General features: G+C 48.6%; 1 protein-coding gene and 1 pseudogene across 1 annotated transcript; one reads left to right on the top strand and one right to left on the bottom strand.

Moving 5' to 3' along the window:
- Nucleotides 1–50,240: 50,240 nt before the first annotated feature.
- LOC125945824 (uncharacterized) lies at nucleotides 50,241–59,442 on the bottom strand. The gene is made up of 4 exons (XM_049668126.1): nucleotides 59,419–59,442; nucleotides 55,413–55,643; nucleotides 53,192–53,520; nucleotides 50,241–50,379 (listed from the first exon to the last, which is right to left on the bottom strand). Exons 1-4 carry the CDS (start codon nucleotides 59,440–59,442, stop codon nucleotides 50,241–50,243), a joined length of 723 nt encoding a protein of 240 aa, XP_049524083.1.
- A 61-nt stretch (nucleotides 59,443–59,503) lies between these two features.
- LOC119454606 (uncharacterized) lies at nucleotides 59,504–62,382 on the top strand (annotated as a pseudogene).
- Nucleotides 62,383–72,089: the final 9,707 nt, after the last annotated feature.

Here is a 72,089-nt window from a genome sequence, read left to right as displayed (position 1 = left end):
GTACGTACTTCTTCAACGAACGCAACAGATCTGCCCATATCTCTGCTCTGCGTGTATGTGAGAAATGCCGTTCCTTTAACTGTTTCATTATGATCGTTATGATAATGCACCGGATAACTGAACGCAGCCGTTGAGTTATATATATATATATATATATATATATATATATATATATATATAAGATGGCTTTTGCCTGCTATGAATATTATTGCTGCGAATGAGAGTTTTATTTCCAGTATTCACTAATAAGTGTGTTTGTTACTGCAAACACGTGCGCTATTCCGGTCGGGAGTTCTTACTTTTTCAATTATTGCATTTAGAATATTTGTTATTTTTCCCTTACACATATATATTGTAAATATATATGTCTATGTGCCCTTTGATTTAATTACCTAGAAATGCGTAGGTCATTCTTCGCGCCACGCAGTTAATAAACCTGGTTTATTTCACTCTAATCTTGTTTTCTTCGATCATTGTCCCTGATCAATATCCACCAATAAGAAGCGTGCGTAAAATGACACGATATCAATAATAAAATTTTCTTACGTAGCTTTCATGGTGCGGAGATGCCATTTACTTTTAGAAGACAGTGGTAAAAACAGCAGTTGACCTGGCTAAAACTACATTTGGCACTGGCCGTCAAGAGTCATGGGCGCACCGAAGCAACTAAACCATTAAAAAATGTACTGCACAGAGGTTCTGCGAGAAAAACTGGGCGTCCGCCAGCGTCCGCGTAGCGAACGCGCGCTCGCTAGCAGATGACGCGCTTGACAACGAAAGCAAAATTGAAGACGTCGCTTTGTATAATCTATGCCTCAAATATATATGTTTGGCAAAATGGTGTAAACATAAATTTGCAGTTGAAATAAAGCGCTATTTTAAGAGCGTACTATGCGCAATCGGCCTCGGCGCCCGCAGCGAAAGTACGTTGAATATGCCGTGGAGCTCGTCTCCGCCCCAATCCAATTCGCTCGCAGCGCCCTCGCACTATTTTTCCACACGCGGCGCCTCAGCGGCAGAGCGCCGTTCGGCCCACTCGACCATTGTCTAGTACACTCTACTTCTGCTGCCTCTTTCCTCCAACGCGTCTCCGAAACATTAAATTACGCTACCTCGGCTCACCCCGCCTTTGGACCCATCGGAGATTAGGGCGAGCGTGGCGCAATACCGGTTCAGAGCAACGGCAAGAGCGGACGCGTGCTAAACCAACACCTCCCTTGGCCCGGCATTCGCGCGTGTTATCACGTTTACTCTTATATATATATATATATATATATATATATATATATATATATATATATATATATATATTGCGCACCCAGCAAGCCACTATCCATCTCGGCTTACCCTCGAACACTTGCTCTCACGCGCGCAGTCAATGGCGCGGGATAGCATCTTTTCTCACTTGGACTTCATACGTAAGTTCACGGCAACGCCAACAGATAAGTTTCACCGGTTGTGTCCATATAATCGCTACCACAATAAACGTAAAAATGTTATGAAAAACCCACCTCGTTGGTTCTTCACGCCATGAGCCAACGGTGAACGACCTTCCTAGAAGATATGTGGATAAATCTCCGCCAAATGTTTACGCGCGCAGCTGGTGACAGCGGCACAGAAACGCAACAACTTGTGCCGGAAATGCCGTTCTGGTAACTTCATGGGCACTAGATTATGCTATAACACGGACGTCTTTATAGTTCTACCTTACATCAGTGCAAATTGCACTTGATAGAGATCGAGTGCAGCTGCTACGTTATAGTTAAGCAAACTAATTGCAAATACGCCGCGTCTTTATCACACTTCGAGCACGCTCCGAAGCCCTTTAATAGATATTTCAAACGTAATCAGACTCGGAGTAGCGAATTTTGCTTCTGTAAAGTGAACATAGCGGGCGTGGTAGTGGGTATCTCAAGACGCATGATTAGATTCATGGCTGTTTCATTCGTGAACATTCGAGTACGTGAAGCAAAATTATCAGTAAGCAAAACATTTTTTTTTTCAGCGCGAGGGAAGAAAACCGGAACTAGTTTATGATTTGTGTGGCCCCAAAGTGATCCAACGCCGAAGCCATCAAAAGCACGGCGCCATCTTGTAGTTGTGTTGCAACCAACGCCTCCTATAAAGATATATATAGGAGGCGTTGGTATATATAGGAGGCGTTGGTTGCAACATGCATGCGCGAGCTCGCTGTCGTTGTTGAATGGCCCTGAAAGTGCTGCGTTAGGGGCGAGTGCAACCGAACATTACGGCAAGTTACGATGGGAACTTCTTTCCGTGCTACGTGATTGCGACAAGAACGGCCAGCAGTAGCGTGTCGCCGATTTCGTCTCTGCCGACATCGAACAAGTACAGCTCGCCGGACCGGGCAAGCACCTGAAGTGTTGCGGTCAGCACTGCGTCGTCTTTCATTGTGATGTGAGAGATCATAACGCACAGAGACTGCCGGATGCATACGAAAGCCTACCAGCAGGGAGTGACTGTGCCATTTTTCTCTTAACGTCTCAGGTGAGTGGATCAGCTTTTGTTCGAGTTTTCAAACGGCGCGTACTCGGCCCTTCCGGTTTGGCTACATTTTGCGCGACGTTTCTCTTGGCACGACATTTCTCTCGGCAGTTATAGAAGTTTCCTAGGAATGCGCGCGGAGACTATTATTAATCGGTTTTCTATTTTATGTTTCGTGTTTTATGGAAAAAATGGTTCTTTCATTTGTATTTTTATGTGAGTATATTGATATTTGTATATTTGGCAAGCAGAAATGAGTTCATTGCAAAGTTGTACGTCCCAGTGAGCTGCATATGAACCCAAGCAAGTTAATCCTGTCTTGGCTATTGTACGTATAACAATTTTAAGTACATACGGCTGTAGTTGGCTTAATCGCTGTATGATATTTTGTTGTAAAAGTAGAATTCTGTGTACTATTTTACTGCTGCCATGCAGAAATACTTTTTTTCTTGTACCAAGGAACTAATAAAACAGTGTTGAATGAAATATAATGAGGTGTGGTGTATTCTAGTAATTTAATTTTTAAAAATTTCGTCTGTCATGTATCAGAGATTAGTTTACCTTGCAGAAACAACGTTGTGTTATCTCCTACGCTACTGCTGTTGTTCTGGATATTTTTGTAACTTTGAAATGTATTTCATTTTAGGTATTGAAGAAGCGGCAGCAGCCACAGGAAGTAGCCATCTTATCCAGCATGTTATGGGTGAGAAATCATAGCAGGCACTTTGGCATACCTCCTTAGCAGAATGATGCGATTTTTTGTAATTTTTTGTCCTCGTTCCTGCCTTATTCATTTTAGTATTGTGCAAATGGTAATACGTTAACATAGAGACAGAGTAATCACTCAAGGGCGAGACATGGCTGGAGGAGACAAGACACATAAGCCTCTTTTGTCTGTGTATCAATGTTGCGCAGTTACTCTGTCCTCATCTACCAACAAGCCAACATTTCTCGTCAGGTACGATTACTAATTCTCTGTTATTACAATTTCATCAATGCAACAATGAAAGGACATATGTACACCCGTGAGCAAAAGTATACGGACCAGGGGTTTCGCGATAAAGCAGATTTTTTCCTCTGCCTATGAACGCAACTTGAAATTGAGGACTGCAGTCCAAACTTGGCATTGCGAACTTCTTGGTGTACTCGTCTATTCCAGTTTATACTTCTGAATTACGAAGGAATTCATTTTTTTCGCCGACCCTGTGGTCCGTATACTTTTGCTCACGTGTGTACACACACAGGAACACAGGGACTTCAAATGTTAAGAGTCATAGAGCAAAGAGCATTGCTGGAGCCAATGTCTCGACAAGGAGAAGAAGACAAGTCCTCTTGTCAGCGCGTTAGCTCCAGCGACATTCCTTGTTCTACCACAATTTACCGTTAAAAGGAACCATTATTGCTCGTGCTGAAGTATTATGCATTATGTAATTAAAATTAGCAGGGTGAAATCTCAAGAATGTGAAAGTTTTTCTGTATTCTAATGCTAGAGCCAAGACAGGCAGAGAAACAAAAATAAGATTTAGAGAAGCACTTTGTTAGCACTACCCAGTTGGCCAGCTTCATTCGCAGCTTGCACTTTATTGCATTAGTGACCATAGAAATTAGTTAATTAAATTAGCTTGATTTACTTATGTCAAGAGATCCTGAACATGGATTAAGGCAGGTTAAAAAATATACAATGATATTTTAAGATAGCAGGCTTGCAGTTGGCTAGGACATCACTTGATGGCATGAGCTCAGGTTCCGTTTGCACACTCTTTTTCGTCTTTGCTGGCATTTTCATAAACATCACTTCTGCTTCGTTATTGTTGGGGTTCTAGTGTTGTAGGAGCTAACTGTTTACATTTATTTGTATTGTTATCCACGTTACAAGGACAACTGCTGCATTTTTGTAAATTACGACATGGTAGGACTTGGAACATTTGTGCAAATTTGTTGCAGGTAGAACTTGGCGGCTCCTGCTCCTGCCTTCCGCCACCACCCTGTCCCGACTACGTCCACTAGAGAGTTGGTAACCTTAGTGATGATGCCAAGCAGACCGAAGGCAGATGGCAAGATGTAGGTAAATACATGCAATCCAGCAGTGTCTTCTTGACTGAAGCTGCCTGTAGCCACTCAGCAATGAATTAACCTGGAAGTAGTTCCACTATTCCATGTCCCTCTATTGGTGCAGCAATGCTCAAGTCCACGCAATTTGTTTTAGCCACCAAAAGGCTATGTGGATTAGAAGAACCACGATGCACATTTTGATAATAGTGGAAACCATTTATACAATTTTTTTCTTGCTTAGCACTAATAAAGCTTTACCAATTTGAAAGCAATACAGTGTGCTCTCAGAAGTGATATTCGGCATATTTTTACTAGGACCGCCTCATTGTTAAACCTGCGCATAAACATACGCCAAAACTGAGTTTTCTGTGAGTTCGTCCTCATCTTTGTGCGCTTCTGCATGAGATATATATATTTTTGAAACCATTTTGTGTACACAGTACATGTCGTGAGCACTTGGATCACGTTATTTTACAGCTTTTGCTAGAAGCCATTTCTCTGAAAATAAAAATAGGTCATTTTGCCCAATTTTAATGACCCCTAATAAACTGATGATCAAGGAGAACAATTTTAGATGTAAGGCCTCTTCATTCTCCAGAGAAAAATTTGTTCTGCTCTCACAATGAAGAAACCGGCATCTTGGCTATGCCTTTCGGTGCCTTAGAACAAAATTCACATAGAACTTACACCAGTAAAAAAATGTTTCACCTAGAAATATTTCACAAAATGATAATTTGTCTGATATTGAAGCGCCTCCAATTTTCCAAAACGAAATCCGAAATGGTCGAGGGCCAGGTTGGGACAGTTGGCATGCAATAGCCTTCTTACAAAATGGGGCATACAGAGGGCCAAGTAACGTACACTTGACATTATGTTAAGGTGAAATTATTGATTCACACAAGACAAAATGACAAACATTCCATCCTATAAGTAGTTCCTTGCATTTATTTATACTTTTTGCACATTTATTTACCTTCATTCAGGTGATCTGTGTCTGTTTCCATTATTTGCTATGTGTAGATGGTAAGATTCAGATTTGTCCTATGGTGAAGAATATTTTGGTGTTTATAGATGTGGGCTTCTGTTTTTCAGGTTGCTGCGAAATTTTACCCGAGCTGGGCCACACACTTGAGCCAGGCCTCTTGGAAAGGACGCATAACCAGACTCCACGCGTCGATGTCAGAGGATGCCAGGGATCAAGGCAACCTGTTGTGCCCCAGTATTCAACGTTTGGTGACTCTTCTATATGTGTTTCACCTATTTCGCAGCTGTACCTCGGCTGCCATCTATCCAAACAGCATCGCCAGCTGTGTCCACTTGTCGAACTATGGGCAAAGATTGGCATGGAGACGGAGTGTTCCCTGGGCTGGTTGTTCTGTTTGCTCTTTAGGATTCTTAGCAAATACTCTTGTTAAAAGTTCCGTGTTTTTAGTACCAACTTTTTAATATTTCCTTTCTCTTGGAATTCTTAACATCATCTCCTGCTATTATATCTGTATGTATGCCCAGTTTCTCGTAGTACTTTTGTTCTTGTGTATATAATTGATAGGTTCTTAACTCTTGTAATGGGTAAGGCTAAAATCCTGACTTACATCATGTTTTGTTCATTTATTAATCTGCAGCGCTGTAAAACGTTCAAGAATTTTAACTCAACTAGTGCTCCATAGCAGGATAAATTCAAGAGCAAAATTGAGCACCTATTTCAAGCACCCGTTATTTAAAAAAATAAGAACGTAGGAGCGTGAAAAAAAAACAGTATTATAGTAAGAAAACCCGGCTGCCCATCATAAGTGTGTTAATAATGTGACTTCCTTTCAGTGCAATGATACCAGTGGCACTGGTGGACAACGTTTGAGACATGAAACCCATGATACTCTTGGCATTTGTCAGCGTGGCAAATAGGCTTGCCACACTTACGAATGCCAACGGTACTGTAGGTTTCATGCACACATTGGTTGTGTTACACCTTATGAGAATTGCGTGTCTCGAACATGAAGGTTTACAGCAGTGCTTTGGATGACCACTATATTTCCTAATTGTCAGTATTTATGAATCCGAGAGTAATGGTACAGATCATGTAAAAATTATTTTACAGGCTATATGCCTATAGATACACGCTTCTGATGACACAGCACCGACATGTGGTGGCGGGATGTAGGTCTTTATTTCAGATTTAAATATTGCCTTCCAGGCCTGGGTTAGTCTACTACATTGAAAGCCCATGCACTAGAGAGAAGTGAATTAAACAAAGAATGATAAACATCAAAATATCTTGTTCGTGGCACTAATTTGCGAATCAGCAAGGTTCTTTCTGAATTCATTTCCACATTTGTTATATATTTTATGACTGGTTTCAATAATGTGAGAACAAATATTTGTTTATTGTCAACACTGTTGATGTCGCCCCTTTGCACACCATTCCTTTACAGGCAAAAAATTCAAAGTAATAATAGGGTGTTTAAGGTTTTGCGCACTCAGTGTTAAGGGACGCAAATGGTGGCATACAACAGAATGCACGAAAGAACAAAAAAATGCAAGTAGGACATGGGGCTTTGTAGGCAGATGCTTTGGTGTGCTATTTCTAAAACTCCCTGCGCTCTGCCTGAATGCATTGTCTAACGCTTTTGTAGAATACATTGGCAGCCACTTATTCAGGCGAAATGCTTCTCGAAACAACTTTTTTTAATTATTTCAGTGAGAGATTTGAAAAATCCTGCTGCATATAGATTTATATGCAGATTTTAAATATGTCAGTGGTTTTTGTGTAGCTGCTATATTTTATTAGTTATGTCATACACAGTGGCAAAGTATCTGCGGCCACTTTAATGTATATAACAGTTTCACAAGAATGATCGTGCTGTATCTTATTCAGCTCATAGACCGCAAAGTGCCGATATCTACCCAAACAGCTCGTAAAATTACCGAAACTATGAAAAAATAGGACACTTTAAATATTTTGAAAGATATTGCGATTTCAAGTAGATATTAGCATTCTACATACCTTGAAGAGTATGTATGCCAAATTTCGTTAGTATCGGACAATTGTAAGTGCACAAAGTTATTTGCATGGGATTGTGAAAAATTATTAAACTGTACTGAGCTTTACTTGCATAGTCCCACTAAGTTTACATGTTTCGATAGATATCGGCACTTTGTCATCTACAAAGAGCTAAGTTAGCACAATTCTTTTTGTGAAAATTTAATACAGAAGAAAGTGCCCGCAAAGATAACTATACATTGTGCCATCGTTTAAGACATAACTGAAGAAATGTAGCAGCTAAACAAAAACAACATATACGAAATGAGCTTGAAGAACTCTCTAATTGGCTTAATTTTCAAACCTCTAGCACAAAAAATAAAAGAAAAACATTTTGAGTAGCAATCCCCTTGAACACAAGATTTAATAAACAAAACGTGTCCCTTGCTATAGTCACATAACATAGTGACACAACTTCTATGTAATCACAAGAACTTTATACGAGCGACATGCAAATGAGTGACACCTAATGTAACTTGATGCATTTACTGAGAGTAAATTACAGCCGTTACCTAATCTGCTCTTAGGATGACTTGTCATGAGTAAAAGAAGCCTTCCTCATGTCTCTACTTTCTGTATGTGTCTTTTAGCTTTTTCTGTATGTGTATTTTACAGCTGCATGTATGCAGCTGAGTTCAGTTTAGTTACCACCTGGTCTGCTTCCTTCCTTGTCCTCATGATTCATGCGCTATCTTTGTCATGCAAAATACAGCTACCTGTGCTACATATTTCGCCAGCATGATTGATTTATGGCAAGTCTTGTATTGGTGCTTATTGCAATCAGTGAAATTGTTGGTGTCTTAAAAAACTTAGTCCTGAAAAACCATGTTTAGGTCAACTTCAATAAAATGTTTAGCTGAAATATTGCTGTATTTTTTTGTAATATTGTCAGTTTTCTAGTTTGTATGCACTGTTGCAGTTTGTATGAAAGAATAAAATTGATGCAGAACTTTTTAATATGGTGTTTTTCAGATCAATTTTCAACTCAAGCTAAGAAACATGCATGAGTCGTGTGGGAAAAGCGCCAACAAGAGTACCATAAGGTAAGACAGCTGTTTTTACTGTTAAATTGGATTATCGATTGCCAACCAGTTGCTCTCTTGAATTTTGTACTGCATAGATTATGTAATCTAAGTTGGAATATTGTTTTTATTGCACTTCATTATCTGGTTCCCCTTTTTGCACCAGTGTAGCCCTTTGTTATATTTTATGTGTACATTATTTGCATAGGAGGTTACATCCTAAGTTCTAAATAAAAATATGACTGAGTGAACAGTGAAAAAGGTTTACCTTAAGAACCCTTTGACATTATAAAATGACGACTTCTCTTGAGGTGAATTGAACATTTGCATGAGTGACATACTATTTTATGGTGTCATTATGGTTCAGAGTGACATTGCAGTGTCGTTCACATACAGCTGCAAGGTGCATATTGGGTGTTTCTTTAAAACTGTTTGCTTGGTTGGCCATTGATTCCAGTTTAATAGTAAAGAGAACTGTCTGGTGTTCATGTTGATTCTCTGCTGACTGATACATTTGACACTTCCAGAAGGCGGGAACAAATCCCGGCCGCGGTGGCCGCATTTCGATGGAAGCAAAATGCAAAAACGCCCGTGTGCTTGCGTCGTATTGCACGTTAAAGAACCCCAGGTGCTCAAAATTAATCCGCAGCCCTCCACTACGGCGTGCCTCATAATCAGAACTGGTTTTGGCACATAAAACACCAGAAACAAGACACTTCCAGAAGACAATAACAAAATGATGGAATAATCACTTTTTGTTGCTAACCTGCCTTGTGCTTAGCTATGGATTCATTATTATTCTATGTTGTCGTTTCACGATAGTCACTTTGCACTGTCGGCAAAAGTTTTTGACTCATTTTGAAAAGCGGCTCGACGCTGCCAGCAGAGAGTCCAATGACTTACACGGATTAGTTAGTTTACTCTATTTTCCTGCACCACGCACTAGGGGTATCGCGACACATACTAATGTTGTCATCAGACTCGTCAAGAATAGTTACCTGACTCCTTCAACAGTGGTCATGTGACCCTTTATTTTGAGTCGTCTGACTCACCTAGAATAGTTAACAGACTCCCTCAGTAGTAGTCGTGTCACCCTTTAGCTTGAGTCTGATTCGCCTAGAATAGTTAACAGACTCCCTCAGCAGTAGTCATGTGACCCTCTATCTTGAGTCGTCTGGCTCATCTACAAGAGTTAACAGACTCCCTCAGCAGTAGTCTTGCAACCCTCTTGAGAGGGTCCAGTAGACCACTAGAAAAGAGTGTGCAAGACTACTGCATGAGGAGTTAAGTAACCACCTTGTATACATCACAGATAGTCTTGGGACTCTCTGGCGAAAAGGAGTTCGGGTGTCTCCCCCAAAGTGTGTCATATATGTGACGAGTCCAGACTCTTCGAAAAGAGTAAGGGATACTCTTTTTTTTCTTAGTGTGTACAAAGTAAAGGCTTCTTTGTTCCGTGGTCTGTTAAGTGCATCATATGTAACAAATCTGAAACTATCGAGCACATCTTCCTGGATTACCATGACTCCATTTTCTTGTGGGACGTTCTCAAACAAACTCTAAAAAAAGGACTGCCGATAAGCCCTTTCGGTATTCGTTTCTTGCCATGTGCAGACGCAGAAGGAGTGCCGGCGGACATGATAATGCTTTTCTGTATGAACACTGTATGGAAAACGCGCATGGATGTCAGGAATGCGCGCGTAGATGCAAGGTCGACAAGGCAACATCTAATTGAAAGTCTCACGTACACGAGGGATGCCCTAAAGCACATGATTGAACCACCAGAGTGGGTTCAGGAGCTTGACGTTTTGGTGTCTGTGGTGGCCTCTTTGAAGGCCTTTCAAATTAGTACAGTCTAGCCAAATTATGCAATAATATTGTGTAGTGCCAAGTGACCTGCTCTGTATTTGTACGTGTGTACGTATTGTTGGCGAAGAAGGTAATAAAGAAAAAAAGCTGTATAGCCTAGTGGTTATGAGTCATGGTGCTCGCCTTGGGACCGTAGGTGCGCGGTTTCGAATCGCGCCTCGGCAAGAAAGTTTATTTTTTTATTTCTTTCTTTATTGTTGATAACGATATTTTCTTGATACGAACCACAAATTACAGCTGGCTTACTACGCTGTTAAAACGATCAGAGAGAATACCCATATGATCATATTTATGCATTCCATAGGGATACATAGGGCTCTATAGAAAATGCATAGGGATGCCTATAGTAGGGATGGGCCAACTTGAACTTTGGGAGTGGGTTATCTTAATTTGAAGGTGGGTCCATTGAAATTTGCGGGTGGGTCAACTAAAATTTCGGGGTGGCCTCCTGAAATTTCGGGGTGGCCCAAACTGAAATTTGCGGGTGGGCCAGCTGAAATTCTGGGGGTATGCTTACGCATACTTAGAAAACTCCAGTGGAGTTTCTTAATAATTTATTCGTAAGCACGATATATCTCGTTTCGAGCCCAGTAGTCTATATTTTAAGATAATCTCCCCCCCCCCCCCAACTGACTCTAATATTCACAAAACTTTGCACCCAGTTGTTTATTGTGGAATTGTGGCGAGTGTTCCACTGGAGTACTGAAGCTCTTTTTTTGCGCACATTTGCATTATATCACAACGGTTCCATAAAATAATACCTACCGTTCGTCCCTATAAAAGCGCTCTGCACTTACGATACACAGCTTACCTAACTTGCCACAACTGAACTATAATCCCCCTGCATATTGCCTTATAGCTTCCGATGAAGCACATTTCATTGCACTGTCGCAAGACGTATCCGAAAAACACTGCATATCCACTGGGACGAGGCCATCTCAAGTACGGAACTCAAGTTCCAGTCCATGGCCGTCCAGAGGGCCCGTGAAAGAGCGGAGAGGCTTGGCCTCCCGATTCCGACATGGGAGCAGCCAGCGGCGAGCCGGGGGCCCCAGCGGGTCTCCACCGGCTAGTCCCTCAGGACCTCAATAAAAGTTCATTGTCTGTCTGTCTGTCTATCCACGGGGTGAATGATGATGAGTGGGTGAAGCTCCGGAGGGAATCATCGGTAAACCGTGAATCTTCCGTGTAATTCGCCCAGTCTCGCCGCACTAAATCGAACGATTGACTTCCACCAATGACACGCGCCATATGTGACGTCATTCCTATTTTATAACAGCGCTCTTCATTATAATTGCACCATCTCTCGCTTAAGGGGAAGCTAGCACAAACGCGTTAGAAACGTGCAGTACTCTCTAGTTAGGGGGAGAGGCCACAGCGTCTTACGCAGCCGTTTACACATGCCGGAACGTGCACCGCGTTTGCCGACGCCATCACATGACTGCTGAGAGAGATTAACCCCCGTATTCATAAACGCTCCTCCACTTGAACTTGACTTGTCACCGCCTTCAACGCGTTTCGAACGCGCTGGCCAAGGCGGTGGCAAGTCAAGTTCATGTCGAGGAGCGTTTATGAATACGGGGGTAAGGCGGAGAGGCCACAGCGTCTTACCCCAGCTTCTTACACGGGCCGTAACGCGCTAGCACAAACGCGTTAGAAACGCGCTAGAAACGCGGCCTTTCGTTAATGTTGGGTATTCCATCGTGGTGCGTGTGTCTATGTGCGCTTCGTGGCGTAGTCGTTAGCGCAGCGCGTTCGGAAGCGAGGGGTCCTTGGTTCGATTCCGCGCTACGGACACAACTTTCGGAATTTTTTTTTCATAAAACGCCGGAAGCGTTCTCCGGAAGCCGGAAGCTGGCTTCCGGAACCGGAAGTGGAACCGGAAGTGGAAACGGAAGCGGAAGTAGAACCGGAAGCGGAAGTCGGCTTCCGGTTATACTATACGTATACATATATATGTATATATGGGTATGCATACATATACGGACACACAAAGCCATCTATTGAGCAATTCATAAAACTAGACGTGGCTATCTACTACGACGGGGACGAACGGGTGCCGCTATAAGGAGCTTCGCCCCTAAAAGAGAAGAGAGATAGTTCAGGGGGCTCGTCCGCACATGGGTAGGCAGCAGAGGCGGCAGGGACCGGCAAGTGCATGTTCGCTCAGTGGTATGCTGCTATCCCACTCGCCTCCACGAACTCCACGAGGCTGTGTAGTGCGGGGAGATGGTAGCGGGATGGGAACAGCAGGTTGGTCAGTGAGTCAGCAGGAAGTCCCTGCAGTCTATAGGCTCGGATGACCTTCGAACGTTCCTGTGCTAGGGCTGGACAGGCGCAGAGGAGGTGTTCGAGTGTCTCGGTGTCACCGCATAGTCGGCACGAGGGGGAGGCGCTGCGGCCTTTGGCATGAAGCCTAGCTGCTGTCCATATGCAGCCAGTCCGGAGTCGCAGCAGGGTGGCTCTGTCTCGCCTGGTGAGGCCAGACTCGGGGAGCAGCTTGGGTCCCTTGCCCTTTGCCACCCTCGGGTCGGGGTGGATCGCCAGTAGAAGCTGCTTCAGTCGTGGCCTCGAGTAGTCTGAAGCCGCCACTGATCGAGTGAATGTGACTCCTGGGTGGTGGGCAGCTTTAGCGAGGGTGTCCGCCTCCTCGTTACCAGCTATGCCCACATGGGAGGGCAGCCAGTGGAAGGAGACGGACACTCCGGAGGAGACGAGCGCCGAGAACTTCGCGGCCAAGAGGGACCCCGTCAGTCCAACTCGATGGCAGTTGGAAAGGGACTGCAGCACCGATTTGCTGTCGCATAGCACAGCAACCGGCCGTGCAGGAGGGTCCTCAGCCAGGAGGTCAGCCGCCAGGTGAAGCCCCGCCAGTTCCGCCGCTGTCGAACTCGCTGGGAACGGCAGACGGCATTGCCTGCTGATGGCTCTGGACGGGATGACGCACGCCACTGCTGCTGACCCATCCGGCATCACAGATCCGTCGGTGAACACCTGCAGCCGGCCCTCCAGTTGTTCCTGTAGTTTGCAGGATGCTGCCTGCTGCAGAGCGGTCACGGGTGTCCCACGCTTTGTAGCCCCATCGAGGGAGAGGTGGACCTCCGGTGGCCGGTGGTGTGGTGGTGGTGAGGGAACCGCCACTGGTGGGTGAGTCACCATCTGCTCGTAGAGAAGGCAGAGCCCTCCCATCCGTGACGATGGTAGGCTGCGAAGCCGTTCTAGGAGGGCCCTGCCATCAGGTGTCCGATGTAGCCAGTCCAGGTGTCCCAGCGCTCGCTGGAGCATTCAGAGAGATAGAGGCCACTCGTTGGCCTCGGCGAGTGTTGCTGCTACTGGGGAATACTTGGGGAGCCCCAGAATGGCCCTCACGGCACCCCTGTGCAGTCCCTCCAGTTGGCATCTCCTGGCTGGAGACAGGCTCACCAATGGGAGGGCGTAGAGGAGAGCAGATGTTGCTGCGGCCTGGTTGAGCCGCAGAGCCCACCTTGTGGTGCATCCACGACCATGCTGCTGAAGCTTGCTGATAGCCCCCTGGACTCGGCACACTTTGGTCATGGTCGCCTTGGCAGCTGGAATCCAAGTGAGCCGGTGGTCGATGGTGAGCCCCAGGTACCTAACGACCGGATTCCATGGTAGTGCTTTGGCACCAACCTTCTGGCACCAACCTTCAGGCCACCGGGTGTATCAGGAGGGCCTCCGTCTTGGCAGCACAGACCCTGAGCCCAATGCCTCCTAGGTAGGAGACGACCGCATCCAGGGCCTCCTGCAGCGACCTCCTGATGGCTGGGATCGACAGCCTCGGTCCCCGTACCCAGAGTGCCACATCGTCTGCATAGATGGAGCAGCGGGCCGGGAATCAGGCGGCGGCTGGGAGTGATGCCGGCAATCCTGCCAGTGCCATGTTGAAAAGGAAGGGGCTGAGCACTTACCCTTGCGGGACACCTGCTGTGATGTCCCTGGGTTCGCTCAGCTCCCTTCCAACACGGACACGGAAGGTCCTTCCCGACAGGAATGCGGTGACAAAGCCACGGAGGCACCCGATGATGCCGAGTCGGTCCATGGCAGCCTCGACGACTGTATGAGGGAGGCCGTCAAAAGCACTCTCCACATCCAGCAGCAGTAGCATGGCCACGTCGCCGCAGGCCTTGGCATCCTCGAGAGTGGCGACGACGTCCGCGATTGAGTCCGCCGTGCAGCGGTAGCACCTGAAGCCCGACTGTTGTTCTGGGAAGAATTGCAGCTGCGCCGCAATCCACTCCAATCGCGCCAGGGCCACTCTCTCCAGCACCTTGCAGGCCGCAGAGGTGAGGGAGACCGGCCTGTACGAAGACAGTGCTGTGGCAGGCTTCCGAGGCTTCAGGATCGGCGCTACCACTGCTGCTCGCCAGCTCTCTGGTATGTCTCCTGTGCTCCAGATGTCGTTGAAGAACTCCAGGAGCTGTTGACGACCGGCCTCCTCCAGATTCCGCAGCATCTGGAACGTGATGCCATCAGCTCCAGGCGTGCTCCGGCGCTTGGTCCTGCTGAGTGCTGCTTCCAGCTCGTGAATCCGGATGGACTCGCTACAAAGCTCCTGGATCTGTGCAGCCACCCATCCTGGATGATGGCAGGACTCAGGATATGGCAGAGCAGCATCCGGTGGTGGTGTGGCCAGCAGGGCAGGTATTCTGGCGGCAAACCGATCTGCCAAGAGCTCGGCCAGGGCAGCAGCGCTGATTCCAAGGTGCACGGCAACTGACAGCACCTGACGTGTGGCTTGTGGAACCATCAGCAGGCACTTCAGCAGGCGCCACGCACGGGGACCATCCTGGGTGCGGCTTATAGAAGAGCAGACACCCTCCCAGCTCTGGCGCCGGCGTCTCCGTGCATGGCGTCTGCAAACGGCATCCACGCGTCGGTACCTGGTCCAAAGCTCCGGCCGGGCAGTGCGCAGTGCCTGGCGCTCCACCCGGCGCCGTTCCGCTCGCAGGGCCAGGTGCCTCAGGTCTGGAACCGGCTGGCCCACATGTGCTGTCGTAGTGACAGTTGAGGCCCTGGCGCTGTCGACCACCAGCTGGAGGAAGTCTCCGCCGGAGGTGTCCTGATGGCAAAGTCGTCTGAAGGCCCGCCAGTCCACGATGTGGCACTCCCGACTCCTAGGTGTCTTGCCTTGGAATGGAGAGAGCAGGAGAGGCAGGTGGTCAGACCCCCAGGTGTCCGGGAGTGGTGCCCAGGAGTACCGATAGCCCTCTGTGGCCACGCTGATGTCAATGGCCGAGCGTACTGCCCGGCCAGAGCGTCGGAGGAACGTAGGTAGACCAGTGTTCAGGATCTGCAGGCCCAGCTGCTGGAGAACGTCCTGCAGCTCCTTCCCTCGTGGGCAGCACCGTCCTACTGCCCCAGGTCATGTGATGGGCGTTGACGTCCCCGCAAAGTAGGAACTCCCTCCCCAGACGGTGGGCTAGCTGCCGCAGGCATGCAGGATCCCACGGCTGGCCCGGCCTGATGTAGACGGAGGCCACTGTGGTGTCGGTACCCTCGAGGCGCACTCGAACAGCACAGCACTCGAGGGGGCCGCTGACAAGGTCTGCCACGCTCACCTCCGCCTGAAGGAGTTCCCTCTTCACGTACACAGCGCAACGAGGTGGGCCCTGCTTATGGCTGTCGTCGAGGCAAGGCGCTGCATGGCAATCCACCCGTGCACAGGAGGTTCGGCTGCTGTAACCCACATAGCCAGGGAGGCGCAGTTCCTCAGCAGCTACGTACACTTCCTGCAGAGCGAGCACATCGTACTCGCTCTGCAGGAGATGTAGGGAGAGGTCCACATGTCGCCGCCGCAGGGGGGTAGTGTTCCACTGGAGGACACTGGGGCGGCGACGACCATTCTTCACCCTATGCGGATCAGCCATGGTGGTTGGCTGTGGTCTGGGCTGCCACTGCCTGCAGGCAGATGGCTCTCAGTGGATGTTCAGCAGGCAGCAAAGAGCTGACTGCTTGCATGGTCAGCAGGAGATTGGCCACCAGCTGGTCTACCGTAGTCTGGGCCATGGGGGCATCTGGCGGCGTGGTAGTGGAGGCCACAGCCGTCTCTGGCACCCGGCGGCGGGAGGCTCGCGGGGTTGGTACTGGGCGCCGCGAGGGAGCGGGGGCACCCCTCACCACACCCGCGAACGATCGCGCCGGAGGTGCGAAGGCCTGCTCCACCTTGCTCTCCTCACGCACCGCGGCTCTGACCGCACGCCTGGAGAGTGCTGTGGTGGAGGAGGCCATGATGGTGGCCACACGTCGTTCCTGCTGCCACATGGGACAGTCGGGGGTGTCTGCAATGTGTGGCCCACCGCAGTTAAGTGGACCGTCTGGCAAGGGGACCCTGTGGCGTGGCTCTTGCCGCAGCCAATGCAGCCCGTCGGCCACCTGCAGGCTTCCGCCACGTGACCGAAACGACCACACTGCCGGCACTGCAGTGGGCGTGGCCTGGCCGGCCTTACCCTGAACCAGAGCTTGAAGAGGCTCACGTCTTCAGGGGGGACCGGTCCGGCGAAACGGATAGTGATGGTGTTGCCCTGCCTGGTTGCAGACACCACCGGGACGGTGGATTCGATGGCCCTCAGGAGGTCCTCGTCTGCAGGCTCTCCGTCCACCCCATGCAGGAAGCCGGTGCTCATCCAGCGCTCAGCCGGCAGACGGGCGGTAACCGGGATTCCGTGGAGCTCGGTGACCGTCATCAGCTCCTCCAGGCACGCCCGGGTGGTGGTGTCGGCGGCCACGATGTTGCGCTTGTTGTTCACCCTCACCGCAGCGACACCGAGACGCGCGGAAAGCGCTGCCGCGAGTACGAGGCGTGGCGCACAACGGAAGGCTCCACCGGGTGCCGAAGGACGGAAAAGCACCGTGCCGACCACCTTAGGGTTCACCGGCAGGGCAGCGTTCTCCAGGGCCCTCGTGCGCCGCCGGTCAGCCTTGGAACGAACCAGTTCGAACCCATCTGAGGGTTCGTCCTGGACGCCGGGGGAAGCGTGCTGCACCGCCTTGGGGGTGACCTGGGTCACTGGTGCGTGGCGTGGGTCAGCAGCAACCCGTGAGGAAGAAGCCTCTGAAGTGTTAGCAGATTTCTTCGACTTCTGCTGTTTCTTCGTCCTCTTTTTCCCCCGGTTCTGCTGTGCAGAGGTGTGGCGGGGGGACCCCTTCCGGAACTGTGCCGCCGGATGGGCAGAGCCGTGCAGCTTCGAGTCGGGCGGCGTGGAATCCGCGAGCACCATCGGGACCGATCCGATCGGGTGGCGAGCGTCTGTGGTAGCAGACGACGTGGGATGGAGCTCGCCATCGCCACTATCAGCTGGCGAAGCGCGAGCGTCCGTGGGCGTAAGCAGCGCCGGCGTTTCGGGACGAGCACCATCCTGTGCGGGGGGCAGGGACGATGTGGTGACCATCTGTCCCGGGAGTCGGAAGACGGCGCTGCTGTCGTCCGTCCGCTCCGAGCGAGCGACGGGTGATACGTGAGCCTCCGAGCAAGGTGGTTGCTTGCGAGTGCAGGCAGATTCGTCCTCCTCGCACTCCGCTTCGCGGGGGCGTTTCCGCGAGCGCGAGGAGTCCATGTCCTCCTCGTCGTCTGAAGAGGGCAGTGGAGCGGCAACCCTCTCAGCAAGGGCGGTGTCCTGCACCAGGGAGAAAGGGCTCGCCTGGGGAGGCTTCGCAACTATTGCCGGTGCCGCAGTGCTGCCGAGCACAGCCACAGGCAGGGCAGGGTCCGCCGGCAGCGTAATGGTGGCTTGCTTACGCAGCCACTCATCGGCAATGTGCGCTGCACGGTTCTCGAGCTCTTCTCTTGCACGGAACTCTTGAAGTGTCGTCGGCTCGAGTGTCACGAACGACGTGCTGGCGTGACGACGGTGACCCGCGCGCGGCGGGCGTCCTCCCGGTGTGCGGAAACTCATGAGGCACGGTAGAAACACAGAGCACGAAAACAGGTCACGAGAAGTGCATTCCCACTGTGGACACAAACACAAGACACGCGCACACAAACACAACACACGTGGCACATGCACAAAGCACCGCACCCGTGCGTGGAGCAGGTGTCGTCCCGATGTCTTGTCGCTCGAAGTGGGAAAGAGAAACGTGGACGTGGGGTAGGGGAACATGATGATGATGATGATGATTTATTGGCATCGCCTTTGAAACGGGGTGGCGACAAATAGTCACCTAGCCTGCTTGATTTAATCAGGTATACTACACATGTTCTTTATCTAGCATTTTTGTATACCTCTCATTATCTTTCTTTTTCAAAAATTTAGCTTGTACCGCCTATGATTTTAAGAGATCAGGTCGTATCCATCTTTTCCCTGCTTTTTTTCCACCAGTACTCTAATCGTCTCTTGCTGATCTCTACGGCTGATCTGTTTATGTTTCCTTCCACTTTAAACCCAAGCGCTTCTGGGAGTTGCACGTTACCTACGGTTCTCGCTGGGTGGATCCCGTCGCATTCCATTAGGATGTGCTGAGTGGTCTCTGGATCTTTACTGCAGCATACACATGTCTCATCTAGTTCCGAATATTTGTTCCGATATGTTTTCGTCCTTAGGCAACCGGCTCGAGCCTCAAATAGCAAGGCACTGCCCTTTGTGTTATCGTACAGATTTTCCCTTCTAATTTCTTTCTTCTCATTCTTGTAAATCTCCATTGTCCTTTTCGTTTCCATTCTTTGCATCCAATTCACGGTCTCTATTTCTCTCACTTTCTTTCTGATGACCCCTGGTTGTCTATTTACAGTTTCGATTATCCTGTACTTGGTTGCCAACTTCCTTGACCTCTTCCTCCATTCTGTGTCCACGCTTTTCATGTAGATATACTTGTGCACTTTAGCCGCCCATTTATTTTCATCCATGTTCCTGAGCCTTTCTTCAAAACTAATTTTGCTTTGTGCTTCTCTGACTTCAAAAGAGGCCCGACCCATGTCTCCATGCACTGCCTCATTTGTCGTATTACCGTGTGCTCCCAAAGCCAACCGGCCTACTGATCTTTGGTTAACTTCCAAACCCGCCAATATATCCGATTTTAAGCATATAATGACATTTGCGAATGTTAGCGCTGGCACCATTACTCCTTTCCAGATTCAACGCACCACCTCATACTTATTGTGGCCCCACAGTGCTCTGTGTTTCATTAATGCTGCATTCCGCTTCCCCTTTATTTTCAGATTATCTTGGTGGTTGCTTGAGTAATTCTTTCCTTCGTTTATGTGTCCGCCGAGGTACTTATATTGCTTCACTATGGGTATTACTTGCTGTTGAATCGACACCACGAAGTTACTCGTGTGTTCATTAAAGATCATAATCCCTGATTTCTCTGTGCTAAACTTAAGGCCTAGATTTGTCGCTGCGTTCCCACAGATATTCGCAAGTATCTGTAAATCTTTTTTATTGTCCGCTAGTAGCACAATGTCGTCTGCGTACATCAATCCAGGGACCTTCTGTTGCACCATTTGTCCATTACGCATGTAGGATAAATCAAAACCTAATTCGCTGTTTTCCAGTCGTCTTTCTATGCACTTGACGTAAAGCGTGAACAACAATGGTGACAGAGGGCATCCTTGCTTCAATCCTTGGTGAATTCCCACCATTTCATTTCCTTTTCGGCCTTCCCATGCCACTTGTACATGGTTGTCTCGATATATCTCCCTCAGCAGCTCCACGAAATCGTCATCTATGCCTTCGTATTGAAGAATATCCCACAACAATTCCCTGTCTACGTTGTCATAAGCTCCTTTAATATCTAGAAATGCTACCCATAAAGGTCTTTTCTGAGCTACTGAAATCTCTATGCACTGAGTTAGTACAAACATATTGTCTTCTAAGCGTCTGCCTGGCCTGAACCCATTCTGTAGTTCCCCCAATACACCGTTTTCCTCCACCCACTTCGACAGTTCTAATTTTATGGCTTGCATTGCCATTCTATATATCACCGACGTTACTGTAACTGGCCTGTACGAGCTCGTCTTATCCTTATCTCCTTTGCCTTTGTAGATGAGATTCATCTTGCTTTCACGCCATCCAACGGGAATATTCTTTGTTCTAATCACTTGCTCTATGGCATTAGTCAGCAGTGCCTTGCTTTTTGGACCGAGGTTTTTGATTAGCTGTATTGGGATTTCATCGGGTCCTGCTGCCGTGTTGTTAGGGACATTTTCTGCTGCCTTTTTCCAATAAAAGCTTTCTATGCTGAATTTTGATCTCTCAAGCCTCTCTGCTGTTGCTGGATCTGTTGTCTGGACTGCGCTTTTTCTCGTGCCGAAGTTATCCCTAATAACGTCTGTGATGTACCGCATCGCATCATCTCCTTCGTAGATGTTACCGTCTTCATCCCTTATAGTCGTTTGCGAGTTTTTAGTTGGAGCTCCGAGTGCTTTTATATGGCTCCAGAATCTTTTTTGGAGCGCTTTTGTCTCTTTTGTGAATGTTATGCACCCAACGTTGACTTGCGCATTTAATTTTCTCTTGCACGAGCTCACTCGCAACCCTTTTCTTTTCTCTGTATGTATTCCATCTAAGGAGCACCTCTTTTTCTTGTAATCCCAACTTTTTGGCTTCTCGATGAACCCTAGATGCCTCTTTACGCTCTTCTATAGCTTGTTTAGTTTCCTTGTTCCACCACTTACGTGGTTTCCTCTTTCCAATCCAACAATTGTATTGCCGTGTCCGCCTTATTTCATGCTGCATAACCTCCACCAGTTCCTTATATTCCCACACTGCTGTAGCAAAAGCCTCAATTTTCTTCTCTATGTTGTTTGCGATCTCTGTTATTTGCTCGTCATTCATTTTTAAAAACTCTGAGGCTATTGGTTCATGTTCTGCGCTGGTATCTCTCCCAAACTTTAATGCTAAACGTCTATGATCGCTTCCCAGGCTATTTTTTTCCATTTTCGTCTATTATCATTTGGTCCAGTTGTTCGTAGACCATTTCTGAGACTAAGGCGTAGTCGATACATGACTGCCTGTTTCCGCATTGCCACGTTACCTGTCCATGACACTTATTCTTCCTTTTAACTACGATAAGGTTCTGTTCATCACACAAATCCAGCACTAGAGAGCCGTTGTAATCAGTATATCCGTCTAAATCGTCCGTGTGCGCGTTCATATCTCCCACTAATATCACCCGGCCCGAGTTACTGAACTCATTAATATAGCTTCTAATGCAATCGACCAATTCCTTATTTTTTTCCCTGCTATCACTACCTGTCCATAGGTAAGCTACTCCCCCCTATTGCAAAACCCAGTATCCAGCGCCCAGTGCCATGCCTGATTATGGGCCCAGTGTCACGCGCTGGATACTGGGACGCTGGCAAGGCGCGGCATACTGGGAGGCGCTGGGCGCGGGGTACTGGTGCGAAATGCAGCTCTAGAGCAAGAAATACGCGGTGCTTGGGTGCCTTATATATTTTTTCAAATACAAAAAGAACAGAGAGCGCTTTAATGCAATAAAATAGAAGGAAAAAATGTAAAAAGAAAAATAACTCCTCGGATTCGAACCTCCGACCTACAGATCCCAATCCAAGTATCTTACCACTAGGCCACACCGACTCGTGATCACTGATTCATATTTTGCCATGTCAACGCGCAGAGACAGTAGCAGCTTTCCACAGACGTCTCGCACAGACATGGTAGATGCGATATCGCCTTCAACTAAAACTTACGCCTCTATCAGAACGAAAAAGTTGTTGTCCGTATTGCATAGTATGCCTGGAAGTGCTGCAACACTGATTTGCTTTTGCGATTGGTATATTAACTACGAAAAAAGCCTTAATTGAACCGCCTACCCGGGATGTTGTACGGGCTGTTACTGCCAATTTTGACAGCCGTTTCTTGTTCTTCGCGCAAGTGTAATGCAACATTTCCATAGTTCGACAATGATTTTCAATTGACAGATATGTTTAGCCGCATATCTCCGTCAGAGAAGCGGTCGGTTAATGCGGCTGGCAGCCTTCAGCAACAGCACACATAGGTATGTTTATAACGCTTCATATCGGTGCTCATCGCTTGTTGTGCTGACACCGTAGACACGAAAGAATGGTCTGTTTAAAAAAAACCGATAGGAAAGCGGGCCTACAGAGTGATTTATACTCGTTAGAGTTGTTGATTCCTCAGAATAGACGGGCCGATAGAGTGTAGACGAACTCGGCGGGTACGGTAGGCCTAGCCTTCGGGGAAGCAAACGATCTCGGTTTGGGTACCTGGCCAATGGGAAAATGTTTGTATTTCAGCTTCGGAACCTTTTAACTATTCTTTTTACTACACCAGGGAAAGTGGAAGCGCACGAATCGCTGCAGGTATGTTGTCGGTGCGATAATATCAATCAGCGGCAGGCTTCCTGAGGTCCGTTCGAACTCGTCTGTAAGGCTGCTGGATTTCGTGTCGACTGTACAACACTGCGACAACTCGCAGTCATCGCTAACGTACAAACTACTAAAAAACGAGGCGTTATCTGCGTTTGCGTAATTTCGTTCACGAATACAGCTATCCGCACAGTGAAAAGGAAAATGTACAAAGCGAAAGTCATCTGAAGTGTCGCATATGCATGGGCTAGCGTGCACGCACCTTTATTCCAAGGTGCAACACCGCCGACACGAAACAGACATTTATGATCCCAAATTATAGCGCTACTTAGGACAGGAGTCTGTTTTTTAGACAGGAGATGCCCGTGAAATTGTATCAAGCATTTATATTCCACAGCGCCTATATACTCCGGCAGTGTGGCACAAACGAAACCAGCGCAGTCTCCAGTACGAGCCAGCGAACTCCAGCGACAACCAGCGTGTGTACAGCGCACACCAGTGCGCCCCAGCGTCATAGCAGTGAAACCAGCGTCTCGTCCAGTGTGACCCAGCACTTATCCAGCGATCTCACCAGTGTCGCAGTGACTCCCAGTGACTCCCAGCGTGCGCCAGCGTCCCCAGTGCCACCCAGTGCCAAAAAACGCGCTGGTTTCACACTGGAAGGCACTGGAAGACGCTGGTTTTTGCAATAGGGCCAGCCACGTCTTTTTACCTTGCCATGTACCACTAATCCATAAATGCTCTTTACATGTCTCGTTTACCCTTCGCCACTTCAGACATCGCCTAATTAGTACGCCTACGCCTCCGCCTTTCCTTGACCCGGTCATTCTGTTCCACCCTTCCCATACAATGTTTTCAATAACAGGCGGCTGCTCCAAATCTCGTAGATGCGTTTCGGTCAAGGCGTACACGCTAATCGCTTCATCGTTCAGTTGCGTTTGAATTTCCAGCCATTTTTCCTGCTTACGACCACCCTGCATGTTAATGTAGCAAATTTTACCTTCTCTATTCTTATCCTTTCTGCGTCTTTTCCTGACCCCTGGTCGCCTAATTCTGCCCTTTATTGGTGTTTCGCTATGTTCAATACTCAATCCTGCTTCCTGATTGCCTGGGGCCCGCCTAAAAAAGCTACAGCTCGTGCCGCGAATCGACTTCCGACCGGTGTTGCTACACTTTCACTAAAATGTATCCCGTCACGCACAAAAGCGCCTTCGCGGCCTGCTCGGTGCACTTCTCGGTTGATGTCAATGACCGTAAAATTCATTGCTTTAGCTAGAGTCCAAATTTCCCTGTTTACTGCAAGAATTTCCCTTTCAATTTTATAACCCTGCCTTTCAACCTCTGGCACCGTGCACACCGCGATTTGTACTTCTTTTGAAACATTCCGCAGGCGGTGACCCCTTTGGCTATTTGCTTTGTGATTCCTGCTCCTCGTCCGTTCAGTACGTAAATCACTCCGCCCATTATCACCACTAGTGTCTCTCCTCCATTCTTCAATACGAAGGCATAGATGACGATTTCGTGGAGCTGCTGAGGGAGATATATCGAGACAACCAAGTACAAGTGGCATGGGAAGGCCGAAAAGGAAATGAAATGGTGGGAATTCACCAAGGATTAAAGCAAGGATGCCCTCTGTCACCATTGTTGTTCACGCTTTACGTCAAGGGCATAGAAAGACGACTGGAAAACAGCGAATTAGGTTTTGATTTATCCTACATGCGTAATGGACAAATAGTGCAACAGAAGGTCCCTGGATTGATGTACGCAGACGACATTGTGCTACTAGCGGACAATAAAAAAGATTTACAGATACTTGCGAATATCTGTGGGAACGCAGCGACAAATCTAGGCCTTAAGTTTAGCACAGAGAAATCAGGGATTATGATCTTTAATGAACACACGAGTAACTTCGTGGTGTCAATTCAACAGCAAGTAATACCCATAGTGAAGCAATATAAGTACCTCGGCGTACACATAAACGAAGGAAAGAATTACTCAAGCAACCACCAAGATAATCTGAAAATAAAGGGGAAGCGGAATGCAGCATTAATGAAACAAAGAGCACTGTGGGGCCACAATAAGTATGAGGTGGTGCGTGGAATCTGGAAAGGAGTAATGGTGCCAGCGCTAACATTCGCAAATGCCATTATATGCTTAAAATCGGATATATTGGCGGGTTTGGAAGTTGAACCAAAGATCAGTAGGCCGGTTGGCTTTGGGAGCACACGGTAATACGACAAATGAGGCAGTGCATGGAGACATGGGTTGGGCCTCTTTTGAAGTCAGAGAAGCACAAAGCAAAATTAGTTTTGAAGAAAGGCTCAGGAACATGCATGAAAATAAATGGGCGGCTAAAGTGCACAAGTATCTCTACATGAAAAGCGTGGACACAGAATGGAGGAAGAGGTCAAGGAAGTTGGCAACCAAGTACAGGATAATCGAAACTGTAAATAGACAACCAGGGGTCATCAGAAAGAAAGTGAGAGAAATAGAGACCGTGAATTGGATCCAAAGAATGGAAACGAAAAGGACAATGGAGATTTACAAGAATGAGAAGAAAGAAATTAGAAGGGAAAATCTGTACGATAACACAAAGGGCAGTGCCTTGCTATTTGAGGCTCGAGCCGGTTGCCTAAGGACGAAAACATATCGGAACAAATATTCGGAACTAGATGAGTCATGTGTATGCTGCAGTAAAGATCCAGAGACCACTCAGCACATCCTAATGGAATGCGACGGGATCCACCCAGCGAGAACCGTAGGTAACGTGCAACTCCCAGAAGCGCTTGGGTTTAAAGTGGAAGGAAACATAAACAGATCAGCCGTAGAGATCAGCAAGAGACGATTAGAGTACTGGGGGAAAAAAAGCAGGGAAAAGATGGATACGACCTGATCTCTTAAAATCATAGGCAGCGGTACAAGCTAAATTTTTGAAAAAGGTATACAAAAATGCTAGATAAAGAACATGTGTAGTATACCTGATTAAATCAAGCAGGCTAGGTGACTATTTGTCGCCACCCCGTTTCAAAGGGGATGCCAATAAATCATCATCATCATCATCATCCAGATGCGTTCCTTGGCCTTCGCTATCACCTCTCTAATCGGCTTTCCGGGAAGCGCGCTAACCTGGACTCGTTCGTCTGCCCCTACCCTCTCTGCTATCGCCGGTTCTACTTTACGCATGTTGGAATCCCCAACAAAGACAACTCGACGCTTTCCTTCCCCCTCACCGCCGAAAGCTGCCCCCGAAGTCACAATGCCCTCCCCTCCTTTCTTATCCTTGCCCTTGGCTTTGTTTTCTTCCCCGGCCGCGTCAGTGGTATCCCCTTCGTGACTATCACTGACGTTTCCGCCACTGCTTCCCGGCGTGGCGGGTTCGGCTGTCTCTGCACTCGCATCGGAGCCAGCTCCGTTCGCGGTGCTCGCCTCGATGCGTTCATCATTGCTTTGCAGAATGGTGGCGCTCAGCTGGATTTCTGCGTTAACTAGCTTTTCTTCTGCCTCCTTCCTCTGCTTCTGCTCGATTTTAAGTTCCTTTTCTAGCTTTCCAACCCGCTTAGCTAACTTATCCTTGTCTTGCTCTAGGCGGTCTAGCCGCGACCCTAGCACACGCATCCTACAGATAAAATCTGCACCATTCGCTTCGCGTGCTGACTTAAACCGCGTTTCTTCCAGCGCGTAGGAACGCTCGCACTCAGAACAACGCACGCGTGGGTTCCCCCTAGTACCAACCATCATCTCGTACTAACAAGGCGTAGATGTGGAAAAAAAATTCTTTACCTACTTTTATCTAAGCAAGAAGACCAAGAAAGTGAGAAAGCCTTAAAATAATTTATAAAGATTGCTTGGCTAAGCTAACCCTCCTAAAAAACCAAAAAGTGAAATATAAAATAACAAAACTTATCTCTTTGGCACGCTGCTCCTGCTGCGCTGAAATGGCACCTCGACTCGACACGTCCGCTCCCATCGGCTTCACTCGTGAGAGTGAACAATCCTACGGCACGCACGACGCAGTGCGGGTGGATGCACAAACCCCGCGCGGCAGCACACGCCGTCGAAGAGCGACGCGGCTCGTGCTGCACACGCCGGAGCGATGTGCAAGCACGTCCGCACGCGTGAAGGAGTCGGGCGCAGCCGGCGAGGCGAGGTCGTCGAAACGAGACAGTCAGCTCAATTCCTCGGCGAAGTCCCCGACGACCACTACTACTACGACGACTACTACTACTACTACTACATACTACAGAGGAGGGACAGACCCACACCCTAAGGAGCTTCGCCCCTAAAAAAGTTGCAGTGGCTTAGCTCAGCTATGCCAGGATATACGTAGCATTAGCAAAGGTTCAGCTGATTATTCTTAGCTTTCCTGGTTGTCTAGATTGTCAAGGATTAGCTTGATTGTCATGCTTACTGCTGCTCCAATGACACACACGCGGTGTACGTATTATGTGGCACATGTATATAGCCTTCTTCTGTTCATTCCTCCTACGCTCAACCGCTAATTGCCAGGCAACTACTTCGGGATCCGATGAGTCAAGCTTCTCCGTTCTTCTGCGCTGTTGAGCAGCATTTGCGCTCTCCTTCTTCATGGCTATACCACACTGGCAAACGCCAGTCAGAAGCGCAGAGGCTCCAGCGCAGTGTCAGACGGCGACTGCACAGCGAGCGCGCGCCGGCGCCAGTGCGTCTACCACGGCTACGACGTCACTCCTCTGGAATGCGCAGACCGGCGCCGGTGAGCCGCGCGCGGCGGCGGCGGAGTGCGCGAGAGGTGCCATGTCCGGTGGCTCCGGTGGCTCCGGTGCGCAAGCCGTCTGACATCACTGATCCTTGCGCATGCGCAGCACGGCTCTTGATGTGCCGCGCGAAACGGGCTTGGCTAGGCCAGTGTAGCTAACGCTACAAAAAAATGCCAGGCCTGCGCGGCACACGCAGCACAGTCGCAGCGTAAGCTAGACGAGCGTTTCGACAGTACTACCTAGTAACTTCACTGAATCCGTCAGGAACGCGCTTGGGACGCCGTCGCGCGTGCAAGACGACGCGTTCTATCGCCGATGGCTAGCGCCGTTTGGCCCAGCCAAGCAGCAGACAATGCAACTACGGCTGTCACATTCGCTCCCCTTGGAACGCGCCCAATCTAGCGTAATCAACGTGATCCCGAGCGGCCGTCGGTATGTTAGTGTCATCTAGTTAAGGCGGCAGCAAAATTTACAGTGTCTGAAAGGTTGAGTTTGCTGGCGCCTTAACGAGATGGAGCCACCATACCGGAGGCGGCTTGGGACCGCGTTGTTTGCGTTCCGCGTCTGAATCGCATCTCGTCTTCTGCGCCTGCGCGCCTGCCTAGGGTGCGCTTATAGTACATTCTCCCGCTCTCGGATAGCAAGTGCTTGCTTGGCTCAGTGGTAGAGTATCCACCTCCCACACAGCGGGCCTTGGTTCGATCCCGGCGGAGAGGGGGGACTTTGTTCGCATGCGATAGCAGCTACGGGGCGGCGGCGGCAGCATCATCGCAACCCTAAACAGCTATTGGAATGAGTCCATAACAGCTTACGCTGTAAAAGGGAGGGCTAGTGAACAAAGTAAACCGGCCCCAACCATAGTCGACGCGAAGTGCAGTGCGCGGAAAGGAATATGCGTCGAGCCGGCCGAGCCACCGTCCCAGTGTTGTCGCGTCGCTGCGGCAGATGACGCAAGAGTAGCCGCAAACCCGACTGTATGGAGTCTTATGTCAGAAACTTCAAAACAAATGTGCTTGAGAATGGCCAGGCTTCACTCCTAAAACCTTGCCACAGTCATCGCGTTATTAAGGAAAAGCTTTCTGGTGCGACACAGCACACCAAGTACTCCAAGCCTCTCCTATGTATATCCGTTCAAGACCGTTATGCTGATAATGCGGCAGAAACCTTGCGCCGCAAGAACAAATACGGCAGCCAACCCTCTCTTTCCGTTGAGGACAGGACATTTTACAGTGAAAGCTGTATATGGCTAGGCGAAACGAAAAACCGTTCGTCCTATGTTTCACTAAATGTCTCCATTGGCGGCGCCGTCAGTTACGTCGTTCCTTACGTCGCACCCAAGCGCACGCGCCATTGGCAGCGCCGTTAGGGACGTCGTTAGTGAACGCGTTCCCGCCATTGCCACGTTGACGCTGCTCTGCCCGCAACGCCTCTTCCTCGGCTCGCCGTTGTCGCATGCGCTCGATATCTCCAGTCAGCTCGGCATCGTGGTTAGCAGCATCCGCCCGCCATTGTCGCTTGTGTTCCGCTTCACGATTTAAACATGGACGCATCATCGCAGCCGAAGCCAAAGTGCCGCTCGAGAAACTCCCACCGAAAGCGGGCGTTGGCCCCGGCGAACGCGTTCGCGTCATTGCCACGTTGACGCTACTCTGCCCGCAACGCCTCCTTCTCGGCTCGCCGTTGTCGCATGCGTTCGATATCTCTAGTTAGATCGCAGCATTCGCCCGCCATTGGCGCTTGCGTTCCAGTAGAAACACAGACATGTAACCAATAATTGAGAAACACTTCAATACAGCGTCGGGATTAAACCACTACTAGACAACGGGGGCGCACGTTTCAGCTTCGCTGGTTAACCATCTGTATGGATTGCTTGGGCGGTGTTTTTTTTTAAGATTAAGTACCCGCTCTACGCCGGGATCGAGCCCAGGCCCGCTGTGGGGGAGGTGGATACTCTACCACTGAGCCACGCAAGCGCTTGCTCTCGGGTAGCGGAAAGATGCTCTAAAACGCTCCCAAGCGCGCAGGGGCAGACGACCCGAACCTCCGCCAGTATGGTGGCGCCATCTATGTAATGTGTCTGCAGACGCAGTGCGCCCGACATCTAAGTTGCAGTTGTAAGGCTTGATCGGGGCTCATCAGACGCTGTGCAGAGAGCATTACAAGCCGCAGCTCGCCGTCGACGCCGGGTGGACCGTTCAGATAGCTCTCATCAAAACAAGGCGAACAGACTGCCGCGAAGACCCTGTTGTGCGTGGTGCCCAAATTGGAGCTACTCTTTAGCCGCTCCACCCAGCTTACGCTGTGACTGTGCTGCGTGCGCCGCGAAGGCCTGTGACTTTTTTTTAATATCATGGACAAAGATTTCTACAAAAACAAATCGGGAAGTTCGGCGGCCCCCTTCTTTTTCCACTCTCCGAGGGCGCGTCTTAACAATAACTAAATAATGGCGCAATCTCGGTTCACCTCTCTCAAACGTACACTCTAGAAGAAGCCAGAAGCAAAGCGAGAATTTGTCTACTTGATGGAGGAACTATTGAAAATTGGCCACGCAGACGAAGCTCCAGCCCTTCAAGAAAAACAACAAGGCTGGTATCTACGCACCTTCGGTGTGTACCATCCATGGAAATCTGGAGAAACTAGGGTCGTGTCTGATTTTAGTGCACAGTACGAGGACGAGGGCACTTCAATAAACAACGTCCTGCTCACTGGACCGGATTCGACGAATAATCTGTTGGGCGTACTCATACGCTTTGGAAAGGAACCCGTCGCAGATATTCCGCTGATATTATAGTGCGTTGTCGTGCATGAGGATCACAGGAATTACCTGAGATTTCTGTGGTTCCGCAACAACAACATTAATGACAAAGTTGTGGAATACGAAATGATGGGTCATGTCTTAGGGATCACTCCATCTCCAGCTTTTCCAACCTATGGCCTTCGAAGCACTGGAAAGGGAGGACGAATTTGGCAGGGATGTCAGACTCTTTGTTGAAAGATACTTCTACGTGGATGGAGGCCTGAAATCTCTCCCCATGGATCACCAATCTGTCGGCCTGCTGAGACGCACGCAACGCATGTTAGCCGCCTTGAACATTAGTTTATGCAATATAGCTTCTAATAACACTGCAGTAATTCAGGCATTTTCAAAAGAGGATCGCGCAAAAGGTCTGAAAGACTTGGACCTTGAAAACGATACACTGCCAATCCAACGTTGTCTAGAATTTCACTACGACTTGAAGAGCGACATCTTTACCTTCAGAATACCAGACCAAGAAAGACTGTTCATCGTCATGGTGTCTTCTCGGTTGTGAACAGCCTGTATGACTCTGAGATTCGTGGCCCCTGTATCCGTTCAAGGAAAGTATCTTCACCGAGAGCTTCTCTCAGAGTCCTGTGATTGGGACACCCCACTTCCTGGTGACAAAACAAAGGAGTGGGAAAAACGGAAACATTTTTGCGGACATTTGATAACTTTCGAATGCGCATCATCAAAGTCATGGTCAGTCATGGCTTACCGGAAGGAAGTTTATAGTTTCTCAGACGCGTCTAGTAAGGCTGTCGCTGCTGTAGCATTTGTAAAGGTCACCGATCCAAGAACCTGTCACGTAGCTTCATTATCGCAAAATCTAAGCTGGCTCCACGTCCCGAACGTACTGTTCGGAGCGTCGACCTGTTGGTGCAGTGTTAGCAGTGGAGCTGGCAGAGCTCATCGAACCAGAAATGGACTCGACACCTGATATTATGAGCTTCTATTCGAACACAAGTTCTTATTAGGTTATATCACGGTGTAAGAATAGTTTAGGTGTGAGGATGCCGCAGCTCTCCGCTTCGCGGCAAAGCTCTGCTTCTCAAGGGCCTCAACAGAGGGCGCTACCAACTCATACCCGTTGGCCCGATCACGGTGTGGGCCTAGTGAAGAAGAAGCCTCGCAACGGCATCGAATGCGGCGGTCACAAAGCAAATTATTCAGTAAAATACGTACTTTGACCTTACCACCTTTATATTCTGCCTTATAAACGCTCATGATTTATCCAGCACGTAGCGTTCGTATTTATGTGCAGCGAAGACGAAACAGCGCGTTTGGGGCGATCTCCCGTGTGTGCGGCTAATGTGCGTGCATGTGTCAGGTAGTTTTTCGGATACTGGCTATCGTATGAATAAACGTGTGCAATGTTTTCACTTGCCCCGATCGCCCCTTGTAAGCGGTCAAGCGTAGCTACAGTTAAAACACCGAGTTTATTTTCCACCGCTCACGAGTGGCCTGTCATGGCGATAACGTCACGCTTTGGCGATAAGCGCGAAAGAAAATTAAGGAATTAAGAGAATTCATATGGAACAGTTGCAACATTAACTTTTATAACACTTGCAACCTTATTCTGCTGTGGACATACGTGTCTTTGACAACTACACATTCGATTCTGTGTGCCATGTATACTGTTGTATTCTGACTTACAGTTCATAGTCTTGTTGAAGAGAAATATGCATACATGTGTGTGGATGATAATTAGGCGCTGACCTCCTAAATGTCATTTATTTGTGATACAGAAAAATTACCCTGGTAAGAGTGACAGTGTACATCACACCACACACACAAACAAAAAAAAGAAAGGTTGCAGTCACATAACATACTTAGGCACTATATTACACATTGCGCTCGTCCCGGATAAAGGAAATAACACAAGTTTTGACAATTTACGCAAGTCCTGATTTTTTTGCATGCTTATTCTTTAACTGTCGCCATTACTGACGCATGCGCAGGCCCACATAGTAGTGTAAGAGCTTAGCAAGCATTTCTTCTTCATGAGCAGTACATGGAAATGTGAAGCTGAAATTTTCTAGCACAGCATCAGTCGTGCGATCATATACATCCCTTTCGCCAGCATGTTCTGCGAAGTGCTCCTCAGCCTTTTTAAAGAGAAGAAACAGATGCACATTCGGATGCGTGAGCCGTCCTCTCATTTTACAGTTTACCAAATCGGCTTCAGGTAGCTTTGAAATACCCTTCTGCCCGACCAAAGCCTCCTTACAAACTGTACAGGATGTTTGAGTGCCAAGCTTTCGCGACAAAATCCACTAACATAATACACAATGCAGTCAACAACTGCAGCATTCGAATAGTCATGCTCAAACACGTCATCGAATTCCCAGGTTTCCTCACTGATAAGGCCATCCAGCTTCTGCTTAAGGTCATGCATTTTATCGATATGCTGAATAGCTGCAGATTTAAACACCTCTCTGAAGTGATTGCGGGTGAGAAAAGCGGATTGCTCTTTCTCAGAAGCTACACAGTTGCGAGGGATCACCCGTCTCCATGCGTCAAGCCTGGCTTGGCCGTGCGGCGGCGTAAAAAGTGATAACTTCTCTTTACACGACTTATAACCCGTGTTGCAGTACGGTACAAAGCACTTTCCCATCGCGAAGCACACCAGTAGATGGGACAACGAAGAACCTCGACGCGCAAACACATAGAATAAAGGGAAACACGTGTGCGCGATCGGAAAAGCAGGCGCAGTGACAAGGGCGGGCTCGAATGGAGCGGGCGCTAGTCGCGCGCGCCACCTATCGAGTGGTGTCCTGACCAGAACTTCATTCGTCTCTCCCCACGAAGCGCCGCCTCCGCGCCGTTCCCTCACCTAACCTATTCTTACACCGTGGGTTATATAGACAATGAGACTGTAAGGTTTGCATGTTCGTCAGCAATAGGGTGGACGACAGAAGATCAACCCAACCAGATGAGTGCCACAAGTTCCGACTGACGTGAAGCCAAGGAATCACGGCACAAGATTTATATCTGCAGCGCACCTTCAACAGTCAACTTGGCTTACAGGTCCGGAGTTCCTTGGGCGTCAAGAACAGCGTCCACAAGTCCTTTGGGGCAGGTTTGAGTTTGATACAAACTCTGACACCAACATACGGCCCCAAGCAAGCTACCTCGCGACCAGAATGAGCTCAGAGGGAGTTACGACTGGCAGGTTCGAGCGCTTTTTGAATTGGACCACGATGGAACATGCGATGACAGTTCTCATAGGGGCGGCCGGCAACTTCCGCGACGCCTATCACTTTGCATAAGCTTCTACAGACCCCGTTTCATCTCACCCCAAACAGCCCTCTATGGACCAGCTTGCTCGAGCAAGAAAGGTTATCGTCTATTCTGTAAAGGGAAAGGTCTATTGTGGGGAGCAAATGCATAGAACGAGGAGGAGGCTTCTGGATCACCGGGGCTAAAACCAAATTCGCCTCACATGCACTTCAAATGCGTTACATGCTGCAAACTGCGAGGAAAACAACTGACGCAGAAAATGGCTGACAGAGCGACTGAACACTGAGCTTCCCTTCACTTATGTGGGTCTGGACGTCTTTGGACCATGGAAGGTCACTGGACCTCGAACTAGAGGTGGCGAAGCCAGCAGCAAGCTTTGGGTTGTGCTGTTCACCTGCATGAGCGTCCGTGCATTACACAGTTAAGTCACAGAGTCCATGGACACTTCAAGTATCGCCCATGCCTTTTGAAGGTTCTTCGCTATCAGAGTACCAGGAAAGCAGCTCGGATATGACGGTGGGACCACTTTTGTTGGAGCATGCCCAGAGCTGCAACTGAAGGCAACACGTTTAGACACCAGCAAGATTGAAACATTCCATTCGAACATTGATGCAGTTGGGTATTTAACCATCTCCACGCTTCTGACATGGGTGGAGCTTGGGAAAGAATGATTGGCGTTGCCCGTCGCATCTAAAACTCTATGCTGTTGGAGCACACCTCCGGCCGTCTTACTCAAGAGGTCTTGCTGACATTCTTAGCAAAAGTCACTGCAATTATCAACGCATGAACCCTGGTTCCAGTCTAAACAGACGCGGAGTGCTTGGACATTTGACTCCAGTGATCCTTCTGATCCAGATGATCGGTTCAAACACGCTGCCACCTGGACATTCTGATATTGAGGATCGGCACAAGTGTCAGTGGCGTCAAGCCGAGTGGCTGACCGATTCCTTTGGTGCCATTGGTGTCGTGAGTACCTCGCCATGTTGCAGTCTCGCCACAAGTGGCCACCCAACATCGCATCATCAAAACTTGGGATTTAGTTCTCGGAGACAAGAACGTTCACCGCAAATAGTGGCCTATGGTATTAATTGCGAACACTTTTCCCAATGCCGATGCGAGAGTGGGGAATGTGGAAGTCAAGACGGCGACCAGGTGAGTGTCGAAAACATTCTTGCGGCCCGTGACCGAGACTGTGCTCCTTATTGCATGCAATGACTGGTGCACAATCTCCAGTGTGATTAGTAGTGAGGCATACCAGACGGGGAATACGTAGGACACATACCAAGTTTCGCTTTCCTTTCTTATCGGGCAGCCCTGTACTCCGTGAATTGTCTGATGACATTAGATACCCATAATTCCTTGCATCCGCAGTTGTTTGTGTATTTTTGGATGACACTGTACGAATGCAGCAGCACCGCGTTCTTAGGATTAGTTGACATGTAGAAAAAATGCTTAAAAGTAATCCTGTCACCATCTTTTATCTCTTCCAACACGCGCCATGGAACCGGAACAAAGTATTTTGCTGCCGAACTGGCTCCTGAAAAATTTTCAATTTACTTATTTTTTTAGAAATCGGAAATACTCGATATTCTATTCGGTGTTTGATGGTCGTGCTTGCCAGTTACGCGTGTTCAAGGTTTTATGCGAAAATTTTGTTAATAGAACACCTCCATCGATTTCAATTGTTTTGCCCGTATTCAGTACGGATGATACTTAATGAAAACGCAGCAGAGCACGAGGGCCCCTCCGCAACACATGCCCCGCACTCTTGCGACGACGCTGCCTAAGCTGACTGTCTTTTTGTGCATGAAATCGATGTAGATGGGCAACATTACACTTCAGTTATATGCATGTAAAAATATCAGTTTTTCCACTCCATGTGCCAGAAAGTTGAATTTTTTTCAGATCCTGCCAAAGGCTGCGCATGCACCATGTGGACAAGTGGATAGCACTCTGCAACATTTCGCCATATGGTAGGATCAAATTTACTGTGCTGAACCAGTTCGCGAACCGGTTCAGTGTTGGCAGCTGGTTCCCTGAACCGTAATAACTTTTCAATTCTGCGAACTGGAACTGAGTAGGAAGAAATGGCAGTGCTCTGAACTCGAACCCGAACCGAACTGGTTTTTTTTTCGGCTCGACACTGATTCTGTTGTCAGTCAACTGTTTTTTTTTTCTCTTTTTCTTGTTTTGAAGACTCGACAAGCGAAACGCATTTTGCTGCGTTACATTTTTTTATGTATAGGACTAAATATTCATTTAGTCAGTCATTATTTCATATTGTTACAAGCCACCTCCTTGGAGTAATGAAGAAGACGACGATCTGCAGGATGTTGCGCGTGTTCAACCATCTTGGCTACGACCCATGTTTTGAGGCACCACCTTAGCTACTGAATGATATTGTTACGGGGAGGCAAACACAACAGGAAAACGTATTTACAGTATATTTACAAGGCGATGAAGCGTTCAACCATATGGCCGAGAGCGCGCGCCAGGTCATCAGCGTCTTCTTCATCGATGCTCCTCTAGATGAATCATACCGTGACATTTGTTAATTAAATTAAATATGGGGTTTTACTTGTCAAAACCAAGATCTGATTATGAGGCACGCCGTAGTGGGAGACTCCGGAAATTTGGACCACCTGGGATTCTTTAACGTGCACCTAAATCAAAGTACACTGGTGTTTTCGCATTTCACCCCCATCGAAATGCGGCCGCCGTGGTCGGGATTTGATCCCACGACCTCGTGCTCAGCAGCCCAACACCATAGCCACTGAGCAACCACGGCGGGTATACCCTGACATTACCCCCGGCTGCTCAAGCACCGTCACGGTGCTTGCTATTGACACGTATACATGTTTTTCACCGGTGGCCGCTTTCCACCGGCTAACAAATGTTAAACGTTATCGCTCGGCGCAGGACGCGCCTGTATCGGAAGTTTCTAGAACGTTATCGATGCTTCTTTCCGTTGCCTGTTTTCACCGACGCTTATGTTATCTGATTGTATGACCGACGCGAATTGTCTAGAACTTTCTGGAAGACACGCGGGCATCAGGAATTAATCTGGAACCTTCGATGACTCAGGTATAAAAGCCGACGCGCTTCGCCGCTGATCAGATTTTCGACGATCGCCGACTGTGTTCGCCGCTATCGTTGTGCTTTGAGTGTAGCTTGCTTTTGTGGGCACAGGTTCGCCCAATAAACAACCAGTTTCGTCATAAAGTTTTGCGACTGTTTTCTCTACCGTCACTACTACGTGACATCTGGTGGAGGTGCTAGTGCGTTCATGCAGCGAACGCCCCCGCAAAGCCGCGACCCAAGCCCGAAACCGGAGAACGAGACCAACGTCGCCAAGGACCAGCGAGCTAGCCGTAGGCAACAAGGACTTGTGCCGGAGTTCGGACTTCTTCCCGAAAAGACCACTGCAATCAAGGCCAAGTCAACGACCAAAATGGCAGCACCAGCGTCCCCCATCCTGCTGCAGCAACCTCGGGAGCCACCGACTTTTCGTGGATCATCCGCTGAAGACCCTGAAACATGGCTGGAGACATACGAGAGGAGCGCGACGTTCAACAAATGGAGCGACGACGACAAGCTGCGCCATGTTTATTTTTCATTGGATGATGCTGCTCGGACCTGGTTTGAGAACAGAGAGACCACCCTGGTTACGTGGGACCTTTTCCGTGAAAACTTCGTGAGGACCTTCACGAGTGTCGTACGAAAAGAGAGGGCAGAGGTTCTCTTAGAAACCAGAGTGCAATTGCCGAACGAGAGCATCGCGATCTTCACGGAGGAGATGACTCGCCTCTTCCGCCACGCCGACCCCGACATGTCTGAAGAAAAGAAAGTTCGGTTCTTGATGCGGGGTGTCAAAGACCAACTATTCGCCGGATTGATGCGCAACCCGCCCAAGACTGTCGCCGAATTTCTTTCCGAGGCTACGACGATCGAGAAGACGCTTGAAATGCGCGTCAGGCAATACAACCGCCGTGCCCTGACCAACTACGCCGACGCTCAAGCGCTAGGCGCCGACGACCTGCGCGAGACCATCAGAGCGGTCGTTCGCGAGGAGCTGTATAAGCTCTTTCCCAGGTCGCAGCCTCACGTGGCATCTATCGCCGACGTCGTCAAAGACGAAGTTCAGCGCTCACTTGGAGTTCCCGATGTGCAGCCACAATCGCCGCAACCCCAGCCGGAAGCGCTGACCTACGCCGCCGTCGCCCGTCGTCAAGGCCCCCCTCCGCGCCCGCGCCAGGGCCCCGTCACGCCGCAGTTCCGTCGTCCACCGCCGCCGCCGCCGCCAGCACGCCCGCCCGTCGCCCAGCGCAGCTACCAGAGGAAGACGGACATTTGGCGCGCCCCCGACCACCGCCCGCTCTGCTATCACTGCGGGGAAGCCGGCCATGTCTACCGCCGATGCCCATACCACGAGATGGGCCTACGAGGGTTCCCCGTCAACGCGCCGCGTCCCGATCGAGGTGAACGACCGCGCGACATCGCCGACTACCTCGCCGGAGCCCAGTGGCAACCACGACGATCCTCACGCTCGCCGTCACCAGGCCGCTACATCTCGCCGCATCGCCGTCAGTACAACGGTCCCACCCGGGGCCGATCTCCCAGCCCTTACCCGGGAAACTAAAGGCAGCAACCGATGGAGGTGCGGTTGCTGTACGACGCAATGCCGAAGATCCTCCGACGCCGCCGACGACGACGATTCGCGATTCATCACGACGAGATATCAGCACGCCGCCTAGCAACAGCCTTGACAACATTTCGCCGCCGAAAGAAGACCTTCCGACGCGACGTAGCAGCAGCAGAGCAAGCCGACGCAGCCGTGATCCGACGCCACGAATTAACCGCAACGCCAGACGCCGGTCTACCGATCTAGACGTGCTCATCGATGGCCATAACGTCACCGCTCTCGTCGACACTGGAGCCGACTATTCCGTCTTCAGTGGCCCGTTCGCCGCCAAGTTGAAGAAGGTGAAAACAGCCTGGCAAGGACCCGATATCCGGACAGCGGGAGGCCACCTAATAACGCCGACTGGAATCTGCACAGCGCGAATCACGGTAAACAACCGCACTTACCCGGCGAGCTTCGTAATCCTAGGCATGGACTTTCTAAATCAACACGGTGCAGTCATCGACTTAAGGTCCAAGTCGATAACGCTTTCAACGCACAACGCGATACCACCGGATACAAGCATAAGTTACCATGCCTTGAATGTGCTTGAAGAACAAGTCACCGTTCCGCCTCGCTCCAGCGTAATGATTTCCGTCGGTACCGAAGTGCCTGCAGACATGGAGGGCGTCATCGAGGGCGATCATCACTTACTCCTCGACCGTGAAATTTGCGTCGCTAGAGGCATAGCTGAGCTACGTGCAGGGAAAGCAAGGGTGATGCTCACGAACTTCAGCCCCGAATACAAGCACATTAACAAAGGCACCAGGGTCGCCTACATCGACGAAATAGTACAAGCCAGCAGTGCTTTCGCCTTCACGGATTCCAATGCACCTGCAACGACGACTATAGTACCTGAACCAACTTTCGACGTCAATCAGAACCTTCCCAGGCACAAGAAAGAACAACTAAAGGCTCTGCTCCTGCAATACGAGGACTGCTTCTCGTCGTCGTCAAAAGTTCGACAAACCCATGTCGCCAAGCACCGCATCATAACCGACGAAAATGTCCGGCCACTCCGTCAGAGCCCGTACCGAGTTTCGGCGCGCGAACGCGAGGCCATAAGGCAACAAGTCGACTAAATGCTACGCGACGACATCATCCAGCCGTCCAAGAGTCCGTGGGCGTCCCCCGTGGTGTTAGTGAAGAAGAACGATGGAACCCTACGTTTCTGCGTCGATTATCGTCGCCTCAACAAAATCACGAAGAAGGACGTATACCCCCTCCCACGGATTGACGACGCCTTGGATCGACTCTACAACGCAAAGTATTTTTCGTCGATGGACCTCAAAACCGGCTACTGGCAAATCGAAGTCGACGAGAGGGACCGGGAGAAGACTGCCTTTATAACACCAGACGGACTCTTCGAGTTCAAGGTCATGCCGTTTGGTCTTTGCTCGGCGCCTGCCACTTTCCAACGTGTCATGGATACAGTACTGGCAGGCTTGAAGTGGCAGACTTGCCTCGTCTATTTGGACGACGTCGTTGTGTTTGCCTCAAGCTTCGAAGAACACCTCCGGCGCCTTGAAACAGTTCTTCAAGCAATCAAGACCTCCGGACTCACGTTGAAGCCAGAAAAGTGCCGCTTCGCATATGAGGAGCTCTTGTTTTTGGGCCACGTCATCAACAAGTCTGGAGTGCGCCCCGACCCTCAGAAAACTGCGGCCATCTCCAACTTTCCTCCGCCCGCTGACAAGAAAGCAGTGCGTAGATTTCTTGGACTGTGCGCCTATTACAGGCGCTTCGTCAAGAATTTTTCACGGATCGCTGAGCCACTGACGTATCTCACGAAGGCCGACGTCGAGTTCAAGTGGGAGACGCCGCAAGTCGAAGCATTTGAAGAACTGAAGCTACGCCTGCAATCGCCGCCAATACTTGCGCATTTCGACGAAAATGCCGATACCGAAGTTCACACCGACGCAAGCAGCGTAGGACTCGGCGCCGTGCTTGTGCAGAGGACTGACGGACTAGAAAGGGTTGTAAGTTACGCTAGCCGGTCGCTATCGAAGGCGGAAGCAAATTATTCCACAACAGAAAAGGAGTGCCTCGCCATCATCTGGGCTACATCAAAGTTTCGCCCCTACCTCTATGGCAGGCCCTTTAAAGTTGTGAGCGACCACCACGCCTTGTGTTGGCTAGCTAACTTGAAGGATCCTTCAGGTCGCCTCGCACGATGGAGCCTGAGACTTCAAGCATTCGACATCACCGTCGTTTACAAATCCGGGCGAAAGCACGCTGACGCCGATTGTTTGTCTCGCGCCCCCGTCGAACCACCGCCACAAGACGACCAGGATGACGACACTTTCTTGGGACCCATCAGTGCCGACGAATTCGCCGAACAACAGCGAGCCGACCCGGAACTAAGGAGCCTTGTAGACTACCTGGAAGGCAAGACCGTCATTGTGCCGAAGGTGTTCAGGCGAGGATTGGCGTCGTTCTTCTTGCAAAACGACATTCTCCTAAAGAAGAACTTCTCGCCTCTCCGAGACAACTACCTCCTCGTGGTACCCTCGGCATTGCGTCCAGAGGTTCTGCAAGCTCTCCATGACGACCCAACAGCTGGACATCTCGGTTTTTCCCGCACTCTCGCGAGGATACAAGAAAAATACTACTGGCCTCGCCTCTCTGCTGACGTCGCCCATTACGTAAGGACATGCCGAGACTGTCAGCGACGCAAAACACCGCCGACAAGGCCAGCCGGGCTTCTACAGCCGATCGAGCCACCTCGCCGACCGTTCCAGCAGATCGGGATGGACTTACTGGGGCCTTTTCCGACGTCGACGTCCGGGAATAAATGGATCGTCGTAGCTACGGACTACCTCACCCGCTACGCCGAAACAAAAGCCTTGCCCAAAGGCAGTGCCGCCGAGGTAGCCCGATTCTTCGTTGAGAACATCCTCCTGCGTCACGGTGCCCCGGAAGTCCTCATCACCGACAGAGGTACGGCCTTCACGGCTGAACTAACTCAAGCCATCCTGCGATACAGCCAGACAAGCCATCGCCGCACCACCGCCTACCACCCGCAGACGAATGGCCTCACCGAGCGCCTAAATAAGACCATCGTCGACATGCTGGCAATGTACGTCAACGTCGAACACAAGACGTGGGATGCCATCCTTCCGTACGTGACCTTCGCATACAACACGGCCGTGCAAGAAACGACGCTACATGGCGCCGTTCACCTTGGTCTACGGAAGGAACCCGGCAACGACGCTTGACGCCATGCTACCGGACGTCGCTGACGAAGAAAATCTCGACGTTGCCACCTATTTGCAGCGTGCCGAAGAAGGTCGACAGCTCGCCCGCCTGCGCATCAAGAACCAGCAGAGAACCGACAGCCGACACTACAATATTCGACGACGCTACGTCGAGTACCAGCCCGGAGACCGTGTTTGGGTCTGGACTCCGATACGCCGACGAGGACTTAGCGAGAAACTCTTACGTCGCTATTTCGGACCATATAAGATCATCCGACGTATTGGCGCACTGGACTATGAGGTCGTGCCAGACGGCATTTCGCAATCACAGCGGCGCCGCGCACGACCCGAAGTCATCCATGTGGTGCGTCTTAAGCCTTTCTACGCCCGCTGACGAACTTAGGTACTTTGTTACTTTATTTTTTTTTCTTTCTTTATTACGCGTGGTTTTTCGCTTTCACATTTGTTTGTAGCATCGGGACGATGTTTTTTAAGGGGAGGGTATTGACACGTATACATGTTTTTCACCGGTGGCCGCTTTCCACCAGCTAACAAATGTTAAACGTTATCGCTCGGCGCAGGACGCGCCTGTATCGGAAGTTTCTAGAACGTTATCGATGCTTCTTTCCGTTGCCTGTTTTCACCGACGCTTATGTTATCTGATTGTATGACCGACGCGAATTGTCTAGAACTTTCTGGAAGACACGCGGGCATCAGGGATTAATCTGGAACCTTCGATGACTCAGGTATAAAAGCCGACGCGCTTCGCCGCTGATCAGATTTTCGACGATCGCCGACTGTGTTCGCCGCTATCGTTGTGCTTTGAGTGTAGCTTGCTTTTGTGGGCACAGGTTCGCCCAATAAACAACCAGTTTCGTCATAAAGTTTTGCGACTGTTTTCTCTACCGTCACTACTACGTGACACTATGATCCAGGCGAGTGGTAAGGTTTAAGGCGGGATACGTGAACAACGTCAGTAGGTGATGAAACGGTTGGCGAGGAAGACTCGAGCGGGCCAATCTCATACGTGACGTCTGTTACACGGCGTAAGACACGGTAGGGTCCGGAGTACCGCGACAGCAATTTTTCTGAGTCCAAGACGCCGAGTCGGGGTCCATAGAAGCACAAGGGCACCCGGAGTATAGATAACGTCGCGATGACAGGAGTCGTAACGGTGCTTCTGGTGGCCTTGCGATGTAGTAAGGCGACGGCGAGCAATTTGGCGTGCCTCATGAGCTCGGGAAATGGCATCACGAGCGTACTCAGTTGGCAAATGGACGGCATTGGGGATGATAGTGTCAAAAGGTAACGTTGGGTCGCGGCCAAACAGAAGATAAAAGGGTGAAAACCAGCAGTACCATAACGGGAGGAATTGTAAGCGAATGTAATGAAGGGCAACGCAACATCCCAGTCTTGATGGTCAGATGAGACATACATGTAAAGCATCTCAGTTAGCGTCCGGTTGAAGCGCTCAGTCAAGCCGTTAGTTTGCGAGTGGTAAGCCGTCGTAAATTTGTGTTTTGTCGCGCAGGAGCGAAGCAGGTCATCGATAACTCTGGAGAGAAAGTAACGGCCACGGTCAGTGAGGAGTTGACAAGGGGCTCCGTGATGTAAGATGACATCGTGTAGCAGGAAATCAGCGACGTCCATAGCACAACTGGTAGGGAGAGCGCGTGTAATTGCGTAGCGGTTGGACTGGTCCGTAGCAACGGCAATCCATTTGTTTCCAGAAGTAGAGGTCGGGAAAGAACCAAGGAGGTCAAGGCCAACTCGGAAGAAGGGGTCAGATGGGACGTCAAGGGGCTGAAGAAGGCTTAGATGGTTTCTTTCGGCGTTGGCAGGGTTCACAAGCAGGTACGTAGCGACGAACGGAGTGGTGAAGACTGGGCCAATCGTATACGGTCCGGGAAACTCAAAGGTGACCAGCGGCCGGGGCGTTGCATAAGCCGAAAGGCATGACTTTAAACTGATAAAGGCCGTCAGGGGTAACAAAAGTAGTGTTCTCACAGTCCATGTCATCAACGGAGATCTGCCAGTACCCTGACCGAAGGTCGATTGAAGAAAAATACTTAACGCCGTGAAGGCAATCCAGGGCGTCGTCTATGCGTGGGAGCGGGTACACGTCTTTTTTGATGATCTTGTTGAGATGCCGGTAGTCCACGCAAAATCGCCAACTGTCATCTTTCTTTTTAACAAGAAGCACAGGAGAAGCCCAAGGGCTGCAGGACGGCTCGATTATATCTTTGGCAAGCATCTTGTCGACCTCCTTTCGAATGATGCGACGCTCAGCTGGAGAGACGCGGTATGGCCGTCGGTGGAACGGATGGGCATCGCCAGTGTTTATGCGGTGCTTGACAGCACAGGTTTTACTCAGAGGACGGTCGCAAAGGTCAAAGACGTCCCTATAAGAGAAGAGGAGGCGAAGGAGATCGTCAGCGTGATGGGGCAAAAGGTCTGGAGCAATTATTTTCTTCAGGACGGGAGGAGACAGATATGGCTAAGAAGACGGGATATCGGTGGTGTGCGAGCGACCAGCATCAGGAGGAGACAAGGTCGATATAACGTAATCGTATGAGGGCGTCAGCATAGTGAGTGAAATGCCTTGTGGGAGCACTTGTGAACACAGTCCGAAATTAATCACAGGAAGACAAGTAAGATTGTCCCGTATAGTTACAACAATGTGAGGCAAACCAACACTGTGCGTCAACAGAACGGCGATGATGGGAGCGAGCACATAATCACCGTCGGGGACTGGTGGAGAGGGCGTACACAAGTCACGGCTTGCGGCGGCAAACGGACGTGCTCAGCAGAACAGAGCCGACTCTTGATTGGTCCGGGTTGATCAATTACACTTGATAGGTCAAGCTGTACAGTACCAGCGGAACAATCGATGAGGGCGGAGTGGGCGGACAAAAAGTAAAGACCGAGGATGACGTCATTGGAGCAGCAGACGAGAAGGGTGAACGAAACAGAAGTTTAACAGAAGTTTGACGGCCGGCAACACTGACACGTCCGGTACAACGGCCAGCTACAGAAGACGTACCACCGTCGGCCACACGGACAACACGTGATGGGGCAGGGGTCATAACTTTCTTCAACTGCCGGCGGAGGTGAGAACTCATAACAGAAATATGGACGCTGGTGTCAATCAAAGCAGTAACAGGTAGGCCATCCACTTCAGCGTCGATCAGGTTCTGATTGGTAGAGAGCGTCAACAGAGGAATTGGAGAGCAGGTCGGAATAGCAGTGTCCCCTCCAGGTGCTGCAGCCGTCAGTTTCCCGAAGGAAAACGCCGGGAGTAAGACGGGGACGGGGAACGGCGTGGTGGAGGTGACCAAGAAGGTCGGCGTCGTGGGGAGGGCGAGCGGCTGTAATGGGCGGTGGTAGTAGTGGTCTCGGCAGATGTTTCTTGGTCAGATTGGCTTGGGACCTGGTGCTGGCTTCGGGGTAGATAGCGGAAGCTGGATGAGCTGGGTCGAGAAGACGAGGGCCAAGGACTTCGGCAATATCGTGAAATGTGTCCCACACGTGAACACCGAAAGCAAATTGGCTTGTCGTCAGGCGTCCGCCACGCATTCGGAACGCGATAATTCGGAGTGGGGTAACGGCGTTGTAGAGGGTTGAAGGTGGCCGAAGGGTAACTGTCAGGGTGGTTCACAGAGCAGATGGTTTGAAGGCCCACGTTTGCCAGTTCTTGACGAACACCGGATAAAGGATATCGTAGGTGGGGCATCACAGGGCTCTCCTCGCATTAAATGTGCGGGCGATGCTGCTTCGATTTCGTGTCGAACGATTCGGGTGATGGTCTCCGATGTTGAAGGCTGAGTCGGCATACGAACATCCTCACACGTTGATGTGGCTGCCGTGTTTGGAAGGCGGGCGAATTGGTGGGCGATACGTCGGCTTTTAGTATCTTCGACGCGTCGGCATTCAGTAATAATCTCGTTGTCTGTCGAAGAGTTTTTAAACACGATCAGGTTAAACGCATCGTCCGCGATCCCATTCAGCAGGTGCGCAACCTTATCGGCTTCTTTCATCTTGGCGTCAACCTTCCGGCAAAGCGTCAGCACATCCTGAATGTACGTCAAGTACTACTCGGTAGGCGTCTGCACACGCGGGGCAAGTTCTTGCTTGGCAGCACGCTGGCAGCCTGCAGGTTGGCCAAACAAATCGCGAAGTTTAGTCTTACATACGCTCGAGCTTGTGAGCTCCTCTCCGTTGTTATCGAACCAGGCCTTCGCCGTTCCCTTTAGATAAAATATGACATTCGCCAACATCATGGTCGGGTCCCACCTGTAATGTGCGCTTACGCATTCGTAAAGTCGAATCCATTTGTCGACATCGTCGCCAGCAGTGCCGGAAAAGGTCCCAGGGTCACGGGGTGGAGCCAGGACGACAGTTGGCATGGCGGCCGCCGCTGACGCAGTTTCACCGCCGGTGGACATGCCTAGAGTGGCGACTTGGCGGCCGCTGCGGAGCTCCGTCTTGCGTTATACCCCCAGCCCCTCCACCAAGATGTTACGGGGAGGCAAACACAACAGGAAAACGTATTCACAGTATATTTACAAGGCGATCAAGCGTTCAACCATATGGCCGAGAGCGCGCGCCACATCATCAGCGTCTTCTTCATTGATGCTCCTCTAGATGAATCATACCGTGACAATATAAAGGAAAACGGAAACTTCAAACGGGTTGGAAAGAGAACTGGCCATTATCTGTGACATGCAATGCTGACACTGCCAAGACATGGTCCAGCCACCCCGAAACGTCACCAGTCGCTTACGCAACCCTCGCAACGCCTGTCCCCCAGCTGGTCGCCCACCGCCACCGTTGAGCTGAGGCTCCTTCCCACCGTAAACCTAGGCACTGCAGCGTCAGAAGGTGACGCTGCATTTACGACTCCCTTACTACGCGGACTCAACGATGCATGTTGCATCTTGAAGTTCATGACGTCACCGTCACTGCCCTTGTAGACACCGCGGCTCATATTTATCATGAGCTCTGGCCTAAAGGAGGTGGTCACATGGACTTTATCCCGCGTTTTAAGTGTAGGGATGTGCACTGCCCGCGTCGCCATCACCGGCCACCCAACTTCTGTTTTATTGGCCGTTCTTAAGCAATGTCTTTATCACATTATTCTTGGTCGGGGCATTTTAGTTTATTCTGTCCTCAATGACTGCGCGATTGGCCTCCGGCAACTCGAATTTCCTCACCTGGCCGATGTATATCGCCATGAGCCCTCCTGTCACTGATGGAAATTAGCTGCACTGCTCAGTAACAGATATTATTCTCGCCAAGAATGTCGCTTTTCACCCGCTTGTGACGGCAACCGGCAACCTTGTAGCCATTGCTATTTCGAACGTCAGTGCCACTCCACAAATCATTCTATCAGGTATGTGGTTCGCTGCCATCGCTGCTGCCGAAGACTGCGAGATTTACGCCTTGCATCCCACAAATCCTTCTAGTTCATCCTTCATCTGCAACACTATACCATTTTGCTGCACGATGCTTTTGGAAGAATGATTCCCGCTGACCCATCTTCCGCTCAAGCTACTGACCTTTATCGCCTTCAGGAGTCATACAATTACATTTTTGACTGCGATGATCATTCTCTAAACCAAACATTTGTTGTCCAGCATCAAATTAACGCAGGTGACGCGAGCCGTATTCGTCTTTGCCGTCTTTACCGCGTTTCCCTCGCCGAGCATCGTGTGATCGAAGGCGCCCGCGCGCATTGTCCAGAAGAAACACGCAGTATGCATGTAGCAATATAAATCAAAAACAAGAGGGGCGAGAACGGAGCCTTGTGGGACACCTGATGTTACAGGAAGAGGATTAGACAACTGGTTATTTATGATGACTGATTGAGACAAAATGCCAGCAAAAGGCATTATTGAACTGACTTCCAGTTCTTGGTACTCGCAGCCACCGTTCTTGGTCACCTTGTTAGTGCTAGCGGCGTCCAACTTGACCCCGACAAGGTGCGCGGCATCTAGGGCTTTCCTGTTCTTCACTCAGTCAGAGATGTGCGAAGCTTTGTCGGCTTATGCCGCATTGTCAAGAGTTTCGCCGGAATTTCCCGGTGGCTTGTTGACCTACTTAAAAAGGACCTCTCCTGTTAGTCATGTGCAAGCTACGGCCTTGGTCGTCCTGGTTTCATTTCATTTCATTTTATTTGCTTAAAGACCCCACGTGGGGGTATTGGAAAGACCCCACGTCGACGGGTAATGGAAAGGAGCTTGCATTTGCTAGGGTTAAGAGTCATGAGGCAATGTTAACACCATTGTTGGATGTGGTTAAGATCCTGTTGGAGGGCTTCTTGATCAGTAGTGTTAGTTACTCGGCGGTAGATAACGCAGTCATCAGCAAACATTCGAATTTGGCAATGTACATGCAGTGGGATGTCGTTAATATTCACAAAAATGTTACGCGAACGAAGGATTAAGTACTGGAGACTATTTACAAGTATATTTACAAAAGATAGCTGCAGTGCTGGCCAGATCAGCCGACAGCTCGAGAGCCAAGAGCACTTCGTCTTCTTCGTCTTGGCGCCCGCGTGCATCGTCCAGAAGAAACACGCAATATGCATGTAGCAATATAAATCAAAAACAAAAGAGGGGCGAGAACGGAGACTTGTGGGACACCTTATGTTACAGGAAGAGGATTAGACGACTGGTTATTTGTGATGACTGATTGAGAGCGATTTGTTAAGAAGGCTTTGATCCACTGTAGTACGTTATGATGTAGGTTTAAGCGAGATAGTTTTTCTAATAACCGTTGATGTGGAACTTTGTCAAATGCCTTGGCGTAATCCAGAAAAATAGCGTCAACCTGAAGGTTAGTGTCCAAGTCAGCATTCAAATCATTGAGGAATATGCTAGATGAGTTTCGCATGAATACCCTTTGCGAAAACGGTGCTGGCTGGAGTGGAGTTTACTTACGACGTCGCTATATTTGGAGCATTCTCACCCGTCGGTACCCTGAGAAGTTCGTACTGACAATAGTGGCCACGGCACAGGTGCAGTCTTCGTCAAGCGCCAGCATGGCCAGGAACGTGTCATTGCCTACTCCAACCGCTATCTCTGGTCATCGGAGCGGGTTTTTTATATCTGAGCGCAAATTCCTTGCTTTAATTTGCCCTGTGGCAAAATTGCGCGGCTACTTAGGCAGCCTCACTTTTTCTGCCACCACGGACCACCACGCTCTTTGCTGGCTCTCGTTCTACGGGGAGGCTTGGTCGCTTGGCAACCTAACAGTACACCTTCGACGTTCTTTACAAGTCTCACCGGATGCACTAATATGCTGACGGTTTATCATGCTACCCTGTCGACCTTGCCGTCATCACCGAGTGTAATGCTGACGACGTCGTCATGGCTAATTCTGATCTGGTCAACATCCCCGCGGAACACAAGAGCTACGACACGCATCGGCCGCCTCCATTCCATTCAGCCCCACCAATATTCTTCACCTTTGTAGTACCACTCCCGACGGCCCGGAGCTTCTCCTTGTCATCTCCAGGCAACTTCGTACTTCTGTTCTCAAAGAACTCCACGATGCCCCAAGCACTAACCATCCTGGAATATACTGCACGTACGACCACGTGCGGCGCTGGTCTTCCTGGTAGATTCTGTACCGATCTGTTCGACGCTATGTTGCGGCGTGTTAACTCTGTCAGCAGAGTAAACGGCCTTCTGCGTTGCCTAGATGTCTTCTGCAGCCCGTAGAAATATTCGCGGAGCCATTCTATAGACGGCGTTGGTCTCGAACACCTCGGCCCATTCTCTACCTGCAGCTCTGGGAATAAGCGAGTGGTGCTTGTGACCGGCTACGCTACACAGTCAGTCACGTGAATTTGCTGACTAGTTGCGCCACTGACGTCGTCGATTTCCCACTTTATGACGTTATCGATCATCATGATGCCCCTACGCTCGCAGACTGAGGCCAAGAGCTCCTGCCAAAAGTCGTCGATGACCTCCTTCGTTCCTGTTCTGCGGAGCAAAAGCTCACTTCTGCCTACCACCTGCAGACCAACGGTCTCACCGAGACGCTGAACCGCACATTCACCCATATGCTGGCGATGAACGATTCTGACGATCATCGTGACTGGGACAGCAATTGGCCATACTTCACCTTCACGTATAATTCATCCAGTCTGTATAATTCACTGCCTGTATATCGACATTTGACCTACTGTTTGGCCGCCATCCAGCATTGCCTTTGGATACGCTACCTACTTTCGTGCATCACAACACAGGGTATCACAGGGCATCACAACGCAGGGTAACACAGGGCATCATAACACAGGTTACGCTGCCGCTCGAGCCGATCTGTGACGACGTGCGACTCTGCGGCTCGCAATTATCTCAGAAGAACAACTATTACCGCAGCCACCGACATCTTTGCTCTCTTGGGTCTCTTGTCGTTCGCTAGACTTCATCTCGTCGTGTAGGTCTTCTCAAAATCTTTTGTCGCATTACACCGGACCTTACAAAGTCTTGCGGCAACTAAGTGACGTAAGCTATTAGATGTGCCACTGTACAGCTCTTCAACATCTACCCTCTCATCTCGCGACGTCGTGCACGTATCTGGAATGAAACAGAGTTTCGCGCCACCTCCTTGCGTAATTAGTCTACGCGCAGACGGTGCTCCACCCTCCGGGGAGGTGGGATGTTACGAGCCACTTCCCTGAAGTAGTGAAGATGATCGCCGGGACGTTGCACGTGTTCAGCCATCTTGGCTACTTCCGGAGGTAGTCGGTACGTAAACATTACCTACTTTTAATTTATTTAACGATCTGTCAGAAAATTTTTATATCGCATGTTAAGCCAACATTCACGCCATCTAGAACCTCGCTTCCGTCGGCGAGAATTTTGCGAGTGGCATTGATCGACTTCCAAGGTTGCCAAGCCTGTCCGTCCTTTAGCCTCGGCACGATCCTGCGGGGAAGCAGAACACATTAATGCGGCGCCTTACTTCGTCACAATGGACCTAAGAATACGTTCACCATGCGTACGCAACAGACTTCCACACGTTACAGAAAAAAGTACCGGATTGGAATTAAAATTGCTTCTTTCGAAAATGTTATTGATTACAGTTACCAATCACTGCACCACAAAATTATTGAGCAATTGCTAAAACAAATCGATTACTGTATTATTACTTTCTTTCCTACATTCAATATTTTTTCAAAAATACACTAAATAGAAAGCGGTGGCTTCGCTCTTTCATTGCGTTCTCTGCTGCCCTTCAGAATTCTTTATATTCGCACATAATATTTTTCAAAATTTTATTGGGTAATGTTCTCTCGTCTTCTTGTGAATACTTCTCCAGCGGCACTGAATACTCCCTCAATGCGCGCGCTCGAGAGAAAAGCTGTGTTCTAACGTTCGAACACCTTCCTGGAAGGTTGTGGTTACTCAAAGAAGGGCTGCTCGGGTCCTCAGTGCTTGGCGCTAGGCGGAACTGCGACAGTGAAAAATCGTTCATAGGCCTGGCGGCCATCGCTTTCGAGCCCGTTTCATTTTATCAGCCAACATATGGTGGGATTCCTTTCTCCCGGCATGCTTCACTCGTTAGCACTTAAACAGCTAATTGTAACCGATTCTAGCACACGTTCACGTTACTTGAAAAGGTGGCCAAATTTGTAATGTAATACAGAAAGCTGCATAACATTCAGCCCAACAAATACTGTTCGCGTTTTAGAATCAAATAAATCGGTGCATTGGAGTCCCCTCCCATGGCCACGTACTTCTTCTTCTTTCTGGGGTTTTACGTGCCAAAACCAGTTCTGATTATGAGGCACGCCGTAGTGGAGGGCTCCGGGTTAATTTTTGACCACCTGGGGTTCTTTAACGTGCGCTACAACGCAAGCACACGGGCGTTCTTGCATTTCGCCTCCATCGAAATGCGGCCGCCGCGGCCGGGATTCGATCCCGCGACCTCGTGCTCAGCAGCGCAACGCCTTAGCTGACTGAGCCACCCCGGCGGGTCCCATGGCCACGTACCAGATATATAAAAACATGTGCGTTTAACGACAGACCTTGTGCCTATATCAGAGAATCCATAGGGTGCGCTAAGCGAAAACGAATTGCGCAGCACCTATTACGGCCCATGAAGGCTGTCTAAAAGCTCTTTCAGGAGGGAGAGCGTTTTGTTGCAGCAGAATCTCCATAATGGTATATCGCTTAAACGGAACAGCAATCTCATGGCTGCTTGGTTCGGCATTAAGGCCATTCAGAAAAAGATTCGGTAAACGCAACCGCATATGTTTCAACTCCAGGTCAACGAAACTAAATATATTACCGAAATTGAAACTCAGTGGCCAACTTTAGCGTCAGCGCGACAGGTTTCACTGCTCACAACTTCCCTTTACGTGTTTCCTTGACAGTTCTTTATGTTATCGCCAAGGTGGGTTTCGCGGGCTTATGTTGGTGGGGTAGTTACTGTGGCCTTAGCCTGGTCGTGGCTTAGTGTGTTCTGCGTTTTTTTTTTTTTTTTTGTAGCAAATGTTGGTGAGCTCTGATGCTATTTAGCGTTTCCGATGGCGCACAGAAACGCCCGCAAGCGAAGATAGAAGTTATCGGTGACTTCAAGAATGGTCTCCTGACCATAATACCCATGAGCATGACTACGGCTTTCGCCTTAAGGTCTCTTAGGTGTAGCTAAAGGGACTCCTGAGGACTCATGACATGAATGACATGACAGGAAGGACATGCGTGTCATGTAGGCCATAAAAGAGCCGCCTACGTCTTCGTGCTCTCATGGTCGTTTCGTTAACTCTGTAGGCTCCCCACATACTGCTTCGCATAACATCGATTCCCACAGGGCGTGGGATCTGCCGGCTTTTTTATACTATCAATAGTACTATTGAAAGTGCAATCGATAGTACTGTCGAAATTACCATCGACAGCGCTATCGATAGTTTGTTTACCATCGATAGTCCCATAGTGACTAAACTATCGATAGTATCGATAATACTATCTATATTCCGGCATCACTAGTATACATACTATTTGTACAGTAACATATTGAGACAGATTTAAAATACATCCAGGCAAAGGCTTCAACAACGCATATACATAGCAGAAAATAGTCGACCAATGTCATCACGTGCAAGACCGTAATAAAATAATAATTTCCATGCAGGATTTTCAAGCACCGAATATGGCTCAACACGCACACTAAAAATAAAATCGCTAATTATTGAATATGCGCCTCCAACACCAACACTGAATGAACCACCGAAGAGCATGTGCCACATACATTACGCTACAACATGATAAGGGCTTAACATTGTGTCCAGTTGCACGCCCCTGAGTTAGAAATAACTGACTGAGTATCAAGTTTGATTATGTTTATTTCGGATAAGAAGCGCTCCATGGAGAATCAAACAAATTCAAGCTGTATTCATACTGTTGTCCTAACGTTTAACATACAAACATATACCATAATCTCTATAGCAAAAAGGGCAATTAAGAAACTTGGTTAAGTATGTTTTGATGACTAATATTTCGCGAGAATTGTGTCATCCAAAAGGCATCCATCGCCTGTGCAAGCGCTGTGCAAGCGGCCCCTTGAATGAGCCCTCGGGGTGCGTTTTCTAGTGGCTCATGCTGAATACGCTTAGAGCGTAAGAACAGAAACAACAAACAACGGCACTGTTGTCCGCGTTTTTTCTCGTCTCTGTCCTCATTTGGCATCACGTTGTGGGCGCATTCGTGCGATCATTTGGGGACGACTAGGTCTTACCCGTGGGACAGGAACCTGACCACATCGGCGATGGCCAGCATCGGCTCAAACAGCGGCTGCGTTCCGCCGCTGTCGACGAGGTAGTGGTAGCCTTTGTGCAAGGCACTCTTGGCGATGGCGCGAGTGCCGCATCCCGTCACTAGCAAGCCAAACACGTCCATAAAGTCCCCCTTCTGGCCGCCCGATATCACACCCCGGACCATGCCGGTGACGAATGAGTTCGGCCCTATGATGTAATCGACCAGGTAGTTCAAGAACTCGTCGCCAGTTCCCGAGACGCCCGCTGATTTGGCGCTCGGTTTCACGTATTCTTCGAGAAGTTGTCTCGCCTGCGAGGGGCAGGAAACAGCGCGCGTTGTCAGCCCCGCTTCCTTGCCTCGCCTGCTCGGCGCTCAAATGCCTGGAACACGTAAGACGAGAAACTTGAACAGCTTTGAAAGAATCGAAAGTTGTTGGTTCATATTAGGCAAATTTTTTAAAATCGGAAACCACCCCCGAACCGATGAAAATTGGTGACATCAATCCGCTTGAGCTGAGGGGAAAATAATCAATTTATAAAGGTAAATCATATCTATCACAGTTATTGGTCAGGCCCACTTGTTACCGTAGGCTGGATGCGTAAACACCGTACTGTGAATGTACACATGAGTATTCTTTTCCTGCACTACAAACCTATAGAATGTTTTATTAATGTTCTGTTCGTTGTTGTATTATCCTTCATTTGTATGTGTTTGTTATTCTCCTTACTAGGACCGTGAGTCCACAGTATCCAATAAATAATAAATAAAGCCATTCTAGAAGACGGAGATGTGGTAACATGTGCCGCAACAGAGAGCGAAGAACGCTAACGCTCCTTCCGCTTGTCGTCATTTTTTTTTTTTTCGCGCAGTTTTAACATTCCTCCCAGTCGGAGCCAACTAGCCAACAAGGACGTTCTACTAAAGCTAACATAGAGGAAGCAGATAAACAACCATAGGAGGGAGCATTGCGTAGCCAAATGGAAACCAAGAAAATGTCGCGGTTTCTTACACCGCCACACACGCTCTCCCACGAAGACGACGCGTGCGGCAGCAGCGTGCGGCTACCGCCCTCATGCACACGTTGCAGTAAACGAGCCAAGTTGCGCAAGCACTGCCACGGAGTAAATGTGCGCGAAAAGGTTGCCACAGGTCTCGAACAAGGGCGCGTCGTTTAAAACGAACCAAGCACACTGGGCGGAAGGCCTTGTGTTAGGCCGACTCCTTCGGAAAGAAAAGCGATTTGCTTGCGAAGGCACGTCGCAATGTTTCCTCCTCGTTTGCTTCCTTCCTCAATGGGCCCGACGTTAGTCAGTGTGGATGAAACCGCCATGCAGTGAGGACGCAGTGTGACTTGCTGCTGTTGTCATTCAGTTTGCGACGTCTACTTCTATGAGACTCATACTCGCCGTAGACGGCCAAATAGACAGCTAAGCTAAGTCCCGTTTTAGTTTTGATGCAGCCGGCAAAGGAGGTAGCTCAAAATGAAATTCCTGACGTGGCAAATGTAGCTTCAGTATGCCGAGGCGCTCTGTGTACTTGCAGACGGCACGCTGGCTTCCTCCTGCAAAGATAATCTTGAGAACGCTACATTTTGGACACGCGAACTCTTTGTAATCCTCCTTTTTTTTCCATCCTTCGCATTTGTCACAACCCGGAAAAAAAACCATGTAAAAGTCAACTTATACAAAACCAAAAGACTGTGGGCTCTGAAGTTAATAAAAAAATATTTCTGAGGTTTCAGTTCTTGGCAGTGTCTTTAAGAGCGAGTGCTCTCCAGAGATATTCTGAACAATAAAATAAATTATGCGTTCCAAAAGCATGATATGATTATGGGGCACGCCGTAGGCATGCCTTCGGATTAACTTCGACCACCTGAGTTTCTTCAACGTGCACCCAATGCACGGTACACGGGTGTTTTCGCATTTCGCCCTCATCCAAACGCGGCCGCCACGGCCTTGTGCTTAGCAACACAACGCCAGAACAACTGAGCTACAACGCCGAGTTAATATGAATAATTAAAGGTTAGGTCAAACGTTTCATGAAATGTCGGTATTCCAATTAGCCCAGCTGTCCACTTTAAGTACTATAAGAACGATATTTTCTGGCTGTTGTTTGGCTACACACACCATCCTCTTGTTTTAGTCAGATCCTAAATTCTATGTTCTAATGAAATATATAAATGTGCAAACACTCGAGCACACCTGCGCAATGTCTCCACCGGCTAGAACTTCGGACACCTTTGGCTTCTTCTGTGCTGAAGGAAAGACCATGTCCATTGCGTCCCATTGAGGAGTGAAGCGCAGCTCCATGCGCGCCGCCTGAGTCAAAAGTCCCTCCACGCTGGCGTCTCTGAAACAGGAGAGCCACGTGCTCTTGGCGCTGACATTGCAACCCAACGCGGCAGCCAGTTTCGCCGACGGCTCGAGGTTTCCCTGCGTAATGAGCAGATGGACATTTTACATACGCCGCATACGGTAAAGGGTCGTCACAGTGGTTTCGCATTGTACGCCAATAAGGTCGGCTGAGCGGGGCTAAAACAAGTCCCAGTCTCGCCTGAAAGGCGGAGCATCGATTCCGATAGCAAATTAGTGGAAAGTTATATGAAGTTTAAAAATAGTAGTTTTATCGGCCGTATAAACTTGTAAACATAGGCATACTAACTCAATTAACAAGCAACCTGCCACGCGCGCACAAGCAAACATTAACGCATATCTAACTCGATTACCGCGAAAACTCGCTGTCAAAACGCTGAAGTGAGGAAGCGTGGCAGCAGCAGTGAGCAAATTGACCTTCCTGCTGCGTTCCGCATAAACGCGAACTAAGCCGCTATAACAGCGCAAGGCTGACTGTGTCCCCGTCACAGCTGGCTTTAGGGATTAAACGGGCGCGCGCGGTCGCCCGTGCCGCCCGGGGTAGAACGACCTCCCCCTTCCTACCCTACCCCTGGAGCGTTGTCCGCGAAAGGAGACGGCGTGCTTCCTTCCCGCTTTCCTCCCTTGCATGCGGAAAATTGAGCCGTGATCGCCGGCTCACCCTCACACGCTTTCCCTCGCACATAGAGCATACAGCACATGGCGACGATTTTATTGCCCTTGGACTTTATGCGGAATCTCACGGCGACGGCGACAACAGAAATGCGCCTGGAGTGTCCATATAATTGCTATCGCAATAAAAGTAAAGCTCACTGGACGGTTACGAGTGCGCACCACGAATGATTAAGCGTTAGCTGTGGTGCGGGCTATGCTATTTCGCTTCCAATCTCGAGCTCGTCGAATCGCTTGGGGTCTCAAATTCGTTCTTCCTCCATAACAATTGAGTGTAAAGGAAGTTTCACAGAGATTAGGGTTAAACGACTACGCTCGTGTCTGATGCTCGAGTGCTCGCCATTCTTCTAAGCATACACTGGCGCAGCCACGTGCGATTGCAAACGGCCGCGTGACCGCGCCGCGGCTTAACTTAGACGACACTGCAGGCGAAATCAGCAAGTTTCGCCGCCAGGCTGATAGTGATGATTTATTGGCACCCCCTTTGAAACGGGAGGGGGGGGGGTGACAAATGCTCACCTGGCCTTCTGGATTTCATTAGGCATGCGATAGATGTTTATCATTCTAGCATTTTTGTATACATATCCTCATTTTCCCCCCTCACAACTTCTCAATCTACCTTGCACTGTCGTATATGTCTATATAGATCTGGTCGTGTCAATCTCTTCCCTTTTTAGGGGCGAAGCTCCTTATAGCGGCACCCGTTCGTCCCCGTCGTAGTAGGTAGCCACGTCTAGTTTTATGAATTGCTCAATAGATGGCGTTGTGTGTCCCTACATGTATGTATACCCATATATACATATATATGTATATGTATAGTATAACCGGAAGCCGACTTCCGCTTCCGGTCCCACTTCCGGTTCCGCTTCCACTTCCGGTTCTGCTTCCGGTTCCGGAAGCCAGCTTCCGGCTTCCGGAGAACGCTTCCGGCGTTTTAGGGGCGAAGCTCCTTATAGCGGCACCCGTTCGTCCCCGTCGTAGTGTGTAACCAGTCTTAACGCTAGTACCAGATGTCGGTATAAACTAAACGTATTTGAAGTGTTCACTAGATGGCGTTCCGGTTCCGCTTCCACTTCCGGTTCCGGTTCCACTTTGCGCGCGTTCGGTGCGAACGCGGGCAAAACGTCCACGGCGTCGACAACAGTTCTGCGCGTTGCTGGTGCTGCTGCATGTCCAAGTTTATACAGCTGATAAAACTACCTTGAGTCTCTCGTTCCCGACGCGCGCTCTCTTTATCTCTCGTCCGTAGCTGTGGTTTACCCGAATGATCCCCCGGTGCTTCGCCCACTCATCATCATTCACTTCGTGGATATGCTGTGATTTTTTTTTCCACCAACACACTCTAAACGCCTCTGGATTATTTCGACTGCAGGCCGGTTGATTCTTGCATCCAATTTAAATCCAAGTGCTTCTGGAAGGTGTACGTCACCTACGGTTCAAACAGGGTCAATCCCTTCACATTTCATTAGGATGTGCTGAGTGGTCTCCGGATCATTGCTGCGGCATACACATGCCTCATGTTGCTGTGAATATTTGCTCCGGTACGTTTTTGTCCTTAGGCAACCGGCTTGAGCTTCAAATAGCAAGGTGCTACCCTTTATGTTATCGTACAGATTATCCCTCCTAATTTATTTATTTCGAGTTTCGTAATTCTACATGGTCTTTTTTTTTGTTTCCATTGTTTGCATCCAATTCACTATATCCGTTTCTTTCACTTATTTTGTGATGACTTCTTTTTGTCTATTTACATTTTCAATTACCCTGTACTTGGTTGCCGACTTTCTCGACCTCTTCTTCTATTCTGTGCCCACGCTTTTCAGGCACAGATAACTGTACGTTTGAGCCGCCCATTTATTATTGCGATAGCAATTATATGGACACTTCAACCGGATTTCTACCGTCGGCGTCGCCATCGCCGTGAGGTTCCGTATAGATTCCAAGGGCGATAAAATCCTCGCCGCACGCCGTATGCGCGAGCGAAAGCGCGCGGGGGACGCGCGCTATCACGGAGGGCAAACGCACGACGGAAAGAAAACGCGACCGTCGCGCGAAAGGCCGTGGGGGTATGGGAGAGAGGGAGGCGGAGCGGCGCTGTGCTCCGGCACCAAAGGCGTGTCTTGCCACTAAACCTCCCACGCGAAAGCAAGAAACGGGAAGAGGGAGGGAAGGCGGGGGGGGGGGGGGCAGCTACTCCTCTGCCAACAACTTCTCCGCTGCTCTTTGCCCGGCGGTGCCGGTCGCCCGCACCGTCTCTTATCTCCACACAGCTCTGAGCTCTGTATGCGCTGTGCATTCGCCGCTCAGTTTCCGTTGAAGCGACAGACCGCGCGAACCTGCGCTTGCTGCCAGCGCTTTGACAGTCGTTGGCTGCGGTCATTCAGTGTGATCTATTCATGTTTGTTTGTGCGCGCTGACACCACGATTGTTAATTCAGTTAGTAAGCCAATGTGTCCAAGTTAATGCAGCCGATAAAACTACTATCCCTACGCCGAATAGCTCTCTACTAATTTGCTATCGCAATCGATGCTTCGCTTTTCGGGCGAAACTGCGACATTTTTTTTTCATCCATGTTCCTGAGCCTTTCTTCAAAACTAATTTCGTTCTGCGCTTCTCTTACTTAAAATGAGGCCCTACCCTTATCACCCTGCACGTGACACCATGCTTGTTAAATCAGTTAGTCAGCGAATGTTTACAAGTTTATACGGCTGATAAATCTACTATGCTTACTAGCTGTCTACTAATTCGCTATTGCAATAAATGCTTCGCCTTTCGGGCGAGACTGCGACTTTTGTTAGGCTATTTTTGTGGCGGTGTGGACAAACTCTCGTTCCTTGTCGTCTAACATCGCCTGTTTTAAAGGGAATAGTCTTTTTTGCCTTTCTCGCCAGAAAAAGTTTCTTCTTTCGACGGTATGTGTTGGTGGCGGTTTCACAAAAGCACCCCGCTTAGTGTGTATGCTTTCGCGCAACTGAATTGCGAGGCGTGTTCGTGGTCTGGGGTGTCACATGCTCCGGCCCGGCTCTGTCGGTGGGCACAGCGGGAAAGAAAGAGGCAAGTCGCCTTCAACGCCGGAGCTCGTGACGCTGAAGTTTATTTAACATTCATGTCAAATGTAGAGTGGTGTTTCCCTGCCGGGTAGGCGACTGCTTTTTCTGGGGCTGACACTAAAGTCCGTGTGGTCTAACATAACGTCTCCAACAGTGATCTAGGACTGCATTTGGAGCTCACAGCTGTGATCGGACACCCAAATGGCGCTCAGTGTAGCCTTCAGAGCCAGTGGAGTGTTGATGAAAGAACCTGTATCACTTATGGCAAGTCGAGGAATACGGGACATTTATTACTGCGGTGAAGCCAACACTGTGACAAAGCGGATGGCGTAGCTTTAGGCTCAGCAGTGCCTCGCTTTTCACAAACTGCATTTTAGGTACTCCCGACAACGCTTTCACGCTCAGTGTCACCTGGTGTGTAATTCCGTTTGCTGGGTTTTTTTCTTCGTTTCTTTTTCTGGGACAGTTTTGTAGACCCGTTCAAAATACATGGGGTGAACTTTTTTTTATCTGCTGGAAGCGCCGTGGCCACTCATCCATGCACTCTATAGTGGCATATACTCAAAGGCTCCTTCTCTGTGTGGATTCAGTTTGGGTTCATTCCGCTGGCTCGATTTCTTTGTTGTTCCTGGAACGCTTTTGATTAGGTACTTTGCAGCGAAGCAGCATAGCACAAAAGGTTTGCCCGTCATTGAATTAACGGCAAAGAGCTCGTCGAGATTGTTAAAACTCGGGTACAGTGTGCAGCTGTGATGTACATTCGCGCCCTTACGTATAAGCAAAGATTCTGCAAGAAGCAACAGACCGAATGGCTTTATTGAGTGACATCCAAGCACTAAGTCCGGGTGCGCGCGCCTGCTTAAGCAAATCGCTTAATTGCTTAACAACTTTGCGCCCGCTCGTCTTTAGAGGGCAAATGAAAAGAAAATAGTGATTTTGAGTGTCATTTGTAAAAAGCAAACAGTACATAACAGTAAGTAAACACATAACAATTGGTATTTCGTGCACATCAATAAAATATAGTTCTTATGACTCTTGTTGGTCTCAGTAGTTCAGTAGTTAAACCACGCACTGGTGTGCAAGGAAATTGCGACCTTCTTTGATTATTATTAAAATAAAGCTATGTTCAGCGCCCTGAGGAACAAGATCCGTTGACTTAGTTCACTGTGCTATCGATTGCGTTGCGATGTAGCTCTAGCGCTTTGCTGGAAGGCGTGCTCGTAAAGTTCGTCTGCTAAGACATACGCCCACACATCATTTGGTGCTCCGCGCCTCTGTAAGTTCTCAGTATTTCTGTAGCGCGAGTACTTTACTCTTTGAGGGCGTGCGCTAAGGCGTGTCTCACATTATGCATATACGTGTTCACCACGGCGACCCAAGCGCTCGTCGTTCCACGGGGCGATGCGACCAGCGCTGGACGCCGATACTTGGCGATTGTGGGCGCGCATTCGACTGGGCCTTAGAGCTTCGAAACCAACCATAATTTAAGGCATCTATTGAGTGTACGTTTCCATTGCCAGTGTCGAGTCGAAAGCAGACTAGTGTTTAGTTCGAGGGCATTGATAAATACTGCCACGATCACACTCCTGCCACATACAAAAAAAAGTGATGCAAACACCAAAAAGGAGAATGTCGTTCCTCTTTCTACTATAGGCATGACACCAATTGTTTTTCCTCCCGTAGTGTCGCTCAAGTAAGAGCGAGGCCACTGAGAGTTGATGCGAAAGCGGTCCGGTCGCCCACGCAGCAAGACAACGGCAACACGAGGTCCCGCACACTCCCAAGTTCAACAAACCACCACAGAGGGTGAACAAATCGCCAGAGCCACTGCTAAGAAAACAAGCATAGTACTTCCGCTGGAAAACTAATGCCGCCATTAGCACATTATCTCCCGCTATAGGTAGGTGCTTGCTTCAATCTTTGTGGGCGTAGCTCGGCGAGCGTCTCTGCTGCAAGCCCTCTTTGTCCGGATCACGCCGCAGTCTTCATCAAGCGCCACCGTCGATGAGCAAGCTATAAAGTAGTGGAAATCGAGGCCTACTTTCACATTGGCGGCAGCGGCAGCATCAACGAAGCATCGTCCAAGTAACAACCTGCCTTTTTGAAGGTTAGTATTTCTATACTTCGTACTTTTTTCCCCTATTGCTGGTGCTGCTGCTGCTGCCAAATTGTGACCATGTCCTGCAATGTGATATGTGCCACTTGTGAGCTAACGCTTACTGTTTTAGACTCTACCATTGAATGTAGTGACTGTACTTCTAAATTTCACACCGGAAAATGCTCAGGAATCTCAGACACGACAATTAGGTCAAAAGGAGATGCATACCGCCTGGCTTGGCGCTGCACGTCTTGTAGAAGACAGAAATTACGTGTGCAACCCAACAAATCTAGTGATGATTCTGACGCGCAGGACGTGCGGCAGTTGTTAATGACAATTAACGGAAAGCTTGACCAGCTGCTGCCACTCCGAGAGGTAGTTGAAGGCATTGAAGATACTTTACAATTTCTGAGCGAACAGTACGATGAACTGAAACAACGAACAGAGCGAAATGAAAATGAGATCAAGGAACTAAAACGCAGAACCGAAAGGCTTGAAGGAAACGAGTGACGTCAATCAGCTGCAAGCTGAAATTGACCAACTTGAATGGAGGAGCCGTCGCTTAAACCTGGAATTTCATGGGCTTCAGTACTCTGAAAAAGAAAACCTGCTCGAAAAGCTAAACAAAGTAGCCATGAAGCTCGAACTTCCACAGCTCTCAGAAAATGACGTTGTTTCAGTTCACCGGCTGCCGTCAAAAAAAGAAAAGATACCGGGTATAATCTGTCGCTTCGCGAAATAAGCCGATAGGGCCCGCTGGTGGAAAAGCAGAAAGAAGTTGCGTGAATCGAAAGACAATGTATTCCTGCTTGAAAATGTGACAAAAAGGACCAATGATTTACTCTTTGCGACAAAGATATGGGCGAAGCGAGCGAACTACAAATATGTGTGGCATAGCAACAGCCGTGTTCTTGTCCGAAAAACAGACGGTGAACGCGCAGTGGCTGTTTCTACCGCGAGGGATTTTTATAAGCTCGTTTAAAACCAGTTCTTGATAACGATGACTTGTGCAAGTGGGGAGACTTACATATTGCCACAAGTATTCAGTCAGCATTTAGGTAAAAAAATTTCTGCAGTCCTTTAAATGCTTTGATCTGAACATCCGCTCAGTCTCAAATAAAAAAACGACTTCTACTTGTTTTTTGAACAGCTAGGGCAATCATTTGATACGATACTGTTAACAGAAACATGGTCGATGAACGATACAGATATTTTCCGTATCCCAAATTACAGTACCTTCTACTTAAATCGGTCATACTCTCGCGGAGGCGGAGTATGCATCCTGGTAAAGGAAGTATTCGAGTGCGAATTACTGCCCGAACTCTCTGCAATAACTGACTATGAAGTTCTAGCAATAAAAACGCATAACACCGTTATTATACTATGTTATCGCCCTCCCAGTGGCAGTGTTAGCAATTGTTTTGATAAATTAGAAGAAATCTTTGAGTTTGTTAATAAAAATCGGCTTGATTTAATTTACGGCGGGGAAATCAATATGATGAAAAACGATTCCGAAACTTTACAATTAGATATTTTACTGAAAATGAATGATTTAGTGAATGTAATTAACTTACCCACTAGAGTTATCACCCCTGAAAAAGTTAAGGCGGGTGTATTTGCCTATGACCTCAGCGACCACATTTATTTGCGCCAAAGGGCATCTACGGGAAAAGGTAACGCAGCCAATGCAGCAGATGCAAAAAAAATAACCCCACGCAGTTTGTCCATATTTCGGGAACAAATAGAAAATGTTTGTTGGGAAGATGTATATAAATTCAACGAAGCAAGTGGGGTCTACGAAAAATTTCTTCACATTGTCAAATCTATATATGAATCTAGCTTCCCCTCAGTGCGCGTTAAGCCAAGCAAAAAAATTCGGAAGCCATGAATGAACTCTGAGCTTCGCAGACGAATCGCACATAAAAGTGTTCTCTATGGCAAATTTATTTCAACTAAAGATATCGAATTATTCCGCCAATTCAAAATGTACCGTAATCGCCCGATAAAGATATAAAAAAAGCTAGACGAGAATATTTTGCAAATTTCTTTGCAACTGCTGCTGCATGCTCTGAGATTATATGGAAAACTCTGTATTAAGGCATCATCCGCCTATCAGTAAACTTCTTAAATTAGATATTACTGGCATAGAATTATCTGGGAAGCGGCTTGCAGATACATTTAATACATATTTCGCAAGTGCAGGTAATATGCCTATGCTACCAAATTATCTTAGCAATATTCCGGTTCACAGCAACACTATTTTCCTTAAACCTGTGGATGAAAACGAAATAAGCCACATAGTTCAAAATCTAAACAACAGCAGTGCGAAAGATATTGACGGGTTACAGATAAAACCTTTAAACTACGTTGTTGATATTCTGGCTCCATGCGTTGCATATATTTTCAACCTTTGTCTCAATCAGGCTATCTTTCCTAGTAAAATGCAATTAAGAAGCTTGCATTAGTGTCCTATATAAAAAAGGTGACAAAAATGACATAAGCAACTATCGTCCAATATCAAACCTCCCTATGTTCTCGAAGGTACTTGAAAAAGTAATTTTAGATCGGTTTATGGATTTTGAGCAAAAACATAACCTTCTAAATGAATGCCAATTTGGCTTTCGCAAAGGTCTCAGCACGGAGTGTGCCTTACTTTCTCAGAAACAGTTAATTTCAAGGGTAATTAATTGATGAGGGAGCTGGATCTGGGGTTGTTTGTAGATTTTACAAAAGCATTTGATTGTGTCAATCATTCACTTCTTATTAGGAAACTCCTACGCTATGGCTACCGCGGGAAGGCTGCATCCCTCATCACACGTTATTTAGAACACCGCAAGCAAAGGGTCGGTATTAATGATCTAGTCCACTGCCCGTTTCTTGTGGCGTGCCACAAGGCAGTATTTTGGGACCTTTCCTCTTTAAGTTATATATTAATGATATCATTAGTATCAGTGTCAAGGCAAACTATATAATTTACGCCGACGATACTAGCATATTTTTGATAAGAAAGTCGGCGGATGAATTAGTTGAGGAAGCAAACCTAATCCTTCAAAGATTACATGAATGGACATGTAAAAATTGTCTTAAAATAAACACAAACAAAACAAAACGAATAGTTTTCCGGAGCAAAAATAAAAACGTAATAATTAATACGACTATATTGCTAAATTTAACGCCTATCAATATTGTTCCATGCTTTAAAACTTTAGACGTTATTTTCCAGGAAAACTTATCATGGGATATGCATGCCTTGGCGACAAAGTTATCTCAAACAATCGGCTTGTTTACCGTAACCGTCATATACTGCCAACAAAAATAATGATGCTGATTTTCAACACACTGTTTCTTTCTAGTCTAAACTACTGTCACTTAGTTTGGGCAACTACCACACAGGGAAATTTGGAAAAACTTTATGTACTGCAAAAAAAAAATTCTTACGAGTCGTAGAAAACGTTCCAAAATATGTTCATATACGTGATTTTTTCATAAAATATAATATAATGCCAATTGCCAATATGTACGATTATCGACTCCGTAGAGCACACAAACAAGAAATAAAAAATGGAGTCGGCTTTCTAAGAACACTAGCGGATCTAAAAATCAACATTACAGCATATACGACAAGGACGAGAGAGTTTTGGAAAGTGGAAACTGTTAGAACGACATACGGACAACAAACTCTTCGTAACAGTCTGCCAAGGCTACTGAATAAATTGCACAACGAAACCAATGGATTGGAAAATACCTCTTTGAAAGCTCTGTATAGTTATTTCTGCCTGCACTAGATTTTTTTTCCCCTGGCTTTCGCAAATTTTTTTTTCCTTAACGGAACTAACTAGTCCCATTGTATATATTATATTCTTGGTTCTTTCGTTCGTTTAGTCTGTATGAGAAATGTTATTGTTACGGCTTGTGTTTTTTTTTATTATATCTTTCTCGCCCTCGTGTTTTTTCGAACAGTTGCGACACCGTTATGCATACAATTCCTTATTTGTCCTTATTGGTTGGAGATGCTTTTTTCTTTTTCCTTTTATTATGCCCTGTTGTTAGGACACAATTTTTTTTGTTCTTCATTTGCTCTGCATGGTTTGCGATGGTTAATTTTGTGCAAATGGCATTTGCAAAAAATGATGTACTGCTTCTGTGTGTACTAACGTCGCGCAAACGCCAATGCGGGGGCCTGCGGCTTCGTCAAGCTGTCCATGTGGCAGCTTTTTCTGCATGCCCCTCGCGTCATGTACTGATGCGTCATGTACTGATGCAAATAAACATCTTCTTGATATACGCGCGAAGAAGACACGGACGGAGGCGGAAGAAGACAGGACGAGCGCTAACTCGCAACTAAATTTTTGTTTTTGTTTAATTTTTTGTTTAACATTTTTTTCTTGCTTAAATTTTAGCGGCTTCACCATTTCCTGATTAGATTTGTCTGGTAACTGCTATCCTTTTGACCATGTGGTGTTTTCTTTGCTACGGTTTTTGCAATCACTTATATATATGTTTGTTATTCCCAATAAAGATTTAGTTGTGAGTTAGCGCTCGTCCTGTCTTCTTCCGCCTCCGTCCGTGTCTTCTTCGCGCGTATATCAAGAATATGTTACCGTACCAACTCGCCCAACTATCCATTCTTATGCAGTAAATAAACATCATTGTCATAAGCGCAAACTTAACCAACTTTCCCCCACCCTTAATATAGCATAATTCTCCTACTGAACTAATGAGATCAAATGGCATGCCGTTACTTGAATTGCCTAGGAAAAAATTACCGCAGCAATTTATTTCCCAATTTTTGGATGCCAAACTGGCGCTCGACCCACGAATGTATATAGGACCACTAGTAGTAAACTCGTCACAATCATCAAAATGCTCTAACCCCTTATTTTGCACGGAATAATATATTTGAGTAGAATTTTTTTTCTGCGCTCTATTGATAACTGTAATAGCTTGGCTTTGCGGTGACTGCACTCGCCATTTGGTGCATTTCGAGCGCAGCTCTTAAGCGACAACCGCATGCACGCGCTATTCAAGCGCCACGACATGTCGTGCTGTCGTGTCGCGGCGTGGAGCAACCACATGAATGCGACATCGCGAAAATGAGTATTGGTAGGTTTGTAACGTTGCGCGAGTAAATTGTATCGTGCGCTCGTAAAGACATTTCAAACATACTAAGAGGTCAACGTTTTATCTACATCTAGCTTTATCATGCTATCACCATCAGCGGAAATGCGTCCCATGACGCCAGCGTAAACTACCGTGGTGCCATCTGGTGAGCAAACTTAAAACATTTTCACGGCTTTCGGTGGCATTTCAGGCCTTGCAGCGTCAGAACAAACAGCCGGTCTCAATAATAACGGCAACAGAGCGCCGATGTATACTTTGGCCTCAGCTTGATGATATGGGACGAATCGATGACTGATTTCACTATTTCTTGTGGTCATGGCAGATAGCAAGTTGCGAGAGCGCATTCAGATCGAAGCGAGCGGACCAGGATGGACTGGTTGCCGCCATGTTGTTGCGCAATCACGCTGTCCCCAGCGGATGTCGCCGCGCTGACGTCCGAGCGATAAACGATGTTTTCTGACTGGCCAAAAACCGGCGACGCGCCAAGCAACAGATCGCCCTCCGCGACGGGAAAGCCTGTCGCTCGTCGCTCGAAAAACGCATGTATGCAGTTGAAAATTTAGGCACTCGTTTCTGTGGCGAGCGTCGGCGTCATACCTCGCAACCGAGCGAACGAGCACAACGAAAGAGGAGAGTGAACGCGGAGCGCAGCGGGCGATGAACGACGGCGAGAGCGAAGATGAAAGCGAGGACGAAAGCGGAGGATGATGGTGCAGGTGAAGCATGAGGCGGAAATTGGAGCAGGAGGGTATGGCGAAAGCGTGAAAAGAAAAGCGTAGTGCCACGCAAGACGGGCTATGGTGACGACGGGTATGAGATGGCGCCGGAGTTGTGCGCATCACTAGGGTGCACTTAACGCATCCTCTGTTTGCCAAAGCACTGCATGAGCGCAGGTCTGTCTTCGGCGGCTGCTGTAAATCGCGCCCACGTGTCAGCCCGCGGTGCGTCCCGCGATCTCCCGATTAGCGAGGCAGTCGCGCCACACTTCAATCCGCTTGGATCGTGCCGCACGAGACAGATTGCCCGCGCCAGCCAATATATCGCGAAATGAAAACATGTCTAAGCTGCGCTTAAATTTGGCATAAGTAATATCGTAATCGTCGGTTAATTATTTTGTGTTCACATGTTTTGTTAATTGCTTTCTCTTGCTTACTTTTGCCCTCCCTGCATGAACATCGTGTCCCCAAAATGTAATACATAAATAAATACCGGCCGCAACAGCTAGAACCCTAGGTGGCTCAAATTATTCCGGAGTCCGCCACTACGGCGTACCTAATAATCAGATCGTGGTTTTGGCACGTAAAACCGAATATTAATTAGTTAATTGTTTTTTAACCCATGACCTCCTCCAACGTAACCGACCATCACAACCACTGAGCCAACGCCGTTGGTGTAGCGAGCTTTAGATTGGTCGTATAGATCAGTCTGTTCGGTTTCATTACGGTTTCGGTAACCCTTAGCAAAGAGGCAGGGGCGCGTTGCATAACATGTCATAATTATCAAGAAATAATTTCCGACATCTGCCTTTAATGTGAGCGTGCGTAAAATACAATATTGCAAGTTTGCAAGCTATTGCACCGTACTTGAAGCCCTTCAGTGAAGCAGGTCGGCCCATTGACCAGTTGCACCTGGATTTCTGCCATTACTCTGACGCTTACGGAGCTCTCAGAAAAAAGTTTTCGACAGGGAAAAACCGTCTGGCAGCGAACATAATGCGACCTGGGAGGGGTTGTAAGAGGCCACGTAGTGGACATGGCCATTTCGTCTGCTGTTGAATTTCTGATTGGCTGGGGGCGCCTGCCTCCTTTTCACATGTTCCACAGATCGAGCTGCTAATCAGAACTTATGCAGCAGTCGCAATGTACTATCGACCAAAAAAGTTTACGGACCACGGGATCTCAGAAAACGCTAAATATCTGGGCAGCCGTTAAAGGTAGCCAGTAAAACCGTACAGCACGATGTTGTTAGCATATACCAGTAGAGGCTGGAAATGGGAATACCAGGCGGCGTTTTGGGGCTGCGGCGATATTCAGCTTTTTGTCAGATCCCTTGGTCCGTAAACTTTTTTGGTCGATAGGACATGCCCACAAGGTGGACACTTACAAAATACCATGTCACCCCCCCCTCCCCCCCGCCAAACTGACTCGTAAACAGAGGCGCACCGAGAACAGGACGCGTCAGGGCTGCGGATGCATATCTTGAAACCTGCGTCCGTCAACATCATTTAACAAGTTTGCATTATTCTTTGAAATCAGCGTTTCAGATTAGAAGACCGGCAACGACAAACGGACGTTTTTTTTTTCTTTCTTTCTGCGGATTCACCACAACCGGTGAATCCGCACGACAATCCTATCGAACAAAAATAATTCAGCCATTTTCGCCATTGAGATGCGAGGACTGATAAAACAGTGGAGCTGGTGGTCTTCATTAGCTTTAACTTGGGTTTTCTATAGCAGTGGATTGCGTCGTATTGTTGATCGGCAGCGACTTTCCTGGCCCGCAACTCGGGATGTTCAGCCCTCATTTGCCTATTAGCTTCGGCAGCTCTCGCCCTGAATTCCGGGTCTTCTCGACGCCGCTTGACAGGCTCACGATCGGCTTCCCACTTCCTTCGCCGACACTCCTCTTGTTCCTCGGGAGAGAGCACTTTCTTAGGTCTGCCCATCTTATCGGTAGATCGGACACTGATGCCGAACATCTCCGCCGCGACGCGCACTCCCCATTGGCTATCCTCCTCACTCCTCTAAGCCGCGCCCCAACACCTACTCCTTGGCTCCTCGTTTCCTCGCCACTTCCCCTCTGACTTCTTGGCGTAGCATTTTCAGCCTCTCCACTTTGGTTCTCCGAGTTAGGAGCGACCAAGGAGGTTATAAAAAAAACTTCTGGAGTGGAGATCCCCTATGCGCCCCCATGTGACCGGCTGAAGCCTGGGAAACCGGTTGGCGGCCATCTTGCTCCAGGCAAGAGCGAGCGCTGCTTGCGCGCTGGTAGCGTAACCAGTGCGCTTTCGTGGTGTCGTTTTATGATGAAAGCAGTAGAATTACTATGATTTATTTAGCGCAGATGTTTTTTTAATGCGGCAGCCTTTTATGCATACCTCATGGTGGGGTGCCCGTCTCAAGGCCGTTTCAAAACTGTGTTGTTTACACGAAATGATCCTCTTTGGATAAGAGGCGATAGCGCGCGCAATACCACTGTTAAGTATACAATATTAATTCAGCATGTGAACTGAAGTAACAATGAATATAGAGAGGTAAATGACGTGTATTAAGGCTGTAATAATGTTGAATTAGGAGTAAATAATGGTGGATTAAAGGGGTTTAGCTGGGTGCTAGGAGTTTAACGAAAGGTAATGTAGAAGAACACGCGGTGCTGGGCTAGTTGATGACGATGAGAAAGCCACATTTAACAGTCTGAAAGTGATTACGCAATTGAACTGAGGCAATAATGCGTGCACAGAGAGGTGAATTAGGCGAATTTAGAGTGACTTTTTGCACAAAAAATTGTGACGAAATAAAGTGACGAAGACTCCGTAAAAGAAGTGGAAAGCGGTCGTCGTATGATTAAGTTAGCGACGCTAGGGCTTTCATGTCGCCTAGTTGTATCATTAGGAATCCCCAGTAATCTTTGTCATGCCAGGTTAATGACAAATGCACAAGGCAGTTGTTAATGCAAGAATACGTAGGCTGAAGCTGTAACGCCTTTTATGCTCTTGCCACATTACCGAAGTTACGCGAAGTACAAGGTGAAATCAGTTAAGTGGTACATAAATTTTTATTATGTCCTGGCTATTTGATAAAAATAAGCATAAAACAACATGGTGAAAAAAATAAATAAAATATTGCATAACTACCTGGTGCATCACAGTGTGCACTATAGGAAAACAATACCAAACAGACATACATAAAATGCAAACACATCAAAACAAACATATTTTTGGCTGCGCAAAAACAAAAATTGCCACAATGCCCAAAATTAAAGGCATGCTGATAATGTCACTTCTTAAGGCGCACGGTTCAGTAACTACGAATAATGGCTTTTAAATATTGTAAAGATCGTGAGTCCGCAATAGACGAATTTGTATGAACTCTGATTTGTGTAGAACTTTACACGACCACATGCAACCGCAGCTTGATCTCAGAAAACAGTAATATTCGCGATCCAGCCTAAGTTAAATTACGCCGAGATAGGATAACTATGGCTGCACAAGAACTGTTGTTGCTCCAGGCACATATCGTATTGGTAAACACACGATATGTGACTGGCAATACTACTTATTTACCAGTTAGGTCAGTTATTTTCTTGTTTTGATGCGAAACAGTTGCGTGCAGATATTTATGCGCGCTTATAAACAGTCAACTTGTGATACTCAGCTACGACGTCCACCAGGTCTGAGAGCTGCATCATTTTATATCAATAAGTAGTAAATAATTCCTCTCGACAAGCGGAATCTCATATGCAAGCGCACCGAAAATATATACGAACAGGAAGCATTTCTTACGAACTCGCTTTTTTATGCAGATGTACGGGGAACGCTGAAAAAATGGTTGGAATGCTGCCCTGTCGTAGCCTTGTCGTTTGACCAGACCTGTCAAAACAACCCTCTTCAATGTGCACCCAGCAAAGAACATCCGAATCTTTAGGCGCCCAGCCATCTCTGTGAACAGCGGGCTGCCATGCATCACGCAGCGTTTTCTCTACATACGCAGAAAAAAAAGCTTGTTTCAGCCTATATTCGTCAGTTAAAAGGCAGATTTCAGGCACAACAGCGATCCTCGACGGAGATAGTGCACAGCAATGGTCGAGCGATTGAAGGCTTTTTCGCGCTGCTTACACGTGAAACGTTACTCCAGACTTTTGCTTCGCACGATTCGTGCAGCCGAACGCGACGCAGGCGTTTACCATCCCGTTCAGCGGAACTTGGATGTTCCCTTACAAACGCAGAACTACCACTCAGCAGACCGTAACTAAGCACCAAGAGTGGATAAATGCCGCAACTGCCGAACTACCGCAAGGGCCCAAGCGGCGCAGCTACGTTTTCTGCCCGGAGCAATATGGCGGTCGCCGGCGTCAGCCGCGGCGCGGCATCTCCACTCCAGAAGTTTTTTTATAACCTCCTTGGGAGCGACGCCCGGCACGGCTGGACTCAAGCTGAAACAGTTCCGCTGTTCACAAGTTGGAAGAGGTAGGCAGACTGCCCTTTCGAGATTCCGCCCTCGCCTTCCGGAAGCACGACCACGCCTGTTGTATGAATTGCAGTAAATTGCTGATTCACAGTCGAGCAGCCGGCCGCGGTTATCACACCGGCGAATACCGATTCGCGCTCGGCGGTGAAAGCTGCTGTCGTCGTCTTGCTTCCTAATTCTTCAGAGTGCAGTTCTTAGGCGGCCGTTCGTGCGCTTAACGGCGTCGGGCCGTAACCGAGCGAACGATCCAGGGGAGGATGAAAGAGAGCGAACGCGGAGCGCAGCGGAGAATGCATGACAGTGAGAGCAAAGAGAGCGAGAGGAGGAGAGCAGAGGTGGAGAGTAGCGACTGAGGAAACAGCGCTGCATGAGCGGACGTGTG

This window comes from Dermacentor silvarum, chromosome 5, assembly GCF_013339745.2.
Source record: "Dermacentor silvarum isolate Dsil-2018 chromosome 5, BIME_Dsil_1.4, whole genome shotgun sequence".
Taxonomy (NCBI): domain Eukaryota; kingdom Metazoa; phylum Arthropoda; class Arachnida; order Ixodida; family Ixodidae; genus Dermacentor; species Dermacentor silvarum.
The sequence above is the reverse complement of the archived record's forward strand: the minus strand, read 5'-3'. Positions and strand labels throughout refer to the sequence as shown.

Excerpts from the sequence above, each read along its gene's own strand:
- LOC125945824 (XM_049668126.1), bottom strand. The coding sequence starts at position 59,442 with ATGTTAGACCACACGGACTTTAGT. Across the intron at positions 53,521-55,412 it reads CCGGTGGAGACATTGCGCAG|GCGAGACAACTTCTCGAAGA; the intron begins GTGTGCTCGAGT and ends TGCCCCTCGCAG. Across the intron at positions 50,380-53,191 it reads GTCAGGTTCCTGTCCCACGG|GATCGTGCCGAGGCTAAAGG; the intron begins GTAAGACCTAGT and ends GCTTCCCCGCAG.